Source organism: Denticeps clupeoides, chromosome 15 (assembly GCF_900700375.1).
Source record: "Denticeps clupeoides chromosome 15, fDenClu1.1, whole genome shotgun sequence".
Taxonomy (NCBI): Eukaryota; Metazoa; Chordata; class Actinopteri; order Clupeiformes; family Denticipitidae; genus Denticeps; species Denticeps clupeoides.
The window spans coordinates 1,245,771-1,301,475 of NC_041721.1; the positions used below are offsets into that span (position 1 = coordinate 1,245,771).

General features: G+C 48.0%; 2 protein-coding genes across 2 annotated transcripts in view; both read right to left on the minus strand.

Annotated features, from left to right (window-relative positions):
* Nucleotides 1-9,944, minus strand: part of LOC114764267 (zinc finger protein AEBP2-like) — an 11,956-nt gene extending 2,012 nt beyond the window's left edge. The window contains exons 1-8 of the mRNA XM_028953750.1: nt 9,452-9,944; nt 7,876-8,086; nt 7,083-7,190; nt 6,775-6,961; nt 5,946-6,070; nt 5,612-5,679; nt 3,543-3,656; nt 1-2,809 (exon numbers count right to left, since the gene is read on the minus strand). The exon at nt 1-2,809 is cut by the window's left edge and continues 2,012 nt beyond it. Coding sequence (XP_028809583.1) covers nt 2,797-2,809; nt 3,543-3,656; nt 5,612-5,679; nt 5,946-6,070; nt 6,775-6,961; nt 7,083-7,190; nt 7,876-8,086; nt 9,452-9,888 — 1,263 coding nt within the window. The 5' untranslated portion in view covers nt 9,889-9,944 and the 3' untranslated portion in view covers nt 1-2,796. The remainder of the gene's footprint in view (nt 2,810-3,542; nt 3,657-5,611; nt 5,680-5,945; nt 6,071-6,774; nt 6,962-7,082; nt 7,191-7,875; nt 8,087-9,451) is intronic.
* A 1,530-nt stretch (nt 9,945-11,474) lies between these two features.
* On the minus strand, nt 11,475-43,369 carry LOC114764268 (pleckstrin homology domain-containing family A member 5-like). Its single transcript, XM_028953751.1, is given in 29 exon segments — nt 11,475-12,368; nt 12,930-13,063; nt 13,145-13,275; nt 14,632-14,778; nt 15,427-15,633; nt 17,602-17,720; nt 17,814-17,934; nt 18,274-18,447; nt 18,656-18,699; nt 19,115-19,223; nt 20,549-20,650; nt 20,918-21,067; nt 21,163-21,243; nt 21,321-21,383; nt 22,739-22,819; nt 24,159-24,212; nt 24,726-24,845; nt 24,995-25,066; nt 25,716-26,166; nt 29,678-30,311; nt 30,314-30,461; nt 30,463-30,781; nt 31,856-31,971; nt 32,731-32,831; nt 34,647-34,719; nt 35,917-36,021; nt 36,137-36,317; nt 42,943-43,026; nt 43,274-43,369. Coding segments are annotated over 29 exon segments (4,173 nt in total). The 5' UTR covers nt 43,306-43,369; the 3' UTR covers nt 11,475-12,348.
* Between the last annotated feature and the right edge of the window lie 12,336 nt (nt 43,370-55,705).

Genomic DNA, 55,705 nt, shown 5'->3' on the forward strand with positions numbered 1-55,705 from the left:
GTCAAGGTTCTGCAATCAAATCCAATCCGCCCGACACGATGCAGAAAAATGGGGGGCTGATGTGGGTCTCGGCGTGGTAAACGGGACAGAAGCGGGCGCAGAGCGGAGCGGTGCGGGAAGACGGGGTCACTCTGCACGAGAGCCCTATTAATGGCTCGTGAAGCCGGGAACTCCGACCGTGAGTAATCCAAGTGAATCAGAGCCCGGAGGAGCAGGAGGAGAGTAAAACAGGGTTACCAGGACCAACTAACTACCCCACAACTAACTACGCGTCCATCTCCTCCGTTCTCTACACTCCTAACACCCCTTGTACCAGGGTCTCTGTACAAGGAAGCCAAATTTTAGACTTTTTAATATATTATTATTACTGAGTTCAATATTGGGAGTGGCACTTGCTTATAAAAAAAACACCACAAAATGAATATTCACTATACCTTTACATCACTGCAGATGTTATTTTACATTTACATTTACATTTACAGCATTTATCAGACGCCCTTATCCAGAGCGACTTACAATCAGTAGTTACAGGGACAGTCTCCCTGGAGCAATTTAGGGTTAAGTGTCTTGCTCAGGGACACAATGGTAGTGAGTGGGATTCGAACCCGGGTCTTCTGGTTCATAGGCGAGTGTGTTACCCACTAGGCTACTACCACCTACCAAAACTACCATTTTCCCAATACTTCATAAAAATAAATACATCAGTAAGATGTTTTTCAAAAACAGGTACATATTAAGAAAGACGTACTACATGTAGAAGTATATAGGGACTGCTGGGTATAAATTGAACAGACAGAATCACGTTATACATCGTCCGGGACCACATAATATAAATGGCCTTATTTTGCATTCATGTGATCACGCAATCTGAAGGCCGGTTTCATTTGATTTGGAAAAAAAGATGCAAATGTGGGAAGATAATGTTCCGTCCTCACTATTCCTGATTCAACAAATAATAATTATATATATATATATATATATATATATAGAGAGAGAGAGAGAGAGATATAGATATATAGTGCAGAACTTTAACAGTCCAGCTCTACAGGCGGTTCCACTAATTCTGATCTCACACACAAAAATGCAGAACACATACTAGAAATTTGCCAAATTATTTAGAGGTCACCACACATAAAAACAACTCTGGTTTTTGAAGATCACTGCTCATTTTCAATCATATTTAAGGCCTTAAAATTTGAAAATCCAGTTTAAGATTTAAGGATCAGTGACCACGCCCACTACTAACACCAACATGCAGGTTTATCAGCACTTTAATTCCAGCGTTCCTATTGGTGAACTGGTGACCAACCATATTCTAGACTCAGGAAATTTGCATATTTAATATGGTCCAGCTGCGTGTGGCAGCAGATTAATATCTTCTCTGGCCGTGAAGCTCCTTTCTGCCGTATCCTCGGAGATCGGAGGGGAGGGAGGGAGGCTCCGAGGAATGTCCCCACGTCCCCCTGGACGGTCGTGACTAATCGCTCGCCCCGACTGCGGCTGTGACCAGCGACCCTTGAGAAACGCAGGGCCGGCGTTAACCGCGCCCAGGCATAAACACCCCCGGAGTGTTTGAGGGAGAATAGAAACGAGAGGAATTCTTCTGCGCATGGAGCCGCCGCCAGCGCTCGTATTTCCACAACCGATTTCAGGGCTTCATCTCAGCGCCTTTGTTCTTGATATAAGGCCTGAATTCTTGATCAGGACCGCGCTCTTCATACCAAACCCGAGATTTACGAGGCCTTGGCCGGCGGAACCGTTTCACCACTAATTTCACAAGTACAATCAAGATGGACAAAAACGACGGCCGGGGGTCAACGGGGACGAGGCCGGTTTAAACAGTCACCCAGCAGCGGGAGCGTCCGGCTCACGAGTCGGCGCTCACGTCAGCAAACTTCGCGGTTGCGACGCGTACCTGTAAAAAGCAGTGAACGCACGTTGTACCACGCTGGTCTCTGCGACAGCTATGAATACGCTAAAAACGACATTCATAACTGTTGCATCATGGAGGTTTTGTCACGCTGCACATCGCAGCTCGGTAGCGGGATGCCATTCGAGCCGCGTGGAGTTGAATAAAACGCGGGTCTGGCCGTTAATGAAATTAGAATTGTGCCGGTCAGTAAAACCGTCCCAGAAAATGCAGAGATGTGGGTTCTTCTGCCAGCAGCGCACACCCCTGGTCGCCATGCACGGGCAGTTTATGAGTTGTGTACGAGTGTGTAAGCATGTGTGTGTGTGGGTGTGTGACCACATGGTCTTTTTATATTAAAAACCTGCAGCATTAACGAAGAAAACGAAACAAAGGAACAAAAAAAAAAAAAAAAACTCTGGAGGTTTTATTACAAAGACATCATGGTTATTCCATCGTACAACCGTCAGACGGAAGGGAAGTGCCCACGCAGACCGTGGGACGGCGGGAGAGATTATGTACAACAAGGTCCCACAATATCATCATCGTGATGATGATGATTTACACCATCAAGGGCCTGAGAAAGACCAGTGCTTCACCAATAATAAAGTGTGTGTGTGTGTGTGTGTGTTGGGGAGGAAGCATCATAACCCGGGTGAAGTTCTTACATAACGATGGCAGGTATAATTACAATTTCACGAGGGGGACATGACATCTATCTACAGCAAAAGTACAGCGGGGACAACGCTCCACGTATAAAAATATATTACAAATCTCCAGCAGTATTTACAGCGACGGTACAGGAGCCACCGAAGATCCTGCAGGAGGTCACAGCACCGCGTCCTGGTGGAGCACCGCGTCCGCTTCAGCCCGTCTCCGTCAGCGTCTCAAAAGAACATCCTGAAACACACAACGCTCAGTTACAACACAGAGGGGGTTAAAGGTCACCGACCCCGGCGGGTTTGGGAATGCACGTCCCCCGGGGGAGTTGATCTTTAATGCGCCTTAACTTCCATTTTATGATTAACCTCCCCGTAAACGGCGCAGCGGGCGGCGAGTACGACACGCAACGACAACGCAGGGCATAAATACAACGGAAGAGGCGATAAATTCCGATCCTGGTAACTTATTACCTCCATAATCTTCCAACCATCGACCCACCGTCGCCCGTATTTACAGACCTCGTAAATTTGTCCCGGGATTACCGTTTTTGCTCATGGAATTTATTGCGTGCAATGTTTCTTGCGACAGGGAACAATGTCCAGAGCAGAATTCCTCGTACGTGAGCACAGCCGGAATGTTCTGAGCTGCGTCGCCGGGCCTGCGGCCGTCTATTCTCTAAATCTTCCCCGAGCTTCCGGAGGGAAGGGCGCCACCTGCTGGCCAGGGCCGAGCACGTCTACGTTCGGAAAAACTCAACCTTTCAAGTTCACAACAGAGAACCAGGTGTCAATCAACATGCTTTATGGAAATCGGGGGAAAAACCAGGCTTTATTAGAGCTTTATTAGGATAATGTCACGGGGAAAGGGCCTCGGTTCTGGGCGTTTTTAGACCGTTTGGTCTGGTTTAGGCATCATTAATCCGGACGGAGGTTTGAAATGGCGTACAGGGGCCCGTCCCGGAGGTCCTCACCTGTAGATGTTGGGGTCCAGCAGCACCGCTGTGTCCTGAGGAAGCTGAGACAGATGCACCACTTTGGTTTTGAGCTGGCCGCGGTCGCCCTCGTTCACCCACACGTCCGGCAGGCTGCGGGGAGAACACTACGGGGTGAAAAACGGGAAAAACCGTTCCGCAAAAGCTCGTTTGTTCGGGTTGGACTTGTTTTCTGACGAAGCCTCCCGGGAACAAGCATTTCCTTATCGCCACAGATCCGACAGGCGAACGTTCCCGACTCAAAATAGCTTCTCCCAAGAGGAACGAGGGAAAACATACGGCGACTCCAACAAACATGCGTACATGACCAGGCGAAAAAAAAAAAAAAAAAAAAAACGAACTTAAGTCGCTTATTAGTCAGAACTGGACCAGGAACGTGTCAAGATGCTTTCGAAACGTCGTGACTGTACAGCCGGGCGATTGACAGGAGTTCGTGGCCTCGGAGCGACCCCGAACCGTCCTCCTCCCCAGCGTTCTTCTGAGAAAGGAACAGGAAGCGGGGAGTACGTTCGGGCCGGTCTGGCCTGTCGGCGCGCGGTGAGAAACGCTCCTGCCGGGGACACGCGCGGTGCACGTAAATATTGCCTTATGTGAAAGTCTGCCAACGCTCCCGGGCGGATGTTCTGTCCGTGAAGGCTGAGCGGTGCCGGGTCGGGATGGGTGTCCAGCGGAACGTACCAGCGTGCGCGTGACCCGGACAAAACAAAAGATGGTTGTTCTGAACATCAGTGGATCAAAGGGAACCAGACCCGTAATGGGAAGGTTACCGATCCGCCCACTACACCGCTCCCCGGGCGCCCGTCATGGCTGCCCACGGACTGTGGGCGTTTCACTGTGACACTGAGTGCTGTGCAGCAGCGTTTCACAGTGACAATCGCTTCACCTTCATCTTGTGTGGAAAAAAGTGGAGAAAACAAAGCCCCTCGGTGTTCATCTACAGGAGAAGGTCTCCTGTAATCAGTACACCAGCTACGCAGCGTCTTTACTTTCTGAGGTTTGATGTTAAATCTCGTCATTCCGACACTGTCTGCGTCCCACGTATGTTGCACACGGCCACTTTATGTCGGTACGTAACGTTGTTTAAACGTTACACGCAGTGCCAGGTTTCCCAGAGGAACGTTGTTTAAACGTTACACGCAGGCCCAGCACGTTCCGGAGGAACGTTGTTTAAACGTTACACGCAGCGGCAGGTTTCCCGGAGGAACGTTGTTTAAACGTCACACGCAGTGCCAGGTTTCCCGGAGGAACGTTGTTTAAACGTTACACGCAGTGCCAGGTTTCCCGGAGGAACGTTGTTTAAACGTTACACGCAGCGCCAGGGTTCCCGGAGGAACGTTGTTTAAACGTTACACGCAGCGCCAGGGTTCCCGGAGGAACGTTGTTTAAACGTTACACGCAGCGCCAGGTTTCCTGGAGGAACGTTGTTTAAACGTTACACGCAGCGCCAGGTTTCCCGGAGGAACGTTGTTTAAACGTTACACGCAGCGCCAGGTTTCCCGGAGGAACGTTGTTTAAACGTTACACGCAGCGCCAGGTTTCCCGGAGGAACGTTGTTTAAACGTTACACGCAGCGCCAGGTTTCCCGGAGGAACGTTGTTTAAACGTTACACGCAGCGCCAGGGTTCCCGGAGGAACGTTGTTTAAACGTTACACGCAGCGCCAGGGTTCCCGGAGGAACGTTGTTTAAACGTTACACGCAGCGCCAGGGTTCCCGGAGGAACGTTGTTTAAACGTTACACGCAGCGCCAGGTTTCCCGGAGGAACGTTGTTTAAACGTTACACGCAGCGCCAGGTTTCCCGGAGGAACGTTGTTTAAACGTTACACGCAGCGCCAGGTTTCCCGGAGGAACGTTGTTTAAACGTTACACGCAGCGCCAGGTTTCCTGGAGGAACGTTGTTTAAACGTTACACGCAGCGCCAGGTTTCCTGGATGAACGTTGTTTAAACGTAACATGCAGCGCCAGGTTTCCTGGAGGAACGTTGTTTGGTTTGTACGTAGCCGGATGTTGTAAATACGTTGGAAGAGGACTGGCTTTGACGGTACTCACATGTCTTCGGGACTCCAGTGCAGGAGCAGCTTCACCTTACCAGAGTCTTCCTTCCGCCTGGCGATCACCTAGCGGGAGGGAACAGGACAGAGACGGGGGATGAAATCCTCGCTTGTGAGGAACTCCAGCTATGTCTGGGGAGGACAGGAGGCTGAGTGGTGGCTCCATAAACAGTTGCTCCGAGTGAGTTAGTGCGGGGGTCTGCGCGGGCATGTGAACGTTAATTAACGCGACCCGAAGGCCTGCTGGCTGATCATGTTTGTTCCGAGTGACGGCGTGGCGGTGAAGAGGTTCGAGCACCCCCTGGTGGCGGCTGGGTGAAGTGCGGCCTCACCGTGCTGTGGAAGACCACGCTGTGTCCGTTGCCCAGGCTCTCGATGTGAGTGGCCAGGTTCAGGCAGATGGCGCGATGTCGGATGGCGTCCATCGTCTGGGCGTCAAAGAAGTCGTGAGGCCGAGCTGCAGAGGGAACAGAGAACCAGGGCGGCGTCAACGATGACTGAATTCACGGACAACGTACATATGACGGGTCAGGTCGGGTTTAGGCTCAATTTCTAACGTTTAGGTAGAAGCTCTAATCCACACACGGGTCGTATATACAGCCGTGGTGGCCGAGCGGGGAAGGAAGGGGACCGGTCATTGGAAGGTTGCCGGTTCAAATCCCACTTGACGAAGGTCCCGTCCCCACACGCTGCTCCCCGGGCGCCTGTCATGGTGCCCACTGCTCACCAAGGGTGACGGGTCAACACCGAGGACACGTTTCACCGTGTGCTGTGTTTCACAGTGACAATGACTACTGTGAGGCAGTCATGTCAAGTTGTAACATGTAAAAGGATCGGAGTGGACCTTGGTAGATCGGGATTCGAACCGGCGGCCTTCTGACCACGGGGCCAGTGCCTTGACCGCTAGGCCACCACCGCCCCATGACTTAAATCTCCATCTGCTTACTGGTTGGTAACTGGTACACAGAGCCAGCCAATCAACAGGCAGTAAATCTGTAGCCTCTGAAGCCTTCTAGAACTGTAAATAAATTAGGATTTATTTTCAGCCTGATCCTCGCGTGGAGCTGCATCGAGGGACAAGTCCCTCCCCTCCACGTGCCAGGTAGAACCAGGCCAGCCACGAACAGAACCAAACAAGCCCGAAGGGTAAAGAGTACGTACGAAGGGACCTCCTGCGCTTGGTCTTCACCTTCCTCCTCTTGTTGAGTCCGGCCTTGGAGGGCGACTCCTGGCTCAGCTTGGTCTGGCTGGACAGCTTGGAGGAGTTCTGCTGGCTGAAGTGGGTGGGCACGTGGCGCGCCAGCCCCCCCTGGGACGCGAAGGTGGCGTTGCAGCCACCCACCACGCACTGAAGGCGGGAGAATCCAGAGTCAAAAAACAACATGGCGGCAGCGGCGGTCACGCGAAGGCCAACGAACTCACTCAGAGACGCAGGAATACAGGGCCCGGGCTTTAAAAGGCGTCCTTACCTTGAAGGGCTTGTCCCCGCTGTGGGACAGCATGTGTCTCTGCAGCCAGCTTTGGCTGGTAGACGGCGTGTTGTAAACTTTGCAGCCTTTCCACAAACACACAAACACCTGCGGCAGGAGAAACGCACGCGGTCATGTGACAAGTCACCGTGTAACCATAACGAAATACATCACGAGACTAAAATGTCTCCTCATTTCCACCGACAAAATCAATTCATTCCGGATACTTCTGACGGTTAAAATGACGCCGGAGAAGAAACCAGAACAAGTCAGAGCGCTTCTCCGACCGGGTCCTGAAGGAACGTCTGCCAGGGAGCCTTCACTCCAGCGGGGCAGGAACAAAAACGCCCTGGCAGATGTTCCTCCAGGACCAGGGTTAGAAAACACTGCCATCAGTTAACAGTAATACAATAACAAGATAACCCTGTTTTAATTATGAAATGGGTTTGACTAGAATAAAAAAATGTCGGTACTCGTACTATATACTATATACAATTTTCATTTTACGAACACTAAACTAGAAGACTAGTGGATAATTCTGACTAAAATAAGACTAAAATGACAGCTGGACGCAGCAAAGACTGGACTAAAACTAAGACCGGAGACGTTCTAGATAAAGTACCACCATCACCATGCCAGGGAGCACTAGTGGACTCTTCCGAGCAGAGTCTACATGCACCTACACGTAACCCTAGTGGAAGCCCTGGACTGCCTAGAACCACTGATGAAGACAACGGGTGAGGAACGGGTGAGGTCGGTAGTTAGTTCGGATAAACCGGCTGCCTGGACGGACCCCGCCGCGCTGGCCGTCGACGTGGACGCTGCGGATGTGCTCCGCCAGGTCGGGGCTGGTGGTGGACAGCAGGTGGCACTGGTCCCAGCAGCAGGTGTAGGAGCCGCCCTTCACCGAGGACGCCGCCGAGGCGCCGTGGCCGTTCATCATGGCCGGCGTGGAGCGGCCGCTGGACGCGGTGCTCTCCAGGTCCATCAGAGTGCTGCTGATGCTGAAACACACACACACACACACACACTTTTTATTCAGCAGAAGAAAGGCAGAGCTGGTCCAGAAACTCCATGTGACAAAACGTGTCTGATAGACAAAGCGCCGCGGCGGCCCGAAGCGGACCACGCGGCGTGGCTAATCACCCCAAAAAAAACGCCCTCTGTACCGCCGCTCATCACTGCCAGCCATGATATGAACCCCACACATGACTTCCTGACCCAAGCAGGTCAAGAGGGGCGGAGCAAGAAAGCGCTTGAAGGGGCGGAGCTCCGGCACGGAGGACTGAATTTTACCGCAATGAGCGGAATCGACCCAGAATGCGTTTGTGTGCAAGCGCTACGTCCCTGGCTGGATCTGGAGGACGGGGGGGACATGTGCAGGCCCCGTCCCCACGCCCCTCCGCCGCGGGGACGCCAGCTGCCCTGTGGCTCGGCCGCGAGGCACCACGCTGCCAGAAACGGGAACAAAAGTTACATTCAGTCCCGCCAGCTGCCCAAACAGCGGGAACCGCAGCCTCCTTTCTCGCTTTTAAGAGACCGTCCCCCACCCCCCGCGCGTCCCTCCCCCGTCCGGCCTCACAAAGCGGGACGCCACATGGCGAGTTTAAATCAAAGCCGCCTCCTCCACCGCGATGGCCGGAGGAGCTCGGTGGCTCGATTAACAACAACAAAGAAAAAGGTCATTTAAAGAAGTTCAGGACACGGTGTCACGGTGAAACGTGTATCTAACCGCCACCCTCAGTGGGGACCGCGGCGGTAACGGGGAGGCCACCACATTCTGCCAGAATCACAGCACAGTCAGAAACGCGGGGCCTGGTTGTCCCCGGGGGGGGGGGGAAGAGGGTCCTGGCCGTCCCCGGCGGGGTCCTCTCCTCTCCAAAAAGAGTTAAAAAGGGCGCCGAGGAAGGACACCGGCGACTTTCTGGCACCTTCTGAACTGGAAGCTGATGGCTGTCAGACAGTAACGTTCATCTTCATTCTTACAGCTCGAACGCGGCATCGACGGCAAAACCGAAACCAAACTTGTAATGAAAATCTACCAGAAAACCTACAAAAAGCAGTAAATATGGTCACAATACAGTCACGCCTGAATGGTAGTAGCCTAGTGGGTGAGACACTCGCCTATGAACCAGAAGACCCAGGTTCGAACCCCACTCACTACCATCATGTCCCTGAGCAGGACACTTAACCCTGAGTGTCTCCAGGGGGGGACTGTCCCTGTAACTACTGACTGTAAGTCGCTCTGGATAAGGACGTCTGGTAAATGGAAATAACGAGACAGAAACGTGTAGAAAACCGCGACTTGTCGTGTTCCTGTAACGATTAGGTGGCACTTGGCGACATGAAAGTGACGACGAGTCCCGGACCTGTCCTCCGAGTCCATGCGGCTCAGCGGCTCCCCGTCGGAGGAGCCCATCTCGGCGCTGGCCCGGCGCTTGGCGGCGGACTCGGGCTTCTCCGGGACGCCGCCGCCGCCGCTGCTCGGGGGTGAGGTGGAGGCGGCGCTCTCCTCCCTTTGTTCTGGTTTGGGCTCCGCGGGGCCGCCGCCGCCGCTCCAGCTGCCCGCCGGGGGCCGCTCGGGTCTCGGCCGGGCGTCGGGCTCGCAGCGTGCGGCGTCCGTCCCGTCGGCGGCCGCCGGTTCCGCTTCTCGGCAGATTCCGCCCGCCTCGACGTCCGCTTCCATCTTCACGGCCAAGCCGGCGGCCGCGGGGCTCAGTCCCGCCGCCGCGCTCTCCTGCCCGCCGCTCCCGTCGTCCTGAGGAGCGGCGTCCTGCTCCGGCCCGTCCGCGCCGGTACTCGCCATTTTAATCGGTGCGAACGCGTCCCGTTTCCTCGCCGTTTCTACAGATCTCAGCAGACCACGAGTCCGCGCAGGCGCACACGCCGCGGAGGCCGAGGTTGCGTGGGGACGAGGTGGGCGGCGCGACGTGACGTCACAGGTCACGTTGCGGACGTACGGGGCTCAAACAATACAAGGGTTAAATAAAACTTCTACAGACTTAAATATGCAAATAGACACGTAAACATGCAAACAGACAAAATACACACGTAAACATGCAAAATAAATACACACGTAAACATGCAAAATAAATACACACGTAAACATGCAAAATAAATACACACGTAAACATGCAAACAGACAAAATACACACGTAAACATGCAAACAGACATAAACACACGTAAACATGTAAAATAAATACACACGTAAACATGCAAACAGACAAAATACACACGTAAACATGCAAAATAAATACACACGTAAACATGCAAAATAAATACACACGTAAACATGCAAACAGACATAAACACACGTAAACATGCAAAATAAATACACACGTAAACATGCAAACAGACAAAATACACACGTAAACATGCAAAATAAATACACACGTAAACATGCAAACAGACAAAATACACACGTAAACATGCAAAATAAATACACACGTAAACATGCAAAATAAATACACACGTAAACATGCAAACAGACAAAATACACACGTAAACATGCAAAATAAATACACACGTAAACATGCAAACAGAATAAATACATAAGATGAACTAAATACTTTTGTAAGCAAATAAATACATTTTATTTGAAAATCTTGATACTCATATAAACATGAATTTGTAGCTCCAAAACTTGAAATGAAAATTATGTTCATGTTTGTATTATTTATGCAATAATGCGCTCCTTAAAATATGTCTGTTAGAAATCTGTGCTATGTGTGTGAAAAAAGAGATTTGTTCATCTTTTACATGACTGGCTTTTGCGAATTTAACCTCACCGTGACCTCCTTATGAACATGATGAAAGAATAACATATAACCATGATAGTCGTCAATACAAATGTTAAAAATACTTTTATTGTTACCAGAACATTAGTTTGGAACGTCGGTATCAAGAAGAGCTGCATTTGGTGTTGCCGAATTGGGATGGGTTGACAATTCTGAGTCAAACCGACTCCTCGTCGACCAGCCTATTCGAGATCTCTTATTTAAGTATGTGTGCAAGTACAATTATCAGCAGGTTTCGTGCTTTTTTTTTTTCGCATTTTAAGGTGAAAAAGTCCGGTATCTGGCAACAATTCATTCATTCCACAACTAGATGTCGCTATTGTATTACTTTCAGTTTTGTATTACTTTCAGGTACAAGTAAATTAAAACAGACCATTTTGTCAGGTCTTTTATGTGCTACTGGTTTTGTAATGGGGTATCAGCCAGCACAACATTTTAATCCAGTGGTATCAGTAGGTTACTAGGTTAACTTGGTTTCTCTCTTGGCTGCGAGCAAGAAGTGTGCATTTCTGATGGAAAAAAATCCTTTCAAGGAGGATCAGTCCAAGAACGCAGCTGTGCCAAATATCGTAGATGCAAAACACCAACAAGCAGTTAAGAACATCAACATTTATTTCACATGATATAAAACAGATGTGATATGAACATTTGCATATTGACTATAATAAGTATAACCTCTTAATAGTTCATCTGCTCTTTATCATCATATGGTGTACATTATATACACAATGACCTTTACATTTTGTACATATATGTTAACATCAAAGTCCTGTTTATTGCTTTTTTTCTACATGTGCTGATCTCCTTTGGGTCCTGGAGTGCAAAAGCAGCCAGAAGCAAACCGAGTCAAACTGTTTAATACTCTTTTATATTCTCTGTTTTAAATATGTCAGCCACATAACATAAAATAAAAGCAGTCTGAACATTCAGTTGTGTGTGTGTGCAGAAGGGCTTGCAGACTACGCCGTTCATAAATAATCACAAAACCAATAAAATATTCAAACGTCCATCCGCAGCAGTGATGTGGCACCTTATCGGGTGAACGGGCAGACGGGGTGGCATCATCTGAGAATGCAAATACTACAAAACAAGGTGGAATACAGTGCAAAGAGACACATGAGTGGCCATCAACGCAAAAGAAGGTTGTATAAAATGAAATATGATTTGCTTGTGTGTAAAAAATCGATTATGAGGAGCCCTGAACGGAGGACCATGGCTCGTGAGGGTGAAGACCTACTCGGCTCTGGCCGCGTGCTCTTATGTACAGTTGTACAAAATAACAATTTAATAATAATAATAGTAATAATAATAATGATGATGATGATGATAATAACATTAATAATAATAATAATAAAAGCACAGGGGAGCTAAGGCCCTGCAAGTTGATCTCAACGCCGCTGGACAGTAGATTTTGGAACGGCAGCTTCTTCTGGGAGAGACCCCTGGAGCCGCCATCTTGGGTCATCCCTCACGTGTCACTGGTCGTGGCTGCAGAGGAGAGACGACAGCATCAGAGTTGGTTGGTATAAGACGACCGTCTCTGCCCCCAGTATCTCACCAGCTTCTGCACCTTCAACTCACTGAAGGTGCGGTACAGCATTAAAATCTACACGAGGCAGCATGTAAAGAGAAGTCATGGCTGATGGCTGGACGTCACACAGCTTCATCATCAGCAGTGTTAATAATAATGATAATAATAATAAAGCGTCTGTGGACAACTCCAGCGATGGGCCACTAGAGACGTCAGCTGAGTGTGTTTCAGAAGGTCTCTTACTGTCCACTCGACACACACATGAAGTAGGAGCCATCGCCGAGCTGGGAGGCAGTTGGGGTGGGGTGGGGCAGGGCGGGGCGGAGAGGCCGTTCGCTGCGAACGTTACGGCCGCGGGACACAAACATACACACAAGCAGACAAGGCAAGAACTTAAGCAGGAAGATGAAGGCCCGCCAGCAGCTCTGAAGGATTCGGGTGAATGAAACGAGGCGAACGCGGTGCCACGCGAACACTGACGGTGTCATTGGGGCGTCGGCGAGGAAGCCCCTCCCCACCTGTCACCAGCTGGCTGTGTTTGAAGGACAGGCTGATGATCTGGTCCTGCTCCGCTTCCTTCACCTCCTCCTCCTCGGCATCATCGTCGTCATCCTCCTCGGGACTCACCCTGACCATCACAGCCGTCTGTAGGCTGCAAAACGGGGCACACGCATGAACCCTCAAATCCTCGCCGACAGCTGACAACGGGAGGGGCGGCGAGCGGGCGTGTCACCTGTTGTCACACATCAGCCTTTTCCTTTCCTCTTCTCTCCTCTCGTCTTCCTCACCCTCCTCCTCCTCCTCCTGCTTCTCCAGGTCTGGGTTTCGGTGCTCGACACCCGGCGGCGGAGACGCCAGGTCCTCCTGAAAGAATCGCATTAAAACCCCTTCATCTTTCTGAACTCTGGACATGATGAGATTAAAACAGATTTAAAGGTCTGTTACGTCCTGGTATTTTGGGTGTGTTTCTGTTCTGTGTTTTGTGTTGTTTGTGTAGTAGGGTGGTAGTAGCCTAGCGGGTAACACACTCGCCTATGAACCAGAAGACCCAGGTTCAAATCCCACTTACTACCATTGTGTCCATTGAGCAAGACACTTAACCCTGAGTGTCTCCAGGGGGGACCGTCCCTGTAACTACTGATTGTACGTCGCTCTGGATAAGGACGTCTGGTAAATGCTGTAAATGTAAATGTTTGTAGGTGCCTGGTGATTGTAAATTCAGCCACCTGTTCCTGCTGTGGGACAGACAGAATAAAAGGAGCCTCAGTCTCCTTTTTCGGGGCTGCGCTTGCCGTGCCGCCTTCCTACCATTTCCCTTTGACATCACTTCCGGTTTCCCCTGCGCTTCCCCTAGGAGGCGATGCAACTTGTTGTGACGGCCTGCTTCGGTGTTTGTTTTTCTCTGTTTTCCTGCTTTGTTTGCAGTTATTCGTTGTAATTCGTTTTCGTATGTATTTCATCTTTATTTATATATTTAGTTGTTAATAAAACACTTGTTAAAATTCTCCGTTTCGTCTTAGTAGGTTTACGTTCGTAGACCGGCTCGTAACAAAATCACAGTCCCAAATAGAAACAAATTGAGACAAATCGGCGGTTTTTCACTGATCCCCCGTCACCCATCACGCTGAACAGCTGGTCGAGCTTCCAACAGGCTACAGCCAATGAGAGCGCAGAATATGAAAAGACGCGTGAATACAGCCTGTGTGAGCAAGTCTGTGAACTAGTGTGAACTAGTCCTGATGAGGTAGACTACCACAATGAGCACTGAGCACAAAATGCACTTTTGCTATATTTCAGTTTTTTTGTATAATTTCTTAGTTTCCTCATTAGATTTTGTACTAGTCAATACTTTAACCCTTGGGAGTCACGTAAAATTTGGTAACAATTAAGTACATGTTAAAAAATTTGCATGCTAACATAAAAAATGCAAATGATCATAAAAAGAACTAAGATGTTCATTAACATAAAAAATGCTAACGGGGCATGGCCATGATGCATAATAATAATAAAAAGATAATAAACAGTCGACTATCTGAATAATCACTTATGGCAGCCCTAGTGTGAGCCAATCCATTTCTTGATAAAAAAAAAAAATCATATTTAAAACGCAGCAGCAAGCCACACCCCCCCAATGCCGCGTGGGACCCCATGTCACTGATCGTGCAGTATGAAACCGTATGAAAGTTGCGTAGCCTGAACTTTGCGTGAGTGTGTGTTTACCTCTCGGGTGACTGCAGCCTGTGGCTCAGTGGGGGGTGTGGCTTGCTGCTGCGCCAAGGCCCGCTTCTTCATTTCCTGCTCGAGAGCCCTCAGCGACGCCTCCAGTTCCTGCCGGTCTGGAGAAACCACCTCCTCCCGTTTGCGGGTCTGTGCACAAACACGCACAAACACGGCATTCATTCACTCGCTACTTCACTACTAGTTTCATCCAGCTGAGGTGACGAGCACCAACATGCCGCGGTGACAGGAGCTTGTCCCCAGGAACCCCGGAGCGGAGGGACACGGGATCAACCCAATTCACCTTCTACGTCGCCCTAACAGAAGAAAAGTCTCTGGCCGCGACTACGGCATGAATTCATCAACTGGAAACGTGTGGTCATGGTCATTCATGGGACAGCGGAGGCTTAAGTGAGTGAAGTGAGAGAAAGTGAAGTGATTGTCATTGTGATGCACAGCAGCACAGCACATGGTGCACACGGTGAAATTTGTCCTCTGTATTTAACCCGTCACCCTGAGTGAGCAGTGGGCGGCCATGACAGGCAGTCATGACAGAGCAGTGTGTGGGGACGGTGCTTTGCTCAGTGGCACCTCTGTCACGATCCGGTCCGAAAGGGGTACTGTGTATTACAATCACTTAACGTTCTTCTTCACAGATTCAAGTGGCTGACGTCATTCCATTAACTCACCAGGCCTTTTCCCTGTTAATCCCATGAATTAATACAGGGTCGTCTAGTTCATAGGTGGGTGTGTCAGCCGCTAGGACTTTTAATAATTTCAACTTTCCAGTAACGGTACCTGCAGGGTGTAGTAGGGATTTGAAGGTATCTGGTCCTTGGAGAACGAGGAGCTACGGGACAGCGAGTTCTCCTGGTCCCTCCTCTTTTCTCGCAGCGCCGCCCCCTGCTGGTGCCTCCGGATCCGCTCCATCTGCTCCTCCACGCTCATCCGCGTCCGCCCGCCTTCTGCCAAGCATGCCTGGTCCACGGCGCTACGGGGCCTGTCCTGCTGCGGCACACAGCAGTGGAACGTTAACACAGACGCCCCCGAGGGACACATCTGTACAGCACCCAAGACAAGTTTGACGCTCCGGACATGGGACACATGGGTATTAAGGACTGGGGGATTGAGGGGTTTGTGCTATCTCATGTAACTACAGATCATTGTGGTTTTTTGAGCTTGGAATTGGGGGCTGGTGCTTTTCCACCATGTTTCTACAGTAGATGACAACAAAACCTCTTGGGTCAGTGGATCAAGACTAGTTCTGGACTAAAAGAGGACTAGCCTTAATCGATGGGTTTATGAGTCAGTCATGTAACCTGCTAACCATAACTCGCCATCGATTAAAACAATTACATATACATTTTCAGCTTGTAGCTTTAACTGAAACTATAATGCAAAAATACCTGAATAGAATTGCACATTTTGCATTCAATTGATAGTGATTGTAGGCGACAGAAAAAGCTGAACATGTCAAGAAGTGCCAGCCAATCAAATCGAATTCTGCAAGTTTGCCTGCACATACACTTAGACAATCCTAACAGAAATCCGAAATGTCCATCTACCACTTCACAGGGTGCTCAGAATTTAGAGGCCACCAAAATGGGGACTCTGATGGAGGGGTCCTCTGCTGCCAGCTGTCCTACATGACAGATCCCAAACGGACATCCCATCTGCAAGGTGACCAGGTGACCCGTTTCTCACACTTTGTTCCACATTTTGAGATAACAGTCCATAATTTCAGGGCTGTGATGGCCACCGGTCAGCATATACCAGGGGTGTCCATCATCCATTTATAACTGGACTGTAGGTATTTCTCAATATGGCTCACACAGAAGAAATTCGTTCTCACACCGTACTGTACTTAGTTTCCACACAAAGTGGAGCTTTTGCCACGATCAAGGCAACATTTTCACGAAACAAGCGCAACCAAAGAAAGATTTTGCTACGAGTGAGCAAAAGTGGCAGAACCAAAGAAACGTGAAATAGCAAGTGAGCGCAGAAAATTTCAGACACGGTGGGAAAATAATATAGGGAAGTTTTGGTGTGTGTGTATTGGGGAAGTGCACAGAACAGCAAAGCGGCCACAGTTCACCACTCACAAAGCGAGTTTTCTAAAACAGTGGCATAAAACAGTGGCATAAAACAGTGGCATAAAACATGGCGTTTTTAACAATAAAGTGCCACAAGTGCCGTTTTTTATTAAAAAAAAATAAAATAAAATAAACAACTAGCGCAATGTTTAATTACCTCAAAAACCGTCCGAACGCCCCTCTATAAAGAGGGATTGGGTAATACCAAGTATTCAGCAGGAGGGTGAGTAACATTATTAGACTGATTATATTGGGGGGTTATATTAGATGGATCTGATTATTTACACCTCACTAAAAAGCCAAGCAAGTGAGCCAATATCCCTCCCAACAAGTGGGTGGCCCTCAGCCTGGTTTGGACAGAAGTCCCCTCTTAGTAAATAAAAGTATGAGAGATACGCCTCTTCTGAGCATTCATTTCAAATGGAATCACACAAAATCCAGAAGACTGCACCACAAGTCCACGCGGCGAAGCATGACGTGTGGTGTACGAGAGAACGTGTAAAGGTCTGGACAGTTTCCAGTTCATGTGCTGAAGACCACGACATGAAAGGTTCCACAGCTGGGTTTGTCAGCTCTGTTCAGGAGCCAAAGTGACGATGGCGATGTCCCCTCCACGTTCCGAGGGAATCATCTTACTTCAGCAACTTTGCCATATGCTGCCGGCCATGCTGTCCTGACCAGCAGCATCCTGGGTTTGTCTGTTCACCAAGTCGCACCACCAGCAAGCTCTCAGCTGCACTCGATTCACCGGAGCCTGCAGACTCCTTGTGCATCTTCTCCCGCTACGAAAGTGCCGCACGGCGGATCACGCGCTACTCGGGTTCTCTTTCAGCTCCGCCATGTGATCCTGGGCGTGATGAGGGTGATCAGAGGCACTTACTGTCCTGGGATCAGGCTTTTTACTCTTCCTTAGCGTCACATAGGAAGCGATTGTGGAGGATTCAGGCATGACTGGCGACTTTGTTCTGGGGGGCACAATGCCTACGGGGTAGGGGATTCCTACGCACAAATACAGGAGAAGAAAAATCAGATTTAAAAGGTCAAACCGTTCCAGAGTTTTAGGATTTGGACAGGACGTTCCTTCAGAGGCACCTTTGGAGCTGGAAGGCTCTTTCTCGGCTGCCTGCTCTGTCTTGTCCTCGCCATTGGACTCGTCTACCTCGGCCACAGTTGTGAGCTCAGGTTCGCTCTTATACAGCCTGTAGTCAGGGCCCTATATGGTAATTAGATAAGGATGAGGAGCACTTAGCATCGACTGGCAAACAGGCGGGACACACAGGCAGGACGGGGACCACAGACGTCACGTAGGCAGATGAGAAGGATCTCACACACACACGCGCACACACACACAGCTCGCACGCTGATGCGGGAAAAGCGAGAATGGAATCTGAACGATGAAGATGGACAGCTCTCATTCTTCTGTGAAATCGTGGGTCCAAGCTCGACATCGAATGGAATAACGTCCACGCGCGTGAAATGACGGGCATGAATCTGAGCGGAGCAGATGGAAGCGTCTCCATGACGATGACAAGGACGCCGAGGATGCTCTTACACCCTGCGCGCCGTTCCTCTGGCCCGACTTCCTGTCGTCCGTCCGGTGCTGCAGCGGGCGGGGAACGTGCCCCTGGCTGCCACCTGTAGGGGGCAGTGGAGGCGCGGCGGAGGGGACATCTCCACCCTCATACGAGTGGGGCAGAGGAGGGCGAGGAGGGACAGGAACCGGTTCCTGGAGATCACAGAGAGTCCTGAGACGGAGCTTTGTGAGTGGTTGGAAAAAAAAAAAAAAAAGAACACGTAGGAGGAGCGGGAGCCTCTGCACCCCAATACGAGGATTTCTTCAGAAATGGTGGGGATTTTGTCAAAAAGACATTCAAAGGCTGCAAAAAGACAAGCATTTCATCATCTGGCCATCAAACAGCAGAGGGAGGACTTACCTCACTTTTATGAAGATTTGATAAAGGTTTTGAGCTGTGAAAATCTGCAAAAACAAGAAGATATTTACTCATGCACGGAAATACACAACAGAAATACGAAAAAAAAAGCCCTAACCAAGTATTGCGTGTTTAAATTAAGATACAGAAAAGTTTTGTAGGTAATATTCTAATAATCTGATATACTGGCAATCATAAAAAACACAGTTTACTAACGAAGAGCATATTTTTCTTTAGATTTTTCAAATCAAATTATGATTTGAAATTCATATTTTTGTCCTACTTTTTTTTTAAGAATTTTTCACAAATCGAATTTTTGAGATAAACTAGTACATGCATTTAATTTTGTGCCTGTCCAGCCATGACAGGCGCCGGGTGAGCAGTGTGTGGACACCTCAGTGGATCGATATTCGAACCGGCAACCTTCTGACCACGCTTCTGATCACGAAAATAAAGACGTACTGGGGTCACTGCTTCTTTTTGGCTTGTTCTTGTTCAAAGCCTCCATCACATCCTGGATCCTCCACAGGTCTTTCTGGATCTGGATGTGCTTCTGGCTGGGGGGTTCGGTCTGAAATCCATAAAAATATGAATAGCATTGTACCGTGTCGGGCCCGATGCAGATTAGATATTGTTAAAGGTCGTGACGGGCCGCCACAAAGTCCCACGCTGCAACATTCGTTCATTTGTTGCACTCTAGCGTCCCATGTCTAATAATCCATGCGGAAAAGAGACGAGGACGTCCACTCAGAGCGAACGAGTAATTAACTTCTACCGAGGCGTGGAGATGGCCGTCAGACCTTTGCATTCTGCACGAGGTGAAATTTAATAAGCCCATCACACTCCCAGGCTTGTCACTAACAAGTGGATGGAGCCTCGTGGGTTTTAGAAATAATTACCTGCTCATCCAGGCCAGCAGGCACGTAGAACAGTTTTAGCGGCAGAACTCATAAAAGTGTGCAGAGGTTTTTTATTTATTTTTGTTTTTATTGTCCTAAATGGACTAAAATATGTATACTGAGCTGCAATCTGCCCATTCAAATCTGTACAGAGCAGCAGATTCAGACGCTTACAAAAAGCTGAGTGCTTCCTGATGTATTGTGTTGTCCCTCATGTGTTGATAGTGGGCGTGGTCATGTTGACTGGAATTAAAGCGCCTGATAACCTGCGTGTTGGTGGTGGTAGTGGGCGTGGTCACGTTGACTGGAATTAAAGCGCCTGATAACCTGCGTGTTTGTGTCGGTAGTGGGCGTGGTCACGTTGACTGGAATTAAAGCGCCTGATAACCTGCATGTAGGTGTTGGTAGTGGGCGTGGTCACGTTGACTGGAATTAAAGCACCTGATAACCTGCATGTTGGTGTTGGTAGTGGGCGTGGTCACGTTGACTGGAATTAAAGCGCCTGATAACCTGCATGTTGGTGGTGGTAGTGGGCGTGGTCACGTTCCCTGGAATTAAAGCGCCTGATAACCTCCATGTTGGTGTTGGTAGTGGGCGTGGTCACGTTGACTGGAATTAAAGCGCCTGATAACCTGCATGTTGGTGTTGGTAGTGGGCGTGGTCACGTTCCCTGGAATTAAAGCGCCTGATAACCTGCATGTTGGTGTTGGTAGTGGGCGTGGTCACGTTGACTGGAATTAAAGCGCCTGATAACCTGCATGTTGGTGTTTGTAGTGGGCGTGGTCATGTTCACTGGAATTAAAGCGCCTGATAACCTGCATGTTGGTGTCTGTAGTGGGCGTGGTCACGTTGACTGGAATTAAAGCGCCTGATAACCTGCGTGTTGGTGTTGGTAGTGGGCGTGGCCACGTTGTCTGTAATTAAAGCATGTTTTGGGTTTTCAGGGGTTAAAACATACGCCACCAGGTTCTCTCGGTCTGGGGCCGCCAGGACGTACCTGTGGACTCCCAAGGGCTTCCAGCTGCTTCAGCAAGTTATTCTTGGCCGCCATGACCTCGGCCTCCAGCCTGTCGTATTCTCGCCAGGATCGCTCCAGCTCCTGAGACCGGAGGCAGCACACACACACATTCACACGCCATTTCACAATAAACCATATCGCAGCACCCGGCCAGGCAGGGCAGTCTGATCGGAAAAATGACAGCGTGTTGCCTTTTGAGTTTGCAGTCTAAGGTGACCCCCAGAGACCCGTCTAATAACCCTGTTGACTGTTTGTCAAAGAAAATGAAACATTGGATATTTGAAGTCAATTTTCGTTTGTGATGATGACAGAACACCGTGTTCGTTTGGACCGGTGTGTGTCACTCACGCCATTGACTCTGGACAGCTCTCTGCAGGTGCTGAGCAGGCCGCTCTGAAGGACGTCCCTCTGCTGGATTACGGTTTGGACGGCCGTTGGGTTGTTGGCGCTCATCTCGATCTCCTGGCTGGCGGACAGCAGGGCGGTTTCCAGCGTGTGCTGCACACCGATGGAGCCAGAAACTTCTAAACCCTCAAATCCAAGGAATGTCCTCGTATGGAAAGGTGTTGAAGCTTGAGGGAAGTTTGACCAACCTTTTCTCGGTGGAGCTGCTGTAGTTTGTCCTCCTGCATGCGAACCACCTTGTCCTGCTCACACAGTCGACTCAACTTGGCCTGGACGAGGTCGGACATTAAAGACTTTAGATTTACAATCGACGAAACAAAAAAAACTTTTTACTTTGGAGACTTACGTCAACATCAGGCTCTTCGGTTTGGTACACGTGGGCTCCGTCTCTGTAGTCTTCGGGACTGGCCTACAGTGAGACAGATGACAAGACGATCAGATGAAAACGCTTCACTCCGCGGCTCCTAAAGCCACTACACCATCGGATTTGTGTCAAAATCACGCAAGCAGAACTAACACGCTGAAAGAAAAAGCTTCCAACTTGCATCCAATTTGTTTACGTAATCGTGTAAAAAAAAGAATTTATTTCTTTGACCGTTTTACAGCTTGCTCTTTTACTCTCGCCGCCGCTTAACAGGTGGTTAAAAATGTTTACATGATTACAAGAAATAAAAGTTTTACTTTTCATTAAAAATGAGTAATGTGAGTAACTTTTTGTCTTGTCGGTTTTATTTTTGCTTCATATTTAGATTTTGGCACAAATCTGATGTCATACTACACCAACACTACTAGCCTGCGACAGGGAGAGACCCCCTTTACAGCCCCCACCATCGGTACTATAAAACAGCGAGAACAGTCTTCTACTGGACACGATGCCTTCTGATGCCCTCGGGGCAGCGGTGGCCTAGCGGTTAAGGAAGTGGCCCTGTAATCAGAAGGTTGCCGGTTCGAATCCCGATCTGCCAAGGTGCCACTGAGCAAAGCACCGTCCCCACACACTGCTCCCCGGGTACCTGTCATGGTGCCCACTGCTCACCAAGGGTGATGGTAAAATGCAGAGGACAAATTTTACTGTGTGCACCGTGTGCTGTGTATCACATGTGACAATCACTTCACTTTTTTAAAACTTTCAAGTGAAGAAGTGCAGTACCAATGCGGCCAGAAGGGGGCAGTAAAGAGACACCATCGTGACACACACACAGACGTTCACACACATATGCACGCTGAGGCTGGGGGGACGAACACAGAAATGAGGATGGAGGGAGCGTCCAGGAGACGGGTGGAGGATGAAGGAAGCACAAGACCAGGCGTCCCAGCAACGTGGCCGACGTCCTTGAAAGCCTCGCATGCCTCTGCGCAGATTTCGTCCACGCGCCGGTCTCTGTGCCCACAGTTCAGGTTCACTGCGGACGACCCCACCAGCTCGTACGTAATGAGGCCCTGGCAGGCTAGCCCCGCGCCGCGCTAATTACGCCCCCGTGGTAGGGGCTGTCAGGGCCTGAGCTGGCGAGACTAATGGAGAGCTCCTGAAGGCCGGAGCCAAACTCGGGCCCTCGGGAGAGGAGGCTCGGAGCTCTGAACGACTCGTCTTTACTGGAGCAAAGGCTGCTGGGAAGGCGTGTTACTTCCACCTCACACTCAGGGGGATGGGATGAGCCGCGATACACACGACACGTGAGCGGAGGGGCGGTGATGGCGTCGTCCAATGAGAAAACAGGGTGGGGGGGTCGATGGCAGCGGGGTGCGGGGACGTGGTGACCTTACTTGCTGGTAAAGTTGAGGCCTGGGCGCCGAGTTCTCGATCATTGTGTGAATCATGAAGATTAGCGGCTCGCTCTCCTTCATCTGGTTCAGAGTCGGAGCAACACAACAGTCATCAGTTTAAAACACAACCGAGTGTGTGTGTGTGTGTGTGTGTGTGTTGTGCGAGCGTATCAATAAAGATCATTTTCTGAAGCTGGATTTCTGATTCTCAGAACCTACAAGCCGTATTCATACATTGTGAGATGCAGGCAGCGTGAACGCAGCCGTCCACGCCCAGTTACGCGCTGTTATTGTGCTTAGATGACACGTCCTGACGAAACTGCTTATAAAACATTCATAGACAACCAACCACGATGAAATCGAGCATGAATAATGCAGCTGTTGTGCAACGTCTGGTAACGTGGGCTTTTTCTAAAAGTAAAGATCACGTCTACCGAGATGAAGCACGTCCGACAGCGCTGCAGAAATTACAAGAACTTTTCCCTTTATTCAGGAGTAAAAAGCGTCGCGAACATTTTAATAGATGGCCACTGCTTTAAACAAATGCAACTAACACCAGACATGTATGTCCAGTATTTGTTCTGCACCATCACACACACCTGCAGAGCAGGAATCCACAGAAGACGTCTACAGCAGTATTAAAGGGAGTTTTTAAATCGCATCCAAGCAGCCCGCGGCGGGGTCTGCCTCACCCAACAAAATAAAGCTGCAGCTTGTGTTTAAACATTTACCCGAAAACGGGGGCACCATTAAGACACCAGAAGAGGCAATAAGACGGGAAGCATTCAGAACTCTGTGGTTTTATACAGACGTTCACTTGTTCCATGCATATTTAATTTGACGTTGTACTACCTTGTGCTAATATACAGGGTGGGCCAGTAATATGGATCCACCTTAATAAAATGGGAATGGTTGGTGACATTAACGTCCTGTTTGTGGCACATTAGTATATGTGAGGGGGGTAAACTTTACAAGATGGGTGGTGACCATAGTGGCCATTTTGAAGTCGGCCATCTTGGATCCAACTTTTGTTTTTTCAATAGGAAGAGGGTCATGTGACACATCAAATTTATTGGTAATTTCGCAAGAAAAACAATTGGTTTTAACGTAACTTTATTCTTTCATGAGTTATTTACAAGTTGCTGTCCACTTATAAAATGTGTTCAATGTCACCAACCATTCCCATTTTATTAAGGTGTATCCATATAAATGGCCCACCCTGTACAGTAAAAAATTAGAAAATTATAGTCTCGGCTCAGACGCCCTAGTTCATAAAACAACAGCGCTTTATATGTGCGCCACTCCGTAATTCCATCCGGAACGGAACAGCGGCCCAGTGCTGGCCGATCGGTTACTTGACGTTTTTTTTCCGTAGACCCGTCTGGTCAGAAGTGGGTGGCGGTGACCGGGCCGTCCTCACCTGTCCGTCCACGTACATGAGATTTCTCTGCAGGTGATGGGACAGAATCTCGCTCTGTGGCCGAGGCAGCGGAGACGGGTGGGAGAGAAGAGAGGAGAAGAGGTGAGAAACGTGAAAAAAAAAGAAGAGAGAAACTGGCAGGACAAGGAGGTAAAGATGACGGGAAGAGAGCGAAAGAGAGAGAGAGAGATTCCATCCCCGCACACCCAGCTCCATCCTCCACTAAACCCCATACATAATTCAGCATCTCATGCAATAATAATATTTCCATAGCCGTCATGTCTGCCACGGCAATCTGTCATTTCGCCGAGCGGCATGCATTTAATCCACAGGAAATGCAGCGAAAGGCAACTCCGACACGAGATGGCGGTTGAGAATTACGGGACTTGTTCGCGACTCTGATTCTAATAAAGAGTCGTTTCTGACCGGGCATGCGATGGCATGAAGCCTCAAATTCAGCGCCACACAACGTGCGGACGAACAGGCAGGGACCACGACACCACGGCACACAACACAGCACGGACGCCGGGAAGGGGGCGGGGCCTGCGCGCGGCCCCGGGGGCTGACCTTTGGCTTGTTGGCGTCGAGGTTGAGCTGCATGAGCTGCGCGAGCGTGTGCTCCCGGAGGCTGTTCAGCTCGGCCTGCTGCCGGCGCAGCTTGATCAGCAGAAGGGTCAGCTCCTCCGGCTGCCGGCACAGAGCACAGCCACACAGCGGCACAGGTTAGCGCCGGGCCGCGGCGCCGGAGCCTACGCTCGGCTCGTAAGCAGCCTCCGGAGCGGATCTAAAACCAGCGGCTGCGTTCTAAGCGGGAGAAGGAGGGCGGAACCACTCACTGTCTTGCCCTGCAGGGACTGCGCGGTGATGCTCTGGACGGGAACAGACCTCCGGTCGGGCGGGTATCCGCACTGGAGAGAGAGCAAAATTAACGTTATTCACCTAGTTGACATTTTAAAATATTAGCAATTCATTTTAATACATTTTTTAAAAATTTAAGTGTGCTAGTAGCCTAGCGGGTAACACACTCGCCTGTGAACCAGAAGATCCAGGTTCGAACCCCACTTACTACCATCGTGTCCCTGAGCAAGACACTTGAGTGTCTCCAGGGGGGACTGTCCCTGAAACTACTGGTTGTAAGTCGCTCTTTAAAGTTAAAGTGAAGTGATTGTCACTTGTGATACAGCACACGGTGCACACAGTGAAATATGTCCTCTGCATTTAACCCATCACCCTGAGTGAGCAGTGGGCAGCCATGACAGGCGCCCGGGGAGCAGTGTGTGGGGACGGCGCTTTGCTCAGTGGCACCTTGGCGGATCGGGATTCGAACCGGTGACCTTCTGATTATGGGGCCGCTTCCTTAACCGCTAGGCCACCACTGCCTCTGGATACGGGCGTCTGGTAAACGCCGTAAATGTAATGTAGTGTAAAAAAGGAAATAAATGTTACACAACGAAGTCAGAGGGATGGTTGCCAGGTAACACTGATCAGTATTTAAGACCAGATAAGTTGGGATTAATTAGGATAAATTAGTTAGGATTTACTCTGCTGACGTCCTACCTTGGCCAGGTGGGCCCGATGTCGGCGGTCGATGGTGACGTCCCCGCGGAAGACGGGCGAGGACACCTCGGAGCGGGGGGTGGTGCTGTAGGAGCGGCGTGGCGAGTAGGTGTGGTACGGCGAGGTGGGGATGGACTGTCCGGCGGCGCGCTCGGCGATGCTGCCCAGCTGTTTGGGGCTGGGCAGGGTGCTGTAGGCGTGCTGCCGGCTGTGCGCCTGCCGCTGCTGCCACTCGTACAGCTGCCACATGGTGTCGTCGCGCATGGAGCGCCGCTTCTCTGCCGCCGACGGCCCCAGGGCGCGGTCGTACACGGACGCCGACAGGCTGCTGATGCTGTCCGGCCGCACACCACTGTTGCGGGGCAGCGTGCGGTACCCTTCCGGGTACCGGGGTGCCACCTGTGCCCGGTGACTCGGCATGTTTCTGGGCAGAGTCTGGTAGGACGTGATGCTGGACCACGGAGAGAGAGAGAAGTTCATCTATTGACCTCTAAACAACGGTTATAAACGGTGAGCAACAAATAATATTGGCGGCAGGGTGTTTAAAAGCAGCTTAATAGAAAAGCTTAATAGAAAAGGGTGGCAGTAGCCTAGTGGGTAACACACTCGCCTATTAACCAGAAGACCCGGGTTCAAACCCCACTTACTACCATTGTGTCCCTGAGCAAGACACTTAACCCTAAATTGTCCCTGTAACTACTGATTGTAAGTCGCTCTGGATAAGGGCGTCTGGTAAATGCTGTAAATGTAAATGTAATAGTAGTAGTAGCAGCCTACTACTACTACTGGTAGTGGCCTAGTGGGCAACACACTTGCCTATGAACCAGAAGACTACAGAGTCACAGGTTCAAATCCCACTTACTGTCCCTGAGCAAGACACTTCACCCCAAGTTCCACCAGGGGGGGACTGTCCCTGTAACTACTGATTGTAAGTCGCACTGGATAAGAGCGTCTGATAAATGCCATAAATGTAATATCATAATAAGGTCTGGTCCGGGTACACGGAGAGACATGTTGTTGCTGCGCTTTGTAGATGCGTTCAATAAAGTCCGCTTGACGCTTTTTAACATTCGCCGCTGGCATTTCGGTTGTCAAGAGAAAAGAATCCATGTGGTGTTTATTTGACGCCATCTGAACGCGCAGCCGACCGAGCGCTGGTGTGGACCGCCCGTGTGGACGCTTCAGACGTCCTTAACTCTCGTCTCACTGATGTACATGAAAACGTGCGAATGTGAATCAATGTAGAAGAATTGACGGGATGATTCATGATGCTTCAGGAATCATAATCGAATCCACACTTCTGCTACCCACAGTCCTCAGCGGGTGCCGCCGTCTGCCGAGGACATAAACCCTGACGTCTGACGGAACGCTGCGCGACTGTAGGACAATTCAGGTGACAGTAGGTCGCGGCACTGCTGTGACTGGCGACACCCTCCAGGGTGGTAGTGGCCTAGTGGGTAACACACTCGCCTATGAACCAGAAGACCCAGGTTCGAACCCCGCTTACTACCATCGTGTCCCTGAGCAGGACACTTAACCCTGAGTGTCTCCAGTAACTACTGATTGTACGTCGCTCTGGATAAGGGCGTGTGGTAAATGACGTACGTGTAAATGTTTAATTGGGCCGATATTTAATCAACTAGCCATCAAGTAGTCAAAGAAGTAACCGCAGTGCTGACGTTGTTTAACCCTCCATCCCTGGGAGGCCACGTTATTGCCTCCACTACCTTCACATTTACACTGACATGATGAATGTGTGTATCTTATGCCTTCGCTCATCTAATTCGTGCATCAAGTTGTCCTTCTGCATGAAGAAATTTAAAATGTCACGACAGTCCTGTGAATCCTTTTGAACTGATCTGCAAGCGAATTGAGGCTAATTGAAATTTGCCGTAATATTAAGAAGAATTCGCATAAATGTTAGATTCGACGTTTGCATGTTTTAGAAATACCAAAATTCTTCGGCTTTTTAGGCTGGAAATCCCGCCGTTTATCGCTAGATAAATTCTGGTCACCTGGCAGTCCATGAAGAGCATGACGAGCAACTCTGAATGGTTTCCTGATTGGACGTTCAGCGCGATGCTTCAGAAATCAGTAGCTGCACGTTTGGCAGAACAAAGCGCTGCGTAATTGCTCCTCAGGGTTACGGAAGAGGCTGAAACCGAAATAAAAACGCAGGAGGAGGGAGACGAGAGCGACTTCCTGCTGGTGCCGAGAGGAAGGTGAAGATGTGATGAAGACGTTGCAGTCTTCCTCGATAACAGGAATCAACAAATTAGCATGAAAGCCAAGGTGTGAGAGTTTTGGTAAAATGAAGTGACACGCTGAGCCGAGAAACGGAGCGGCATAGAACCCAGAAATGTCGTAAATGCTTCTCACTGACCTGCACAACATCAACCTTCCGAACTAACACACCAGCACCGGCCATTAAATTCCGCTCGATCTCTGACCAGCCTACGTCATTTTTCATGATCACGATAAAGATATTAGAATATAGTTGGTGCTAGTGGCCTAGTGGGTAACACACTCGCCTATGAACCAGAAGACCCAGGTTCAAACCCCACTTACTACCATTGTGTCCCTGAGCAAGACACTTAACCCTGAGTGTCTCCAGGGGGGACTGTCCCTGTAACTACTGATTGTAAGTCGCTCAGGATAAGGGCGCCTGGTAAATGCCGTAAATGTAAATTGTAATGTAAATGTAGTTCGAATATTTTGTATTTACAATACTTCTGACATTCGTAACAAACCAAAACAATAAGAATCAAATTTTATGATTTATGGTTCTTTAATTTAGTATGCCACATTTATTTACCCCGTCCCAAGATGGCAGCTCTGTGGACCCCATAGACAGCCCTATTCAACGTGACACCTAGTGTTCATATCTATGTTGTGTACGTAGCAAAATAAGCCAATCAGATTTCAGTGTGGGCAGGTTTTTATTTTACTCCTTTTTATTTAACTGAAGTTATGATACCTTTGAGAAATGGTATTTTGACTGCCCCAAAAATTGTAAATATAAAACAAATTTCACCTCAGACTACAGGTTTTGCGGGATTTTGCAGGTTGTGATGTGTGGGCTGCTGAGGTGCTGGAATATGGAAGAAACGTACGCAGTACCACATGACGTGATTCACAGTAGAGTTCTTTTAGATGCACTGAATCACTAGAATCAGTTTACACAAAAAAAAAATTATTCAAAATATTCATTGACAGAATCATTGACAGAACCTGCTGTGTCCTACTGCACGTGAGTTGTTGCAGTGGCAATACAGGTTCAGTACGTCGCCTTATAAGATTTATTCTTTTGAACGAGATGTTTGTGAACAACACAACAGTATTTCACGGTGTAAAGCTAGCAAAGAGCAAAAAAAAGGTCATGCGAAGGTCATGGTTTTATATGATAATAAACTGTCTGGCAATATCAGAAAAATTGTGATAAAAAAAAAAAGCATTAAATCGTTTGATATGGGAAAGTATATTGTGATAAATTTGTTGGCCATATCGCCCAGTCCTATAACCAGGGTTCCCACAGGTAAGATGATTTCTAGTTAGGTAATTTGATCATTTGGGTGCAATCATTTGCTAATTGCATCTAGTGCAGTAGCCGAAACGTGTAAAAATTTGTATTTACGCGTCTTTCTCGCAAAGTCTGTGTCGACACACGTCCTTCCTAAACATGCCAAGCAAGTGTAAATTTCAAGCCATTTGGTGTGAAAATGAAGAATTTAAGGACCGACTCAACCAAAGTGATAAGAATGATGTCAGAGGTAGAGTTGAGGTTTTGGTTCGTTCCATTCAACACGTTAAGATGACAGTTTTTAATGCAGTTTTGAATTCTATGACTGTCAGGTATTTCACTTTAAATGTCCATGTCTTCTCAGCACCCAAACGTTATATTGGACATTTAAGAAATTCTGCATGCAAAAGTCAGTATAACACACACACACTCTGAGACGCACCTCCGGGTCTCGTCGTCCAGGCCCCGTGTCCTCTGGATCCTGACCCACTGTTCCAGCTGCTGGGTGGAGCCGGTTCTCTGCAGGTTCTTCTCAGGCTCCTGGGTGAGAGGCGGCGGCTGTCCCCCGGCGACCCCCGCGTCCACGGGACTCCGCTCGCCCGCCGGCTCCCCGGGCCCGTTGAGCAGTGGGGGGCGCTGCTGAGCGGCCTGCATCTGCCGGGACGCGGACACGGCCGCGGCGATGGCGGCCGCCTGTGCCGGCTGCAGCTTGATGCTGTTGATTTTGGTGAGCGGCTGCTCCGTGCCGCCGTCCTTCTGGAAACCGTACCGCTCGCCGTAACGTTCCAGATCTTTCTGTGCAGCGTGCTTCTCCCGCTCCTTGGTCAAGTGGGAATGTCTTTCCCCCTCTTTTTTCAGGGTGTGTCTATCTCCTTCCTTTACCAAAGCGTACTTCTCTCCATCTTTAACCAGTCCGTATTTCTCTCCATCCTTTATCAGCCCATACTTCTCTCCATCTTTAACCAGTCCGTATTTCTCTCCATCCTTTATCAGCCCATACTTCTCTCCATCTTTAACCAGTCCGTATTTCTCTCCATCCTTTATCAGCCCATACTTATCTCCATCTTTAACCAGTCCATATTCCCCCCATCCTTCACCAGTCCGTATTTCTCTCCATCCTTTACAAGTCCGTATTTCTCCCCATCTTTGACCAGTCCGTACTTCTCCACCTCTTTAACCAGCCCATACTTGTCACCATCCTTTACAAGTCCGTATTTCTCTCCCCGTCTTTACCAAACCATACTTCTCCACCTCTTTGGCCAGGCCGTACTTCTTGTGGTCTTTCGCCAGGCCACAGTGCTCGTTGTCTATTTTGAGGGCGTGCTTGTCGCCATCTCGCTGGGGCGCGTACCTGTCCCCGTCCTTCTGCGGCACACACCGATGGCCGCCGGGCTTTTCCAGCAGGGCCCTCTGCTTCCTGTCCTCCAGGCGCATGGCCTCGTGGTTGCGCTCGTTGTTCTGGATCTCGGGCTGGGTCAGGGCCCGGTGGTTCAATATGTTGTTCATCTCTTGGGGGCCGTGGTGCTCCGTCTTTAACTTATCCAGTCTGGGAGAGGCAGAAGCAGGATGCGTTAGCTATTAAAAATGATCTAAAGAGACTTCTCCTCGAATTAGCTTCCTAATGCTACCTAGCTAGCAGCATCTGGTCTTGTAATACCACTTTGCTCCTCTAGAGGCGACGGTGAGTTTATACTGAACACAAAGCATTTTATGACAACAATTATGTCTAATTGTAAAAATATACTCAATGGGTTAATATACCAGTTAGAGAAGTATGTATGTAATTAGGGCGTAAATAAGCAAGTGACGGTGGTGGTGAAGTGGTGGTGAAGTTCGTATTTCTAACAGCAGTCCGGGAGACTGTGAAGTCTTCTTCAGGTTATGCTGCAGGTCTCTGAAGGCGGAACATGTCCTCCTGTCCCTCTTTACAACAGCCCTGAGAAAGGGCCTACAAGATACTAAACTCGAATCTCCAGGAAGCAGGGTGAGTAAAAACCCGCATTAGAACTCATTTACTTCTACACACACACACACACACACACACACAGGCACCACAGTGTAATCTCAGTGTAGAAATGAATATATCGGCCTGATATAGGATAATCCCAGATATGATAATTAAAACACCATGTTTGTTACTACAGTTCCGAGACGTTCTTCACATCTTCATGACAGGCATGCTATTCTAGTTTAGATTAAAGTAATTGGCGTTATATATCATTAAGATGGGCACCGTGGTACACGTTTTGGTGTCGCGCTCAGGCCTAGACGGACCACCGTGTACAGTGGAGACTGTGGCAAATTGACCTTCATTAGTCTGGTATCTCTGCTTGTCTGCTACAAAACATTTGCTCACACTGAATATATTAAGCCATATTAAGTACATTTTGTTAGACTTGTGTGGACTTTTGCCACTTCTGGTGCCCAGGTACCAGCTGCAACTCTGCATGCCAATACCACCATGGCAATTACAAATACCAATATTGTTTTGCAAAAAAAAAAAAGACTTTTACTGTAATTTCTTAGCGTACGTGTACCGGTGTTCGCATTTCCTGCTGCACTTTACATCATATTTTGTGAATGTGATTGGGTGACTGTGTCCCCAGGGACATGTTCCCACCTCCTGATTGGCTCAGTGTGAACAAGGGCGGCGTCCGTCATCACCTTCATCCAGGACTCCATGTCTTTGGCCGTGTCTGTGCAGAAATAATATGTCCGCATGTTTGGGTGCGTCGCCTGGTGGAAGGGGACACGTTGAAGACACTGGGCAGGGCACACTGAGAGTGAAACACACACACAGGGAGACAAAAGCATTAGGGAGACCTGATATCGACTTGGACAACCTGCTACGTGCAGTTTAAACTAAAGCTTTCCCAACAACCCTGATTTGGGGACATTTTTGGGTAAGGAGACGCAGTCAGGAGTTCTGTGATGTTGAAAGAGAGACGCTAGGACAACCACGTTCTCAGCCCAGACGGGGCGGTGGACTCACCTCAAAACAGAACAGCACAACTCGCAGGCGGCTTCTCTCTTGACGCAGCCCTCATAGACGACACAGCGGGTCGTCCGAGGAGAGAGAGAGAGACGAGAGAGACGGTCAGCAAACAAGAAAAAAATCCCCACACGGACACGGGACAAATTCCAGGCCTGTCCACGATGCATAAAACATCTCCTCGGCACAGCGCTACTGGCAACGCAGCTTACAGACACGTAGAGAGTGAAACTCTGATAATGCGAGCTTTACATGCAAGGTTTACATGGCATATATCAAGGTTTAGGGCTGTCAGAAGACGTATTAATTTAATTTTAAGTGTTAAAATAAACGAATGGCATTTTTTTTTTACATTTTCTAATACTTAGAGATACGAATTCTGGTGCATTATTCAACAGTGGGTTTTTATCATTTGAGGTGCAGCCCTCGGTGCCCGACGGGGGTCCAGAGACCAGAAGTCCTGAAAAACGAGAAGGTAAAGACGCGCGCCGAGACGTGCTGACCTTGAAGGCGTATTTTTTGCTGATATGGTCGTCCACGGACAGCATGGAGATGCGGAAGCTTGGCAGGAGGATGCTTCCCAGGATGCCTTCTTCCTTTTCATCTGAATGCGGAGCGCAGGGCAGCGGGTTTTTTACTTTGACGCGTATGCCCGCGTTGCAGCGGAAAACACTGTTGAAACTCCATTCAGCGGGACAAATCAACAGAAAACGCAATCTGCATATATTTCAGATGCGCTGGTGTGTGTGGTGTGTGTGTGTGTGTGTGATGCTGAGAAAGATGTGTGTGTGTGTGTGTGTGAGTTATGCCAGTTTTCACACTCTGTTATATCCAGAACTCGCATCAAACTGGCAGCAAAGTGGCCTTCATTCCAGTTGAAAGTCACTCTATTTCCCACATCCATTTAAAATGGGTACTGACAAACAGACGACTGATCGTCATTCATATTCATTTCATTTCATGTTCTGCTTGAGGAATCAATTTCCTTTGGTCCCATTATTCAGGCATCTGTTGCTTTCTGCATGCAGTTGTAACCCTGACAGACAGGGGCGACAGACATGCTGCCCCCTAATCCTGGTAAAAAAAAAAAGAAGGAAAGACAAAGTGATTTTTGTCATTCTGAAGGATCACAGCACACGGTGCCACAGTGAAATGTGTCCTCTGCTTTTAACCCGTCGCTTTGGTGAGCAGTGGCAGCCATGACAGGCGCCCGGGGAGCCGTGTGTGGGACGGTACCTTGCTTGGCGGTTCGGGATTTGAACCTTCGGTGACAACTTGGCTACGAGTTCCTTTTTTTTTTTGAGTTGAACTCTTCATTTCAACCAGGCCAGCAGGAAAAAGCTGAGAATAATAACGCTGCTGTGTGTGTGTGTGTGTGTACTGCGGTTTATCATCAGAACCCGGAGCACGTCCTGCTCCTGTAAGAACACCTCTCTCTCCCTCAGTGAATTGATAAACCGCCTGTCGGTTTCCCTCTGAAGGTTCTTATGAAATCCCCGCTGTGGCTGAACCGCGCAGTGGATATAACGGCATGATGGTGACCTGCGACCCCAGGAGCAAATGTCGAATTAATACTCATTAATCATTCAAAAAAAAAAAAAACATATAACCACATAGCTGAGTGCTTTAAAGGACTTAATATCTGGATACGAAAAAAAAAAAATCATTATATAGACACAACGACCAAAACTGGCTGTCTATTTAACGACACCCATACTCATTACTAACAACATTTTATTCTATTATCCATTTTCTCAGATAAATCAACAGACATAAATATATAGATGATAATGTACACTGTGAAGACTTTCTGCATTGTAAAATAATGAAGCACCACCGGTGGCGGGTAAAGAAACGGACCGTAATCGGAAGGTTGCTGATCCTCTTGATAAAGGCACCGTCCCCACACACTGGGTGATGGTTAAATACAGAGGACACATTTCACCGTGTCACCGTGTGCTGTGCTGCAGTGTTTCGCGATGACACTCACTTCGCTTTCACTCTCCTCCTTTGTTCTTAGCAGGACACATTTCACTGTGTGCACTGGGTGCTGTGCTCAGTCAGTGACCAGTGGAAATAAGTTCTGCTGGCCAATGATTTTCAAATCGGCCTCACATCCAATTTACATGAACCAGCCGCACTTTGTAAAATACGCTTTTCATGTTAACATACACGCTTGCACTTTCCTTTTCTCCACATCTCCTCTGATCAGAAACACCACACTCCTTCAACCGACTGAACGGCAGAAAACCAAATAAATACATGAGAAGGTAAGCCCGAGGATCCAGTAATCCCTGCTCCATAACATTTCATTCCATAATGCCTTCATACGATGACTTCAGGGGGAAAGAAGCGGGTACAGTGTTACAGGACTCACAACTCATAAAGGATTAATGCCCCGGTCAGGTTCTTCACGCACCTTTATAGTAGAACAGACACATATCGGAGAGGACGAACCACCGCCTCTTCCACATCTTCATCCCGGTGCTGTCCTGCAGAGAGCGAGAAGACAGCACCCATCAGCCTTCCAATAAGCAGCCCCGCCCCCCCAGTCCAGAACCATTTCACCGTCTTTTATATCAGGACCTTTCCGGACCTTTCTCTCTCACGATCATTCGTTGACCATGTTCCTGTCCACAGAGCCGGAGCAGATAATGAGTTCAAATGAGCTTGTCACCCTCAGCCGTCCCAAACCTAATTATCATAATACTCGTGTCTCCTCACTCAGGGGGGAGGGGCTGTTGGTCTTGGAAATGAAGGTTGGGACAATGGGAGGCAAAACGAGAAGACAAAGTTCTCACTCGGCAAATGTCAGCAGAACCCCACACTAAACTAACATACTGGCAAAAGGTTTGGCGATAAGGTGACTGGTAATATTTTATAGCATACATGCATCAGGATATGGAATGTCACGAATGTCGGGGCTTCTATGTGATTCACATTTCCTCAGTCTGGTGGGTGAAACACTTGCCGATGAACCAGAAGTCCCACACCGTGTCCCTGAGTTAATTGTACTGGTTGTAAGGTGTTCTAGATGAGGGTGTCTGATAAATGCCAGAAATAAAAAAAATATTAAATTAAAAAACTTCAAAAGTAAAAAATGTATTTGTATTAGATACATGTAATGATTAAAATGATACTTCACATGTAATGATCAAAAAATTTAACAAAACGACTGAGCTTTTTCCACCATTTTGTTCATTTGCTAGCATCAGCCATTCTTTACGGTGTGGTGTGCTGGGGCAGCAGCATCTCCGCTGGGGACAGGAAGAGGCTGGACAGGCTGATCCGGAGGACCAGCTCTGTTCTAGGATGCCCCCTGGACCCAGTGGAGGTGGCGAGTGACAGGAGAATGGTGGACAACATCTCCCACCCCATGCAGGAGACCCTGACAGCACTGAGCAGCTCCTTCAGTGGCAGGCTACTGCACCCGCGATGTGGGAAGGAGAGGTTCAACCGCTATCAACTGTACAGGTGTACCCATTGTACATTTTTGTGTAGATACTGACTGTACATTACCTTTGTTCTGTCCACTTTCTATCCGTGACAAGTGCGATTTCCCACTTGTGGGACTAATAAAGGTCTATCTTATCTTATTTTTCACTCAGGGTGCATCTGCTTCCAGCCGGCCCATCGCTGGACCTGAGAATCAACATCACCATGACAACCTCACGGTCGGGAGAAGGTACCTGCTTGTAGAGCCAGTTGCTCCTCACCACCGGCGCATTGGGGTTCCTCTTAATGGAGTTGGAGCGCTTCCCAAAATTATGAACCTTTTTGGAAGATCTCGACGGCTACGGGCAGAAATATGGCGCTGAATTATTCATGCTGTGTATTTATAACTGTTTTATTCACCATTCAGCTGAATAATTACAGTCCTGTTGTGGATGAAGGTCGGTGGAAACAAACTCGGAATGTTCTGGAATATGGAGGAAGACTCTGGAGGGACTCACTCTGGCCGGGGCTGCCCGGGTGGGCGGCGTAGTCCGAGCCGCCGGTGTAGTTGGAGCCGCCGGTGTAGTTGGACGCCTCGCTCATGGTGCTGGTGGGACGCTCCTTCTTCTCGGTGGCAGGTGCTTTCGCCGCCGGCCTGGAAAGGGGTAAAGAAGCGAGGGGCGAATGACGAGGAGGAAGCCGGCGGGAATCAATCTGCCAGGCCGGTGGGTAGGTTCACGTTTTGGCAACTGACGTCCAACTTCTATCCCTCGTAAAGTCTTGCTTGCAAGGTGAAGAATCTCCTCGTCCTCACCAAGATTAATCTAGCCTGTAGACTAACAGCCATTGTGTCCTGGTGCTGCCCTACATTCTTAAAGTTACAACGTCAGGAGGGAGAGCAGGTATGTGGAGCGAAAACTCTGTTAGGTAGCGTCGGGTTTTGGGTCACATTACCAGCCACGAGTCCCAGGTAAGTAACGAGGACCTGGATCTCCCGTTTAGTCCCACATGTTCGCTAGTGGTTCCTTGTACATGGAAATATGCACTTAAGCTTAACCTAACAAACCCAGCCTCTTAACAGTTGTCAATAAATGTCAAAAATGGGAATTCATGTCTTCCTGACGGCCGTATTGACTAAAGTCACCAACTTTTCCAGAAATAAACATGAATAAATTCCAGTGAACGTGACCACGCCCACTACCAACACCAACATGCAGGTTATCAGGCGCTTTAATTCCAGTGAAAGTGACCACGCCCACTACCAACACCTACATGCAGGTTATCAGGCGCTTTAATTCCAGTCAGCGTGACCACGCCCACTACCAACACCAACATGCAGGTTATCAGGCGCTTTAATTCCAGTCAGCGTGACCACGCCCACTACCAACACCAACATGCAGGTTATCAGGCGCTTTAATTCCAGTCAGCGTGACCACGCCCACTACCAACACCAACATGCAGGTTATCAGGCGCTTTAATTCCAGTCAACGTGACCACGCCCACTACCAACACCAACATGCAGGTTATCAGGCGCTTTAATTCCAGTGAACGTGACCACGCCCACTACCAACACCAACATGCAGGTTATCAGGCGCTTTAATTCCAGTGAACGTGACCACGCCCACTACCAACACCAACATGCAGGTTATCAGGCGCTTTAATTCCAGTAAACGTGACCACGCCCACTACCAACACCAACATGCAGGTTATCAGGCGCTTTAATTCCAGTGAACGTGACCACGCCCACTACCAACACGAACATGCAGGTTATCAGGCGCTTTAATTCCAGTCAACGTGACCACGCCCACTACCAACACCTACATGCAGGTTATCAGGCGCTTTAATTCCAGTCAACGTGACCACGCCCACTACCAACACCAACATGCAGGTTATCAGGCGCTTTAATTCCAGTGAACGTGACCACGCCCACTACCAACACCAACATGCAGGTTATCAGGCGCTTTAATTCCAGTCAGCGTGACCACACCCACTACCAACACCTACATGCAGGTTATCAGGCGCTTTAATTCCAGTGAACGTGACCACGCCCACTACCATCACCAACATGCAGGTTATCAGGCGCTTTAATTCCAGTCAACGTGACCACGCCCACTACCGACACCCACATGCAGGTTATCAGACGCTTTAATTCCTAGTGAACGTGACCACGCCCACTACCAACACCAACATGCAGGTTATCAGGCGCTTTAATTCCAGCGAACGTGACCACGCCCACTACCAACACCAACATACAGGTTATCAGGCGCTTTAATTCCAGTGAACGTGACCACGCCCACTACCTACACCAACATGCAGGTCATCAGGCGCTTTAATTCCAGTGAACGTGACCACGCCCACTACCATCACCAACATGCAGGTTATCAGACGCTTTAATTCCAGTGAACGTGACCACGCCCACTACCGACACCCACATGCAGGTTATCAGACGCTTTAATTCCTAGTGAACGTGACCACGCCCACTACCAACACCAACATGCAGGTTATCAGGCGCTTTAATTCCAGCGAACGTGACCACGCCCACTACCAACACCAACATGCAGGTTATCAGGCGCTTTAATTCCAGTGAACGTGACCACGCCCACTACCATCACCAACATGCAGGTTATCAGACGCTTTAATTCCAGTGAACGTGACCACGCCCACTACCTACACCAACATGCAGGTCATCAGGCGCTTTAATTCCAGTGAACGTGACCACGCCCACTACCATCACCAACATGCAGGTTATCAGACGCTTTAATTCCTAGTGAACGTGACCACGCCCACTACCAACACCAACATGCAGGTTATCAGCCGCTTTAATTCCAGTCAACGTGACCACGCCCACTACCGACACCCACATGCAGGTTATCAGACGCTTTAATTCCTAGTGAACGTGACCACGCCCACTACCAACACCAACATGCAGGTTATCAGGCACTTTAATTCCAGCGAACGTGACCACGCCCACTACCAACACCAACATGCAGGTTATCAGGCGCTTTAATTCCAGTGAACGTGACCACGCCCACTACCTACACCAACATGCAGGTCATCAGGCGCTTTAATTCCAGTGAACGTGACCACGCCCACTACCTACACCAACATGCAGGTTATCAGGCGCTTTAATTCCAGTCAACGTGACCACGCCCACTACCAACACCAACATGCAGGTTATCAGGCGCTTTAATTCCAGTGAATGTGACCACGCCCACTACCAACACCAACATGCAGGTTATCAGGCGCTTTAATTCCAGTGAATGTGACCACGCCCACTAACAACACCAACATGCAGGTTATCAGTGATTTAATTCAAGCGTTCTGAATGTGACATTAGTGAACACGGCCCATGTCTGGATGACAGTGAGAGACGCTCCTGAATATCCCAGCAGGAGGATGAGTGCCGGATGTCCTGAAATCTGCTTCCCCGCCGGTAAATGGCACAAGCCATGCCCTGACAATGTTAGCAATATGAAGAGTGTGGACTCATCACTCGCTCATTATCACAGCACTAACGCTCCACTGAATGGGGTGACAGTCACATGACACTCAACCAGCTGTGGAGGAAATGCTGGTCACTCACTTGGTGGTCTTGGTAGGACATGGATGGCTTCCGTCCCCGGGTCCCGAGTGATCGGCCTCCCTAAACGCAATGTAGGAGTGAACGAGGGTCAGGTGTGCAGCTGTCTTACTCGCGTTTTTAATCAGGCCTCAACCCACCAGGTCTGGTCAGGATGAGTACAATATGCATTATAGTAAACATTAACACACACACACACACACACACACACGAACAGCTCGGTTCTGCCAGTGGATGAAGTGGAAATGGCGACGTGAACAGATGAGAGACTTTTTAACAGCAGTGCACCGGGGGAGATTACCTGTTTACAACAGGCTGCCCGAGTTTCCCACAATTCACGCTAGAAACAGAAAAAAGGGGGAAAAAATGAACTAAACACAGAGTCAAACTTAACAAATCATAACAGAACGATAAATTATAATCGCAGCGCTGCGGTAACGCGTCAGATAAATGAGAACAAATAAAAAAACAAAACAAGTGATGATGATTTCAGATGACATCAATTATCCCATCATGCCCCATGTGCTCAGCAGAATTAAAAACCTCAATTACGACTGCGACTTGAACGCCCCCCCTCCCCATGGCACTTTAAAAAGGTGAGGCAGAGCAAATCTGCAGCTGAATTTATTATTCTGCCGCAAAGGAAAAACAGCTGGAGTATCTAAAGGAAGCACACACACTTACATACATATTAAAAACCGCGAATCATAGGAAATACGGTATAAAAATTTATATTGCAAACGCAATCTACCGTGTAAAGTCGTGAATCCTATTGCATCGCACTGCATCGTTACGTCTCTATATAAATGAATTCTAATGCTTTATGCAGGGCATTTTTAATATCACATCACGAGACCTGGAGATCTTTGGTAAAAGTAAACTGTAAGCCTGGTAACTCCTCAGTAGGCACCAATATTTATCCCAGGGTTATAGCGCATGTGTTATGTGGCATTCGCTGTTTATTTGTGTTAAGAATTGTGTTAAGAATTACTAATATGTTCTTGAAATATTCGTTCTGTTTGAAGACAGGGTGAATCTCTTGTCCTGTCGTCTACATTAGAGCTGTAACTGGGTCTAAAAATCCGGCTTTCATTGCGCGCTTCGTGCACTAGACGAAGAGGGTAAGGAAATGAGCGCGTTTAAAATGTGATCACCGGAGAATATCCTCCGTTTCCCCTCGATAACTAAAACGCCTCACCTGGCGACGGTGGTTGAGGATTGCAGATCAAATTAACATTTTAGTCTAAAAATCTGCATTTAAAGCAACAAATTTACAATATGCAAAACAGTTCTGCCAAAAACATTTGCATTTGTGTTGACACTAATGAGCTCCTGTACAGGGTGGGCCATTTATATGGATACACCTTAATAAAATGGGAATGGTTGGTGACATTGAACACATTTTATAAGTGGTCAGACACTTGTAAATAACTCATGAAAGAATAAAGCACACCGTTTGTCAGGATTGACTGCAGCTGTGCTCAACACCGGTGGCCAATCCTGACAGCGCTTAAATGCCGGATGTTTCCGCCCCTTCCATGTCTCCGGCATTTTCGTGAACTTCAGTTGGCAACAGTGTGCATTTTTGTAATTTGAGTTCTGGCAATCGCCACACGCCTACGGGTTAGTTTGTGTTCTTTATTTAAGTTAAATCGTTTTCGGCCACCGCGCCAGTCTTTATTTGTGTTTATTGTTTATTTAATAATAAAAACCCCTTCCCAACATGTCAGACCTCTGCGCTTCCTTCCCCCGTAAGTCCGTAGTCGTGACACCGTTGTTTTTCTTGTGAAATTACCAATAAATTTGATGTGTCACATGACCCTATTCCTATTCCAAGATGGCCGACTTCAAAATGGCCACTATGGTCACCACCCATCTTGAAAAGTTTGCCCCCTCACATATACTAATGTGCCACAAACAGGACGTTAATGTCACCAACCATTCCCATTTTATTAAGGTGTATACATATAAATGGCCCACCCTGTAGATCTGTACTATAGACCGCTCCTTTACCGACCTGACACACACACCACACACACACATATATATATACATATATAGATGTAGAGTAAACATCACGTTCATCATGTCCATGTTCATTCCACACTCGGCCTTCCGGCAGCTAAAGATCGGAATCTGCTGCATGACGGAGGTGAAACATGTGAGATGTTTGCTCTGGGTTCTAAATCATCGGAACGACATTAAAACAGCGTAGAGGTTCCGAGCTGCAGAACACAAGGGGAATGTTGTTCTCCGCTCCCTGTCAGGCCGGTGGCACGAGGTGTTGCCTCGGCTCTGTCCCGATAAGAACAGAATCAAGGGCCTTCTGTCGTATCGCTCTCCAAGTTTTCATTTTCTCGTCTTTGCAACGTCCCTCCTCACTGTCCTCCCTGCAAAACCTACTCAGAGACGGTCGTCGCCCGTACAAACCGCTCCGCTCATGTCACCCTGGTTCTTTCCCAATTTACCTCCAGAGCCCCACATAACCTTGCCCTTCCCCATCTTACTCAGCTCTTAGCTCCGTACAGTCCTTGTCACAGTCTCGGGTCCTCCAACAGTGATGTCCTCACTGTCCCATGCACCAGACGTTCCAGCCTTCATTATTCCGCTCAGCGTTTTTCTATTTTGTGTGAATATATGTGCACGTGGGTTTTGTTACTGTTCTTTATCCTCTTTGTAATGCGTCCTTGGTTCATTTAAAGTGACGTGACTGTCATGTGATGCACAGCAGCACAGCACACCGTGCACACAGTGATTAAATATGTCAGCAGGTTCAGAAAAGAGACGACGGCGGAAATGGATGCTGTTAAATTTCACCTTCGTTAACACCGACACCCGTCCCTGCAACTTTCTCACCTAAACCTCCCGCAACACCTCCCAATAAAAAACACGCGGCGCCACGTGACGTCCCGGCCACGCCCTAACGGGAGAGGTGTTAGCGGCACGCCAGCGGCACTCTCACCTCGCCTCATTCCTCCGCGTGGCATTAAAATACTCATCCTCTCCACATTCTCTACCCACAGGAGATCAATAATAAACGGCAATATCAGCACGTTACACCGGCGTTACACCAGCGTTATCACGGGCAACGTATCACGCCGACTGCCACGCCCATATCACACCACATTTCCCACTTGTGAAACCAACAAAGGATGCATCATCACTGAAAACACCGTACCGGCTACTATGATTGACAGGTACACTTTACTTTTTGGGCTTGATGAGTGATTCATTGGTTATAATGTTTTGTTATCGATCGACAGTCCTATTTTAATTATACTACGTTGTCAATACTGAAGTAGATGCTCAGCTCTGATATTATACAAATTATTATTTGAGACACAAATGTCACATTGCATCATAATTCCTGTAACGCGATGTCCCTGAGCCGGACACTTAACCCTGAGTGTCTCCAGGGGTGGACTGTCCCTGTAACTACTGACTGAAAGTCGCTCTGGATACGGGCGTCGGGTAGATGCCGTAAATGTAAATGTGAAAGATGTTTTCTCGTGTTTTGTGTGTCCTCCGTGTCCCTCCTAATGTGAAGCATGTGGAATGAAGTCAACAGAAGGGGTCTGTGAAGAGGTCCGTGAGAAACGCGCAGGACGTTCATCCTAATCGGACCTTTTGGGACACGCGGCATCTGTCCCCAGGCCGGCGGGACACTCGACGCATTGAGGCGCGGGATGAAGCCACTTACTGTTCGTTGACCACAAAGATGCAGTTGTCCTGCGAGGGCTGACCGGAGACCGGGTGCTTACAGGTCACCTTCCGCTCATTGTGACTGATGGACGGAGACAGAGAGAGAGAGAGAGAGAACAACATTAAACTCATTCTGTCATCACGACTAAATGATGTTTTATTTTATGTCCCATTTCATTGAGCAGTTTAACAGCTGAAATAACGCCAGCGCTGAAAATGACAAGAATTACAAAAAACGACACATTTCTCACATGAACAACGCATAGAAAACGTGATAAGCGGGCAGAATAAGAAGCGCGAAGCCCCCCGGCGCCGCGGCACGTACGAACCTCGACTGGTGGGTCGTGGTAAACTTCAGCATGGCTGCCTGACCGCTCGCTGCGGCGCGGCTACGGCTCTCTCCCTCTCCTCGGTCGTACGCCGCCGATCACGGGAGCTGCGGGACCCTCCTCCCCGCGCCGCTCCTATAAATACGCGGCTGCGGCGGGGACGGGGGGGACAGGCTCCCTTCAGCTCGGCGCCCCTCCGGGCGGGTAACGAGGCCGGGGTCTGGGCCGGCGCCGCCGGGACGCGACCTCTCGCCGGTAAACAAGGCGCCGGGCCCGTTAACGTCCCGCATCCGAGAAAAGGCGGGTCCGAGGCGCCGGAGGATAAATCCAGCCTCCGGGGACATTTTATATCTGCAGCAGGGTCTCAGACAGCAGAACTTGACACATTCATCGTAGGCTAAACAAGTCCAGAAGAAAACTAGAAGTTTCCACAGAAAACCTCGTCCTTCTGCGTGAAGAAGCGCCTGCATGTTTCAACCGTCCATTTTATGTCTTACAGTGATTAGTTACAGGGACAGTCCCCATGACAAATAATCATGTGTCTCGATGAGTGCAGCCGCTGCTAATGCCCCTGATAAAGTGAAGTGATTGTCACTTGTGATACACAGCAGCACAGCACACGGAGACACAGCGAAACGTGTCCTCTGCATTTAACCATCGCCCTTGGTGAGCAGTGGGCGGCCATGACAGGGGCCCGGGGAGCAGCGTGTGGGGACGGTGCTTTGCTCAGCGGCACCTTGGCGGCTCGGCATTCGAACCGGCAACCTTCATGGGCCACCACTGCCCCTGACCCGATGACCCCAGATGCTCCGCCTACAGGAACACATGGATACGGGCCGGTAATGGAGTGTGCGCTGGCGTCCTGCGACCAGGCGGGGACGCGGCGGCGTTAGAATTCACGAAGCAGCCCGGGGGCGGGAACAGGGCGGCACGCGTGGCCGAGTCCAACACACGGAGAGACACAATTGGCTCACGCACAGCTGCAGGGCACCTTTCGCTCCGCTTAGCTCCTCTGTCCTACCCAGAATGCACCTGGGCAGGAGGCCAGTGACCCTTCTCGAGTTGTGGGGACTGTAACAGATGTACGCGGTCCTGCTTTAGGAGACGCTGGAGGAGATGCTAGAATACGCGGTGACGATGCAGACAGCTGGTGGTATTAAAACCGAGAGCAGAGGGGCAAAACTACATTAAAATTACCCAGATGCATCAGAGGCAGCGGGAACCCGCTCCCAAATGAGCTCCTTTAGGAGAGAGGAAGAGATGAACAGACAGAGCAATAAACAGACAGAGCAATAAACTCGGCTTTCAGCCCGGCGGTGACCCATTCCGGAGGTGTGTGTGACTGTACAAGGAATCAGAACAAACCCAAATTAGCAACGAAATCTTCACTTCCGCCACAAAGCCTCTAAACGCCAAACATCGGTGATGAAGAACAGGTCGTGTACGACTTCCCGCCATTCTTCGTCCACCCGGGCCGGAACACAGCTGCTGGCCTTGCGACCAGGAGACATCGAGAGACGGTAACTACAACGGCAGTAAGTAAGGCTTGTGGTCTTCTTTCATGACAGCATTTTGTTGCTGATGTTGCTGATTCCACAGTCACCTCCGTAAAACCCCACCGACGCTGATCGTGGCGTCAAGTCTTTCGGCCCTTCTGTGGTGTTGATTAATATATTAACCATATTAACCATATTTTGTCCATAAACTGGCTGACTACACAATAACCCTGGATAGCCTTTCTATCTCACCGAGTATTGAAGTGAAGGATCTAGGTGTCATCATTGATGCAGGTCTCTCATTCAGTTCGCACGTAGATAATGTCACTAGAATAGCATTCTTTCACCTTAGAAATATTGCGAAAATAAGAAATATCATTTCAATGCATGATGCAGAAAAGTTGGTCCATGCATTTATTACATCAAGGTTAGATTACTGCATTGCATTACTGTCTGGATGCTCTAGTAGGTGCATGAGTAAACTCCAGCTAGTACAGAATGCTGCAGCCAGATTCTAACCAGAACCAGGAAATTTGACCACATCACCCCAGTCTTACAATCACTGCACTGGTTACCCATCAATTTAGGATTGACTACAAAATCCTACTTTTAACCTATAAAGCTCTAAATGGTCTCGCCCCACAGTACCTGAGTGAACTTTTGGTTCTTACGACCGCCACGCCCCCTTCGATCAATGGGTGCGGGGTCACTACGTACCAAAGGTGCAGAAGGTCACAGCTGGGAGCAGATCCTTCTCCTATAGAGCTCCGCAGTTGTGGAACAGCTTGCCTGTCAGTGTCCGGGACTCAGACACAGTCTCAGTGTTTAAATCCAATCTCAAAACCTATCTTTTTTCTCTGGCTTTTTGCTAAAGTCCTAGACCCTCATTTCACTTGATTTTGATGGAGTGTCAATTATAAAGTCCAGTTTATCACAGAGTCCCCTGTTAGACACAGACAAAGTTAAATTCACCTAGTGTCCTAGTTAGGGTACCGGGCCACTGTAGCACCAATATACCATATACCACATATTTCAGTATCGGTCGTACAGTGCAACCGTCTGCCGCTGCTTCTGTTTGTTTTTCTCCGAGACACGGAATCAAGCGTCCAGACTACTGGCAGATCCCAGTGAAGAGAAGCAGAACATCCTGGTTCCTGACAACTGCTTAACAAGGAAACATAAAACAAACCAGAGGGTCACCACAGCCACCACCACCGTTACAACTACAGCTTCAGGGATATTCAAATGGACCAGTAACATCATTATGGACACGTAATCTAGACCATGACACTAATACATCCTGGACTTCTCCAACCCTACAACCGTAGGACTTATATCATATCCAACCCTGCACTGACACCATTTGCAGGCTCACTCTACCCTGGAAGGGGGTCCCTCTCTCTACCACTCCTTCCCAAGGTTTCTTCCTCTCTCTTTTTTTTTCTCTCTCCTGGAGTTTTCCTTGTGTGCAGAAGGGTCAAGTGTGGGGGTGTCAACTGTAGGGCCTGTCAAAGCCCATTGAGACATACTGTACGTGATTTTGGGCTATATAAGAAATAAATGTTGTTGTTGTTGAATGGGAGTTGAGAGACATGATATCGGTTTCGTGGTAAGTGTTGCCAGAGGGTGGTGCTAATGCACCTGAAACTCTTTTATTTCATGATTTTTGGTATAAAACGCCGATCAGAACAATGTTCGGATGTCAAGAAACAAACGCTGGAACCAGACGTTGGGAGCTGCAGTGAATAAAATGCCAACCGCGTCCTTCACTTCTATTTACTTCAACCGGCGGGAGGCTGAGCCCACGGCCCACCTGAACACACACTTCCTGCGTGCAGACGCCCCCACAATGTCAGGGCCGGTGTGGTAACGCGGCTAAATATGAAACTTCCTGCTCTTCTAGCGGCTTTCTTACTCGGCCACCACCTCCATCTTCACTCGGCCGCAGAACAATGGGCCGCCTCCTCCCAGCGGAGACCCCGTCATTCCCAGGTCCCGCCGGCACCGGTGCTGACCTTTCCGAAAGGTCACTTAGACACAGCATTCAGACGTCCACCCCACCTGGGACCTCCCAATCCGGGGCCTTTCCACCGTGGGAAGATGGGACAGGTTCACACACAGACACTAATCGTATAAAGACGTGAAACCGTTTCCGAGTGAAACTCTCGATGAAGTGGGCGAGGTCTAGCAAACCGCCCTAATCCACGGGGATTACCACGCCGGCCTGTGTAATCTGCCTGTATGTAATTCCAGGCACCGTAAAGACCCGCGCAAGACGCTTTACCGCGCTGAGATGGTGAGTGAGACTGGAATCGCGGCACTTATTCCCCCAGTAAGAGTTTAAAGTCCTTCACCGCTTCACATGGTGACCACAGGTACACCGCGACGGTATTCTCGCTGTTTCCGCCATGAATCCAACAAAACTGATCTTATTAAAGCCCCATGTGCAGCATTGACAGAACCAGCAGGATGTGTTAAGCAGATCCTAACATACAACTTTAAAACCAGACTTATAATATACAGACAGACGCAGATATATAATATTCAGACACCAGATATATAATATACAGACACCAGATATATAATATACAGACACCAGATATATAATATACAGACACCAGATATATAATACACAGACAGATGTAGATATATAATATACAGACACCAGATATATAATACACAGACAGACGTAGATATATAATATACAGACACCAGATATTAATACACAGGCAGACGTAGATATATAATATACAGACACCAGATATATAATATACAGACACCAGATATATAATATACAGATGTAGATATATTTAATATACAGACGTAGATATATAATATACAGACACCAGATATATAATACACAGACAGACGTAGATATAATATACAGACACCAGATATATATATACAGATGTAGATATATAATATACAGACATAGATATATAATACACAGACAGACATAGATATATAATATAGAGACCACAGTTATAATAGTTTTGAATTTTTCATTAGTTTTAGTTTTTATTTCGTTTAGATTTTTTTTTTCAAATTCAGTTAGTTTTAATTAGTTTTTAGAGGCAGATTTACTAGTTTTTATTAGTTTTGATATTTTGAAATTGCTTAGTTTTAGTTTAGTTTTTATTAGTTACAGTGTTAGTTTTATTTTTTTTTTTGTAAATTAGGATATTTGTCAGGTGCATGAATCAAAATCACCAGAATAGCCTTATCCATCTTAGCTCCGATAAGGTTATTGACTCTTGCAGCTCCGGGTGGTTCGCCTTTTTGTGTGAGTTTTTCAAATGGACTTTCAGATTCGTGGGGTTTTTCCCCTTGAGAAGTATTCCACATATTGTATCACCTGCTTCTACAACAAGGCACTTACTTTTATTTTTGCCACTGTCATAATCAAAGAAATCCCAAATAGGACTTTCTTCCGCTTTCTTCCGACTTTCGCTGCAGCCATCACGCTAGCCGGCGGCGTCACGGACAGACTATGGACACATGACGTCACAGACCACGTGTTACCATAAAGGTCAAAAACCTGGCTTAAAACTGGCAGCGTGAAGTAAATAGATTTTAATTCAACCCAAAAGGCTTATTACAAAGACGAAAACGAAGGACGTTTTGCTATAATATTAGTTTGTGTAAGTTCGTTTTGTATACACACAAAACAGTTTCAGTTAGTTTTCGTTTTTTTTTTAACTCTTTATTTCAGTTAACGAAAATGTTTTTCAATTCTAGTTTTAGTTTTATTGTTCGTTTTTGTTAACTATAATAACCTTGATAGAGACACCAGATATATAATATACAGACAGATGCAGATATATAATATACAGACAGATGTAGATATATAATATAGAGACACCAGATATATAATATACAGACAGACATAGATATATAATATAGAGACACCAGATATATAATATAAAGACAGACATAGATATATAATATATAGACACCAGAGATATACTATAAAGACAGACGCAGATATATAATATACAGACAGACGTAGATATATAATATAGAGACACCAGATATATAATACACAGACAGACATATATAATGTACAGAGACAAGATATATGATATACACACAGACGTAGATATATAATATACAGACACCAGAGATATACTATAAAGACAGACACAGATATATAATATACAGACAGACATAGATATATAATATACAGAACCAGATATATAATATACAGACAGACATAGATATATAATATACAGACACCAGATATATAATATACAGACAGATGTAGAGATATAATATAGACACCAGATATAATATGCAGACAGACATAGTATGTTCATGACAATGCAACCAACTTCCACAAAATGTACGTCACCCCACTGATTAAAGCCACAGAACAGAACATTGTCATTCATCGCAGATAATTACCGTCTAGAGACTCCACTCACCACGTCAGCATGGTGACGTTACTACGGCAACCAGCCAGAAACCAGCAGGGAGCGGCTCGGCGTGCGAAAAACCTTCGATCTCTGTGTCTGAATGAGGACTTGGGTGGAAGCATCTCATTGAAAAGGCCGACCGAAGAAACACAAGGGAGCAGAATTGCCATGGCGACAGCAGAGCGAGGGAGAGCGAGAGAGGGTGGGGACGAGAAAGACAAGGAGGTGGTGGATCTTCGTCTGACCACTACACTAAACACACGAAATTCAGGATCACCTTCTAAGTCCGGGAGGCAAAGAATGGGGAAGCGCCAATCAACACTGACATTGGATGACCTTGCAATACCTCCGAAACCTACAGCTCCTGCAACAAATACCACAAATACCACCCACCACCTTCCTTATTTAGCAATATTTTATCAGGAAAAATACATGAAAAAAAAACATGATACAAAATAAAATAAACAAAATTAAGGATGGCATCGGACTACAATAGACCTTGACCAAATCATTAAATATGATGGGTAAATATTCAACATCGGCCATTCAAAGTGAAGTGCCCCATACTGATATGGCCTTAGAATGCTTTGGTGTAATGGATTGTTTAAGATTAGTCGCGATTATTTGCAAAATTAGCAGATTACAATAGACCTTGACCAAATGATTAAATGTGATGATTAAATATTCAACATCGCCCATTCAAAGTGAAGTGCCTGCATACCGATATGGCCTTAGAATGCTTTGGTGTAATGGATTATTCAAGATTAGTGATTAATAACGACTAATTGTTATAAATTGACGGCCCTACTTTTAACTTCATGGAACATCATGGCCCATAAATCTGAGATGTGAAGCGTACAATGGAGAGATGCAGATGAGATCTGCACACATTTCAGTGTCGTTTGTAGCAGGTGCTGAGTCCCTGGGATGCTGAAGCAACTCTGCAACTCTGAGCACTGGACACAGGCCCGTGCATCTGCCGATCCAGACTGAGGTCCCTGAGCGAACCCTGACCAATTATCCTGTCACACTAATGCGTCAGGAAAAAGGAGCATGGAGCTGCAGGAAAGAAATAAACCACGGTGCATGAAAAGTGAATGAAGAAATGCCTTCAGATACGCTGCCTACCATTAATAGTCCTAAACTGAATTAAGAGCTCTGGTTCTAACGACTTGGCATAACCTCGCTAACCTCATGCCTAGCTGGTTAAGCATGTCTCCGTTTTTAGCCTCTTTGGAAAGGTCAAGTCCATCGGGATCATGTGACATGGGGAGGGTCAGAGGGAAATACTCGTCCTGGTTTGGGTTTCAGATGCTTGTCCCTTAGCGTTTTCAAACCAAACCTTTTCATTTCAAACATGGCTGCTCGCACACAACGATCCATGGTGAGCCGGTTCAGGTTCTTGGGTCGAACAGGCCAACAGGTCCACCTCAACATGATCTACACAGACCTTCAGATGAAACACAAACCACAAACCACCTACTGATTAAATAAGTGCTTTCCTGACAACATGGGTCCGTTAAGTAGCTCTTTAATTCCATAATTAACTGCAGGGAGTTACCAAAATGCATCGCTCCGCTGTTAATTAATATGCGGAGCAGGTCATAATACAGTTCCTCACAAGTGTAAATACACTTCAGAAGCACATTCCAGCTGCTCTCTTCTTCCATTGAAGTTGGGGGCTGGAGACCCCCACAGGGAAGGCGTCCGATCGGCCAAGTCGTGCTTCTGAGGACGTGGCTGCGCCGCGAACCACCCAGTCCGCGGGGAGCGGGAGGCTGGAGCTCCTAAACGCAGTGAAATGTAGGTAACGTGGCGGAGCGGGGGCACGGCTCTCGAGAAAAGCCTCTGCCACCTGACTGCATGTCACTGTCTCATTATCCTGGCAACAGCTTTCTAGCAGAGACAAGCGTAACAAAAGAGCCAATGTACCGAATGTAAAAATATGAGGCCAGTTCATTCAAATTCAAATTTTATTTGTCACACAGTCATACACGGTATGATATGCAGTGAAATGTTTTAGCGACTGTACAGACCACAGTATTGCAAATGTATACAATGAAAACAAATATGCAAATATTGCAAACATAACCAAATATTACACTTTATGTCTTTAACATAAAATATGTGTAACAGGTAGGGTGAAGGTGTGCAAATGAGTGAAAGTCAATGTATAAAGAAATTTTGTGCAAAGTGATTTTTGTCGTGATCCGGTCTGAAAGGGGTTACTCCGGGATGGTGTCGGGATCCATATCTGGTGTCTCTATTGTGTTTGTCATGTGTGATGTTCCCTAATCGTTTTCACCTGTGTCTAATGTATAAAGCTGCCCTGTTTGTTTCTGTTCGTGGTCAGGTCTATGATATGTTGCATGTTCACCAACGTCTCGGATGTCTCCCCTGTCCTGTTCTTCACCCATTAAAACCCGGTTTCGTGACGTTATGCAAATGCGTCCTCGTTACCTATTCTCATCGTCTCTGGTCACCTGCCTCGTCCTGCCATCATGGTTGTGACAATTTTGTGCAAAGTGATTTTGTGCAAAGAGTCCAGAGTGCGTCTGTGTCAAATGACGCCTGAAGACGAGCAATTCTTTATCATTCTGACAAAGTGACATGGCAATACATGCTGTCCATAATAATAAAAAAGGGTGCATTAATTAGGGATGAAATATTATAAATATATATTTTTTTAATCAGCGACCATTTCAAAATCCAGTGTGAAGATTGTAACATCCCATCAAATCAATTTCTAAATCAGCTTTTAAAAAACGGAAAAAAAAAGAAGCCGCATCTGTGGCCACAAACCACACGACTCCTGTAATGAATGCACACCGATGGGCTCTACAGATTCCTGCGAGGGATGCGCTGCAGCCTCTTGCATGGGTGGATGGATGACCACTAAATCGGCCTTTTGACGGCATCCCACCCTCCCCGAGTCAATGCAGTATGATCAATGCACCGTGGACCCAGCCCCTGGTCACAGCAGGAGCAGGTAACGTTAAAAAAAAAGAGAACAGCGGCTCATCATCGGCAAACTGCCGCGCACTAATGGCCATTACTGATGCAGGGGGGAATCAGCAGCCACCCGTGAGTCAGTCTCCTCCATGCCTGCTCCGAACGAAAAGGAAATGGGAAGTGCTTTCAGCTTCCACTCCGTTCGAACGTCAATCTTTACGTCAATAGAATCTGGAAGCATCCATTAACATCCACTCACCCACCTTGGGTAGACCAGACACATATCCCGTAACCATGATTCATAGTTTCATTGAACCAGGAAGATCTACTGAACATCCGAGTGTACCACGACCAATTCAATATTCCTTCAAGTCAGAAAATAAACTGACTCCTTCTGATCTAAACTCCAGGAGGAGCAAACAAGCAGAGTTACACCTTCGCCAATGAACGCCATGCTAGAAATGGTCTGTTTGGCAAGGAGCAGGTTGTTTTTTCCCCCTTCTTCTTCTCCACACAGCCTCCATCTGCTACTACAGCGCGGTTAAACACACTTACAACCGCCCACCCTCCTACACACACATACACGCAGAAATAGAAAGAGGACAGGCCCAGCGAGTATCGCAGAGAGGGCCACAGGGAGCCGAGAGTCTGGTGGGAGGCGAGATGGAAGAAAAAGGCTGTTATCACGGGATATGACTGGGGTGTATGTGTCTGTTTACGATATCAATTTACAGAAAGAGACAAAAAAGCTTGAAATATAACAAGAGACTAAGGCCCAATCCGCACGAGAAACAGATTTCTGTTTCTAAAAAGAAACCTGTGCACACGGGGACGCAGAGAACGTCCCGAATGTTTTTTAACCCCCTCCACACCTGCAGGTGGTGCTGTAACTCCCAGATCTCCTTCTTTGGCATCTAGTTCACCTCTGCGGTGAGGATGGGCTTTAGGTTATAGGTCAGGTAGGAGGTTGGGCTAATACGTCAGCGTTTTCACACACAAACGGATACGCGAAAAAAGAGAAATTCACTCTGGAACCTGTTTTACAAAAAAATGGATAGAAATGTTCCTGCTTTAGAGTAAAATGTTCTGCTGTGGATGGGACCTAAAAGTGAAGTTCCATTTCAGTGTAAGTACCATGTACACTGGACCCAGCATTTAGCATTAGAACGGTCAGAACGTTGAGTGCTCACACGTACGAGGCACAGCGACGGTTAAGGGCGGGGCCTGTCTTTGAGCGCCAATCGATCGCTGTTTCTTCCTTGCAACAACAAAGCTGCTTAACCAACAATCAACTCCAAGCGCATTCGCATTTGGAAAAACAGCAAGGATTAATTTTATTGCCCCGCCACAGGCAACACAAAACGACCCACAACCCACAATTCAGTTCACCTGCGTACAAGGCCACCAAATGAATAGGAAGTGCCTCCATTGACGCCTTCAGTGCATTCAGTGTGTCTCGTCCCACCGCAGATGAGTAAGACCATTGAAGAAATTAGGTCTGATGCGTGACCACTCTAGAGCCCTGAACCACCATGCGAATATCCTCGCATAGTTAGTTGTAAATTCCCCAGGCAACAAGGACTCTGCGTGGACGTCCATGTCAAGAAGGATGGGGGGAAATGCAGGAGCCGGAGGAAGGAGAGAAGAGCATTTCTGAGGCAGGTCGGCATGCATCACTGGAGCCTGACAACAGATGTCTACTGCTCCATGCCATCCTGTAGACAGCAGAAGCATTGCAGCGACCTGCAGCACCATCAGCGTTGCCGTCAAGTTGATTTCCTTCAGCTACTGAAAAGTCAGAAGCTCCAGACTGGAGCGATTTGCTGATCCACTAATTCCGGCTCCAGTCACCCTTCAGAAGCACCACAAAGTCCCAGGTTCGAACCCCACCTACTACCATTGTGTCTCTGAGTGTCTCCAGGGTGACTGTCCTTGTAATTACTGCTTGTAAAGGCATAAATATACGTGCTGTGAGCTACGTATGCGTATCCGTACTCAGTTTGTGCTAATATACCTGCGTCTGCACTGTGCTTCATAATCCTGGTCTGTAGTGGGTCCTCCTTACCACCAGGGGTCAGTGTCGAGGCCGCACGCCAAATGTTTACAGACTTGCTCGATCAACAGGTCCTCAAATGTGGACATCTTGACTGTTGAGTGCAGATCTCGCTTCCCGTATAAAATTAAATTAAATACTTATTTTCTGAGTACGCGTACAAAAAAAACGACGCAAAGAACGGAGGATACAGGATACTGTGTGCAAGTGTGTACGTATGTAGTAAACAGCCAGTATATTTCTGCCTTCAGGCACTCTGGAGAAGGGCTTCTGATAAATGCCAGAAATGGAAATGACCCCCGTGGTTCTTCACTGACCACATTACAACATCAGGGCGTCAAGTTTACAATAAGGCAGGTCCACTTCCTGCAGGTTCATGGGGCCGAAGAGGGTATAAATAACCCCACACGGCCGAGACAATGATCAATTGTCCGGGGAGAACTGGGGTAGTAAGGGCACAGGAAGTGAATTCCAGTCCCATGTTATGTTGTTTGTGCTGGGGCTGGAAGAGGAAATTACCAACCAATTATCAACCAATTATCAATCAGTAAGAACACAAAGGTGCACAACATATATACAGAGATGATATATTCACGGCAACAAAGAGCCAGGATGAGCAGAAACAAAGAAAAGAACCCAAACAGCCAGATTAAAATCGTTTCCAGAGCTTGAAAGTGCAACGTCAGTGAAAATATTGTGAAAATTTCACATCAGCGAGTGCGTATGACAAACCATGAATTATGTAAGGTGGTACCCTCAACGTGATTGACAGGAGGCTAGAACGTGATCTCGAGCAGCGTTCCCACTTCTCCTCTCGGGCAGAACAAAGACACTTGACTCAGTAAAACCGTCATAAACCGCGTTCCTCCTTTTTCCCACTCGAATGTGGAACGAAGGGAACATGGGAGGCGGCCCGTTTTGCCCAGAGGGCGGTTTGTTCTTCCTCAGGTGCAGCTTGCACACGCGTGTTAACGTTGGCGGCGCTCCGCTCTTATTCCGAATGGATCCTTCCTCAGCACACGCGTGCGGGCTTCCTATCGAAGCAGATAAATCATGGAACTCTCGAATTCCTACTCAGCCAGATGTTGTGTGTCTAATGCATTTATAATTTTTTGCTGCTTGTAAATTTGCTTCAGTCATTGATGAAGTGTTTTGCATGTTCTAAATTAGTTTTATTAAAAGTCATTTAGATTTTTTGCAATTCGTCAATTTGCATATCCAGTTTAACCCGCATTTGATTCACGTTAGGGAAAACTGCATAAAATGCACAATTTGTTTAACCTTCTGCCATGATCAGTGGTCTAGCGGGGGGTAGTGGTGACCTAGCGGTTCAGGAAGTGGCCTCGTAATCAGAAGGTTGCCAGTTCGAATCCCCATTCGGCAAGATGCCACTGAGCAAGAAAAAAGAAAGTGAAAGTGAAGTGATTGTCACTTGTGATACACAGCAGCACAGCACACGGTGCACACAGTGAAATTTGTCCTCTGTATTTAACCATCACCCTGAGTGAGCAGTGGG